This window comes from Panulirus ornatus, chromosome 23, assembly GCF_036320965.1.
Source record: "Panulirus ornatus isolate Po-2019 chromosome 23, ASM3632096v1, whole genome shotgun sequence".
In the NCBI taxonomy this organism is placed as follows: Eukaryota; Metazoa; Arthropoda; class Malacostraca; order Decapoda; family Palinuridae; genus Panulirus; species Panulirus ornatus.
The window spans coordinates 532302-604390 of NC_092246.1; the positions used below are offsets into that span (position 1 = coordinate 532302).

At 41.0% G+C, this 72089-nt stretch overlaps 1 protein-coding gene across 1 annotated transcript; it reads left to right on the forward strand.

Moving 5' to 3' along the window:
• The first annotated feature begins 430 nt into the window (after positions 1-430).
• LOC139756700 (lipase 3-like) lies at positions 431-58437 on the forward strand. The gene is made up of 11 exons (XM_071676366.1): positions 431-804; positions 16231-16415; positions 23425-23690; positions 24100-24188; positions 25774-25888; positions 26754-26904; positions 27344-27436; positions 36008-36166; positions 46431-46515; positions 47008-47150; positions 55983-58437. The coding sequence occupies exons 2-11, from the start codon at positions 16272-16274 to the stop codon at positions 56133-56135; spliced, it is 1398 nt and encodes a 465-aa protein (XP_071532467.1). The 5' UTR covers positions 431-804; positions 16231-16271; the 3' UTR covers positions 56136-58437.
• Positions 58438-72089: the final 13652 nt, after the last annotated feature.

Here is a 72089-nt window from a genome sequence, read left to right on the forward strand (position 1 = left end):
TCACATTTACTCTCACCTTTCTTCTTTCACACACTTTGGCTTTGGGCCGATTCATGAACGCAGGATTCGCACTTAGGAGGGCCCATGCGTGATTTATAGCCAACAACGATATATACCATGAGACTGTCTGTGATAGACAGAAATAGAAAATAATTAATCTGCGTCTTATTGTTAAGTTTTACCAATTATCAAGAAAGTTCTGACTGCGAGAAAGCACCTCCATACCAGTACGAGCAGGACTAGGTCATGTGGACGGGTACGTGTGTGTGTGTGTGTGTGTGTGTGTGTGTGTGTGTGTGTGTGTGTGTGCGTGTGTGTGTATCTACACCTGGAAAGTAGAGGTCACAGCGAGTTGTGTGGCAAGAAGAGAGGCCTGCTCCATTAGGAAGCGGATGTGTTGAGTGAAATGTCTGGCGTTTGGGAGAACTGTAGGGTCCACGCTGGCAAGGAGGGATTCTCCCCCCGTCACACCCCCTACCAGGAAGCTAATATGTCGAGTGAAGTTTAGGATGGATGTGAAGCATCATGAGGAGGATCTATTCATTTAGCAATGTGGTAGTTATACCAGCTTCCCCAACTTTCTTCTGTGGAAGTGACTAGAATCAAATATTGTTTTCTCTCTTGTGGGATTTACATTCCCCTCTCATCCTCAGCAGCAGACCGGAGCAGCTGTGACAATCTCCAGTGCCAATACAACTCTCGTCTGGTGTTTGAGAACCTTGCTGTGGGTGCTGGCCTAACCACTGAGTTGCCGTCTGCCGGACTACTTGGTGCACCTGGCTCACTCTTACCCCGACGAGGAAGGTATGTCATCTCTGTTACCAAGGCTCTGTGTTCCGGTGCTTGGTGATCAGGGTCTTCCTGGTGCTTCACCACATACCTAAAGAGGAGCGCTAGTTACAGGTTGGCTGTGTAACCTACAAGAAGTTCTGCTGTCAGTGAGAACAACTGTGTAGCAAAGTGAGTTCCCTTACACAGGTCTCAACACAAATGAAAACTGGCGTCTCAATAGTGAGAACCATCTCAGTGCCACCAGTGAGGATGTGGGTGTGGATCGACTCTAGTGAGGAATCGTCGTTAGTCAAATCTCGTTATTAAGGTATCTGTTTGAGCCCTCGTCAGTGAGAAAACCTCTTATAAAGAACTGTGTTTGAACCTTCTTTAGTAACTTTTTCGAAAACCTCGTTTGTGAAAATACTCATTAAACCCAAACTTAAGCTGATCCTTGAAGTTCTCATTAGTGGTATATAGTATCTCAAACGTCATAAGAAAAAAGCCTCAATCTACGCAAGAGACAAACATGACTTTAACCCCCATCACGTACCGTACTTGTTAGGCTGAGGGGAGATGTGATGGTCTAGAAGTCCATAAGGTGTGCTAAACCCATGACCACAGGCTGTAGAACTGCATTGGTAATAACCTAGAAAATTGAATCTTTTGTAGACTTGATTTTCACAATTTTGCGCGTGATCAAGATATTCCTATAAGTCCACGGGGAAAATGAAACACGATAAGTTCCCAAGTGCACTTTCGTGTAATAATCACATCATCAGGGGAGACACATGAGAGAAATATAAGTCAGTTGATATACATCGAAGAGACGTAGCTAGGACGCCATTTGGTAAACATGCGATTGTCCAAGACAGACAACGAGCGTTCATAAACTTATCATTTTACCAACAATAAGTTATCTAATTTGTATAGACCATCACTGATATTAAGATTATAATTCTTTGTGTATTCTATAATAGAAGATTCAATGATATTTCTCGTGGTAATGGAGTCAGAGTTAATAACTGAGATGACATTACTCCATTCACAACAATGATGGGTGCATCTATAAAGTGCCATGTGGAAATTGTGATAAATCTTATGTTGGGCAGACTGATAAGGATCTTTCTGTTAGACTTAAGCAACATAAATATAGTATAAGAACGGGAAAGAATCAAATGCCTTGTTTCATCACGTTTAAAACTATGATCATTGTATTGACTAGAGCAATGCCATTCTCAGTTATTAACTCTAACTCAATTACCACGAGAAATATCATTGAATCTTCTATTATAAAGTACACAAAGAATTATAATTATAATTATAATGCCCGATAAAGACATGGCTTTATGCACACAATCAGATCTCCCCTTGTCCAATGCTTCTATCTTGTTATATATATATATATATATATATATATATATATATATATATATATATATATATATATATATATATATATGATGCACGAGACCGGGCTATAGTGATGGGTGATTTGAATGCAAAGGTGAGTAATGTGGCAGTTGAGGGAATAATTGGTGTACATGGGGTGTTCAGTGTTGTAAATGGAAATGATGAAGAGCTTGTAGATTTATGTGCTGAAAAAGGACTGGTGATTGAGAATACCTGGTTTAAAAAGAGAGATATACATAAGTATACTTATGTAAGTAGGAGAGATGGCCAGAGAGCCTTATTGGATTACGTGTTAATAGATAGGCGCGCGAAAGAGAGACTTCTGGATGTTAATGTGCTGAAAGGTGCAACTAGAGGGATGTCTGATCATCATCTTGTGGAAGTGAAGGGGAAGATTTGTAGAGGTTTCCAGAAAAGAAGAGTGAATGTTGGGCTGAAAAGAGTGGTGAGAGTAAGTGAGCTTGGGAAGGAGACTTGTGTGAGGAAGTACCAGAAGAGACTGAGTACAGAATGGAAAAAGGTGAGAACAAAGGACGTAAAGGGAGTGGGGGAGGAATGGGATGTATTGAGGGAAGCAGTGATGGATTGCGCAAAAGATGCTTGTGGCATGAGAAGCGTGGGAGGTGGGCAGATTATAAAGGGTAGTGAGTGGTGGGATGAAGAAGTAAGATTATTAGTGAAAGAGAAGAGAGAGGCATTTGGAAGATTTTTGCAGAGAAATAATGCAAATGAGAGGGAGATGTATAAAAGAAAGAGGCAGGAGGTCAAGAGAAAGGTGCAAGAGGTGAAAAAGAGGGCAAATGAGAGTTGGGGTGAGAGAGTATCATTAAATTTTAGGGAGAATAAAAAAAATGTTTTGGAAGGAGGTAAATAAAGTGCGTAAGACAAGGGAGCAAACGGGAACTTCAGTGAAGGGGGCTAATGGGGAGGTGATAACAAGTACTGGTGATGTGAGAAGGAGACGGAGTGAGTATTTTGAAGGTTTGTTGAATGTGTTTCATGATAGAGTGGCTGATATAGGGTGTTTTGGTCAAGGTGGTGTGCAAAGTGAGAGGGTTAGGGAGAATGATTTGGTAAACAGAGAAGAGGTAGTAAAAGCTTTGCGGAAGATGAAAACCAGCAAGGCAACGGGTTTGGATGGTATTGCAGTGGAATTTATAAAAAAAAAAAAAAAAAGGGCGTGGCTGTACTGTTGACTGGTAGGTAAGGTTATTTACTGTATGCATGACTCATGGTGAGGTGCCTGAGGATTGGCGGAATGCTTGCATCGTGCCATTGTACAAAGGCAAAGGGGATAACAGTGAGTGCTCAAATTACAGAGGTATAAGTTTGTTGAGTATTCCTGGGAAATTATATGGGAGGGTATTAATTGAGAGGGTGAAGGCATGTACGGAGCATCAGATTGGGGAAGAGCAGTGTGGTTTCAGAAGTGGTAGAGGATGAGTGGATCAAATGTTTGCTTTGAAGAATGTATGTGAGAAATACTTTGAAAAGCAAATGGATTTGTATGTAGCATTTATGGATCTGGAGAAGGATATGATAGAGTTGACAGAGATGCTCTGTGGAAGGTATTAAGATCATATAGTGTGGGAGGCAAGTTGTTAGAAGCAGTGAAAAGTTTTTATCGAGGATGTAAGATATGTGTACGTGTAGGAAGAGAGGAAAGTGATTGGTTCTCAGTGAATGTAGGTTTGCGGCAGGGGTGTGTGATGTCTCCATGGTTGTTTAATTTGTTTATGGATGGGGTTGTTAGGGAGATGAATGCAAGAGTTTTGGAAAGAGGAGCAAGTATGAAGTCTGTTGTGGATGAGAGAGCTTGGGAAGTGGGTCAGTTGTTGTTCGCCGATGATACAGCGCTGGTGGCTGATTCTTGTGAGAAACCGCAGAAGCTGGTGACTGAGTTTGGTAAAGTGTGTGAAAGAAGAAAGCTGAGAGTAAATGTGAATAAGAGCAAGGTTATTAGGTACAGTAGGGTTGAGGGACATGTTAATTGGGAGGTAAGTTTGAATGGAGAAAAACTGGAGGAAGTGAAGCGTTTTAGATATCTGAGAGTGGTTTTAGCAGCGGGTGGAACCATGGAAGAGGAAGTGAATCATAGGATGGGGGAGGGGGCGAAAGTTCTGGGAGCATTGAAGAATGTGTGGAAGTCGAGAACATTATCTCGGAAAGCAAAAATGGGTATGTTTGAAGGAATTGTGGTTCCAACAATGATATGTGGTTACGAGGCGTGGGCTATGGATAGAGTTGTGCGGAGGAGGGTGGATGTGCTGGAAATGAGATGTTTGAGGACAATATGCGGTGGGAGGTGGTTTGATCGAGTAAGTAATAATAGGGTGAGAGAGATGTGTGGTAATAAAAAGAGCGTGGTTGAGACAGCAGTAGAGGGTGTTTTGAAATGGTTTGGTCACATGGAGAGAATGAGTGAGGAAAGATTGACAAAGAGGATATATGTGTCAGAGGTGGAGGGAACGAGGAGAAGTGGGAGACGAAATTGGTGGTGGAAAGATGGAGTGAAAAAGATTTTGAGTGATTGGGGCCTGAACATGCAGGAGGGTGAAAGGAGGGCAAGGAATAGAGTGAATTGGATCGATGTGGTATACCGGGGTCGACGTGCTGTCAGTGGATTGAATCAAGGCATGTGAAGCGTCTGGGGTAAACCATGGAAAGCTGTGTAGGTATGTATATTTGCGTGTGTGGACGTATGTATATACATGTGTATGGGGGGGGGGGGGGGTTGGGCCATTTCTTTCGTCTGTTTCCTTGCGCTACCTCGCAAACGCGGGAGACAGCGACAAAGTATAATAAATAAAAATATATATATATATATATATATATATATATATATATATATATATATATATATATATATATATATATATATATATATATATATATATATATATATGTGGGGGAGAAGCATTAACCCCCTCCCTGGACGAGCCTGTAATCACATGACTTGACCCTTGACATTTTTGCCTACCACCCCCTATACACCTGACCCCTGACATTTTCCCCTACCATCCCGCTACACACCTGACCCCTGACATATTCCCGTACCACCCCCTACACACCTGACCCCTGCCATGTTCCCCTACCATCCCGCTACACAGCTGACCCCTGACATATACCCGTGCCACCCCCACACACCAAATGTGACTGAAGCAACAGCCTCTCCTTTCCTCTCGAGACTGTAAGTGCAGCGTGACCACTTGGGTCCTCGTACTGACTTTCACTTGAAGATATCTAACACACACGAAGCAAGATTTCGTGCGCACTGGATATCATAAAGTTATCTTTGCTCAACTATCAGAGATAAGCCCTAAGATAAAGATAATGACTTCTGAAAAGTGAGCAGTAGTATGTTTGTGGGTCAAGACTACACAGGTTCAAATCCTGAATGCAGCAGTCGGTTCTCAACCCCAGGTGTTCATCCTGTCCTGGGTGGTTAAGGCAGAATATATATATATATATATATATATATATATATATATATATATATATATATATATATATATATATATATATATATATATATATATATATATATTATATATTCAAAATTATTATGCGAGAACCAGTATAATTTAGGATGATGGCTGTATGTGTGTATGAGTGAATGTAGTGTTTAAGATCATGAGGTGGTGTGACCCACTCCTGCCAACGTTGGCATCTCAGGCACAAGTGAAAGTCATGGTTAAATTGGGGAACCGTTATTAACGTTGAGGACCGGCGCTGCCTGCCGCCTCATGCTTCGCCTCCTAAAGAACAACAATAAACAAATCATCAAGAACGTCCACCCTGCATTCCTGTCATCCACTTCCGGGTATGTACTTCCTTGGTGACGTAATCTGACGGCTTCACCCAGGTCATGCCCACACTTGTTCCCAGACCCAGCTGTTGGGGGTGAACCTCCCGCACCATGGTTAGGTAAGGTAAAGTGCCAGATCCAGCTGTGGGGGTAAAAGACCTCCCACACCATAGCAAGGTTTGTCTCACATAATTCTACATCGGTGGCAAATCTCCAACCGGAAACATTGGAGGAAAAAAAGGGTTGTTAGTTGGGGAAGCTTTGTCTTGTATGTGTGGCGGGCCGGGTGTGTCCTTCCCCCCCTCACTGGAGCAGAAAGATGACTCCCATAGGGCAAAGGGAAGGCTGACTGCCAGCTGATGTGTTATTACTAACCTTGACGTGTGCCAGCAGTTTTGTTAGACATCCATTTGTGTGTGTGTGTGTGTAATTACTAATTTCTATTGAAAGGGTATGGAGTATTACACTGGTGGAGCCTCATCTCTTGATCTTTCTCCACTATCATACAACTTTTTAAAGTTCTTTGTGCAATCCTCAGCGTCACTTTGATGATGACATATTCCAATCAAGCGTCACTCTGATACATTATCATGACATAATCCATTCATGCGTCACTCTGGTACATTATCATGACATACTCCATTCATGCGTCACTCTGGTACATTATCATGACATACTCCATTCATGCGTCACTCTGGTACATTATCATGACATACTCCATTCATGCGTCACTCTGGTACATTATCATGACATACTCCGTTCATGCGTCACTCTGGTACATAATCATGACATACTCCATTCATGCGTCACTCTGGTACATAATCATGACATACTCCATTTATGCGTCACTCTGACACATTATCATGACATACTCCATTCATGCGTCACTCTGGTACATCATCATGACATACTCCATTCATGCGTCACTCTGGTTCTCTAAAACTATTGTCACAACACATCACATCAAACATGTTTCTTACTATAGCTTCTGGCGGATCTCTTTCAAAAACTGTTCACTGTCAAATTGATGTAGAATCTTGAAGTATGTGATCAATTCACCTCTCATTCTTCTCTCTTCCATATAGGACATGTTTATAGTTCCTAACCTCGCTGTACCTCGGCTTTTGTTTCACTTAACTGTCTTCCTCTCGGCCGTCTCTGTTAAACACACTTTCTGGAGTGCAATGACCAAGCTTGAGAAGCATATTCCAAAATACATCTGTAATATATTGTCAACACCATTTTGAATATTCCTCGTTCATGCATACAACTTGTATGGAATTCTCAAAGCAACCAACTGACACTTTCTCTCCGTAACAATTCTGCTGACGTGGTTTTGTGGCGAAAGTTAGCTACAGTCTCCACCACTAAGGCCAGTCTGGCACGGGCGGATTTCTCACGTCTGCTGACTTTGTATGTTGTTACGGGGCAGACTCTTACACCTAAGTTGCCCAGTCTCTTAACCCTATATATATATATATATATATATATATATATATATATATATATATATATATATATATATATATATATATATATATATATATTTTATTTTTTTTTGCTTTCTCGCTGTCTCCCGCGTTTGCGAGGTAGCGCAAGGAAACAGGTGAAAGAAATGGCCCAACCCACCCCCATACACATGTATATACATACGTCCACACACGCAAATATACATACCTACACAGCTTTCCATGGTTTACCCCAGACGCTTCACATGCCCTGATTCAATCCACTGACAGCACGTCAACCCCGGTATACCACATCGCTCCAATTCACTCTATTCCTTGCCCTCCTTTCACCCTCCTGCATGTTCAGGCCCCGATCACACAAAATCTTTTTCACTCCATCTTTCCACCTCCAATTTGGTCTCCCTCTTCTCCTCATTCCCTCCACCTCCGACACATATATCCTCTTGGTCAATCTTTCCTCACTCATTCTCTCCATGTGACCAAACCATTTCAAAACACCCTCTTCTGCTCTCTCAACCACGCTCTTTTTATTTCCACACATCTCTCTTACCCTTACGTTACTTACTCGATCAAACCACCTCACACCACACATTGTCCTCAAACATCTCATTTGCAGCACATCCATCCTACTGCGCACAACTCTATCCATAGCCCACGCCTCGCAACCATACAACATTGTTGGAACCACTATTCCTTCAAACATACCCATTTTTGCTTTCCGAGATAATGTTCTCGACTTCCACACATTCTTCAAGGCTCCCAGAATTTTCGCCCCCTCCCCCACCCTATGATCCACTTCCGCTTCCATGGTTCCATCCGCTGCCAGATCCACTCCCAGATATCTAAAACACTTCACTTCCTCCAATTTTTCTCCATTCAAACTCACCTCCCAATTGACTTGACCCTCAACCCTACTGTATCTAATAACCTTGCTCTTATTCACATTTACTCTTAACTTTCTTCTTTCACACACTTTACCAAACTCAGTCACCAGCTTCTGCAGTTTCTCACATGAATATATATATTTATATATATATATATATATATATATATATATATATATATATATATATATATATATATATATATATATATATATATATATATATATTGATTGTGTGAATGAGTGTTAGTGGTTTTGATGCACGAGACCGGGTTATAGTGATGGGTGATTTCAATGCAAAGGTGAGTAATGTGGCAGTTGAGGGAATAATTTGTATACATGGGGTGTTCAGTGTTGTAAATGGAAATGGTGAAGAGCTTGTAGATTTATGTGCTGAAAAAGGACTGGTGATTGGGAATACCTGGTTTAAAAAGCGAGATATACATAAGTATACTTATGTAAGTAGGAGAGATGGCCAGAGAGCGTTATTGGATTACGTGTTAATTGACAGGCGTGCGAAAGAGAGACTTTTGGATGTTAATGTGCTGAGAGGTGCAACTGGAGGGATGTCTGATCATTATCTTGTGGAGGCTAAGGTGAAGATTTGTATGGGTTTTCAGAAAAGAAGAGTGAATGTTGGGGTGAAGAGGGTGGTGAGAGTAAGTGAGCTTGAGAAGAAGACCTGTGTGAGGAAGTACCAGGATAGACTGAGTACAGAATGGAAAAAGGTGAGAACAATGGAAGTAAGGGGAGTGGGGGAGGAATGGGATGTATTTAGAGAATCAGTGATGGATTGCGCAAAAGATGCTTGTGGCATGAGAAGAGTGGGAGGTGGGTTGATTAGAAAGGGTAGTGAGTGGTGGGATGAAGAAGTAAGAGTATTAGTGAAAGAGAAGAGAGAGGCATTTGGACGATTTTTGCAGGGAAAAAATGCAATTGAGTGGGAGATGTATAAAAGAAAGAGACAGGAGGTCAAGAGAAAGGTGCAAGAGGTGAAAAAAAAAGGGCAAATGAGAGTTGGGGTGAGAGAGTATCATCAAATTTTAGGGAGAATAAAAAGATGTTCTGGAAGGAGGTAAATAAAGTGCGTAAGACAAGGGAGCAAATGGGAACTTCAGTGAAGGGCGCAAATGGGGAGGTGATAACAAGTAGTGGTGATGTGAGAAGGAGATGGAGTGAGTATTTCGAAGGTTTGTTGAATGTGTTTGATGATAGAGTGGCAGATATAGGGTGTTTTGGTCGAGGTGGTGTGCAAAGTGAGAGGGTTAGGGAAAATGATTTGGTAAACAGAGAAGAGGTAGTGAAAGCTTTGCGGAAGATGAAAGCCGGCAAGGCAGCAGGTTTGGATGGTATTGCAGTGGAATTTATTAAAAAAGGGGGTGACTGTATTGTTGACTGGTTGGTAAGGTTATTTAATGTATGTATGACTCATGGTGAGGTGCCTGAGGATTGGCGGAATGCGTGCATAGTGCCATTGTACAAAGGCAAAGGGGATAAGAGTGAGTGCTCAAATTACAGAGGTATAAGTTTGTTGAGTATTCCTGGTAAATTATATGGGAGGGTATTGATTGAGAGGGTGAAGGCATGTACAGAGCATCAGATTGGGGAAGAGCAGTGTGGTTTCAGAAGTGGTAGAGGATGTGTGGATCAGGTGTTTGCTTTGAAGAATGTATGTGAGAAATACTTAGAAAAGCAAATGGATTTGTATGTAGCATTTATGGATCTGGAGAAGGCATATGATAGAGTTGATAGAGATGCTCTGTGGAAGGTATTAAGAATATATGGTGTGGGAGGAAAGTTGTTAGAAGCAGTGAAAAGTTTTTATCGAGGATGTAAGGCATGTGTACGTGTAGGAAGAGAGGAAAGTGATTGGTTCTCAGTGAATGTAGGTTTGCGGCAGGGGTGTGTGATGTCTCCATGGTTGTTTAATTTGTTTATGGATGGGGTTGTTAGGGAGGTAAATGCAAGAGTTTTGGAAAGAGGGGCAAGTATGAAGTCTGTTGGGAATGAGAGAGCTTGGGAAGTGAGTCAGTTGTTGTTCGCTGATGACACAGCGCTGGTGGCTGATTCATGTGAGAAACTGCAGAAGCTGGTGACTGAGTTTGGTAAAGTGTGTGGAAGAAGAAAGTTAAGAGTAAATGTGAATAAGAGCAAGGTTATTAGGTACAGTAGGGTTGAGGGTCAAGTCAATTGGGAGGTGAGTTTGAATGGAGAAAAACTGGAGGAAGTGAAGTGTTTTAGATATCTGGGAGTGGATCTGGCAGCGGATGGAACCATGGAAGCGGAAGTGGATCATAGGGTGGGGGAGGGGGCGAAAATTCTGGGGGCCTTGAAGAATGTGTGGAAGTCGAGAACATTATCTCGGAAAGCAAAAATGGGTATGTTTGAAGGAATAGTGGTTCCAACAATGTTGTATGGTTGCGAGGCGTGGGCTATGGATAGAGTTGTGCGCAGGAGGATGGATGTGCTGGAAATGAGATGTTTGAGGACAATGTGTGGTGTGAGGTGGTTTGATCGAGTGAGTAACGTAAGGGTAAGAGAGATGTGTGGAAATAAAAAGAGCGTGGTTGAGAGAGCAGAAGAGGGTGTTTTGAAGTGGTTTGGGCACATGGAGAGGATGAGTGAGGAAAGATTGACCAAGAGGATATATGTGTCGGAGGTGGAGGGAACAAGGAGAAGAGGGAGACCAAATTGGAGGTGGAAAGATGGAGTGAAAAAGATTTTGTGTGATCGGGGCCTGAACATGCAGGAGGGTGAAAGGAGGGCAAGGAATAGAGTGAATTGGAGCGATGTGGTATACCGGGGCTGACGTGCTGTCAGTGGATTGAATCAAGGCATGTGAAGCGTCTGGGGTAAACCATAGAAAGCTGTGTAGGTATGTATATTTGCGTGTGTGGACGTATGTATATACATGTGTATGGGGGGGGTTGGGCCATTTCTTTCGTCTGTTTCCTTGCGCTACCTCGCAAACGCGGGAGACAGCGACAAAGTATAAATATATATATATATATATATATATATATATATATATATATATATATATATATTTTTATTTTTTTATTTTTTTTATTTTTATTATACTTTGTCGCTGTCTCCCGCGTTTGCGAGGTAGCGCAAGGAAACAGGTGAAAGAAATGCCCCCCCCCCCCATACACATGTATATACATACGGCCACACACGCAAATATACATACCTACACAGCTTTCCATGGTTTACCCCAGACGCTTCACATGCCTTGATTCAATCCACTGACAGCACGTCAACCCCGGTATACCACATCGCTCCAATTCAATCTATTCCTTGCCCTCCTTTCACCCTCCTGCATGTTCAGGCCCCGATCACACAAAATCTTTTTCACTCCATCTTTCCACCTCCAATTTGGTCTCCCTCTTCTCCTCGTTCCCTCCACCTCCGACACATATATCCTCTTGGTCAATCTTTCCTCACTCATTCTCTCCATGTGCCCAAACCACTTCAAAACACCCTCTTCTGCTCTCTCAACCACGCTCTTTTTATTTCCACACATCTCTCTTACCCTTACGTTACTCACTCGATCAAACCACCTCACACCACACATTGTCCTCAAACATCTCATTTCCAGCACATCCATCCTCCTGCGCACAACTCTATCCATAGCCCACGCCTCGCAACCATACAACATTGTTGGAACCACTATTCCTTCAAACATACCCATTTTTGCTTTCCGAGATAATGTTCTCGACTTCCACACATTCTTCAAGGCCCCCAGAATTTTCGCCCCCTCCCCCACCCTATGATCCACTTCCGCTTCCATGGTTCCATCCGCTGCCAGATCCACTCCCAGATATCTAAAACACTTCACTTCCTCCAGTTTTTCTCCATTCAAACTCACCTCCCAATTGACTTGACCCTCAACCCTACTGTACCTAATAACCTTGCTCTTATTCACATTTACTCTTAACTTTCTTCTTCCACACACTTTACCAAACTCAGTCACCAGCTTCTGCAGTTTCTCACATGAATCAGCCACCAGCGCTGTATCATCAGCGAACAACAACTGACTCACTTCCCAAGCTCTCTCATCCCCAACAGACTTCATACTTGCCCCTCTTTCCGAAACTCTTGCATTTACCTCCCTAACAACCCCATCCATAAACAAATTAAACAACCATGGAGACATCACACACCCCTGCCGCAAACCTACATTCACTGAGAACCAATCACTTTCCTCTCTTCCTACACGTACACATGCCTTACATCCTCGATAAAAACTTTTCACTGCTTCTAACAACTTTCCCCCCACCCCATATATTCTTAATACCTTCCACAGAGCATCTCTATCAACTCTATCATATGCCTTCTCCAGATCCATAAATGCTACATATAAATCCATTTGCTTTTCTAAGTATTTCTCACATACATTCTTCAAAGCAAACACCTGATCCACACATCCTCTACCACTTCTGAAACCACACTGCTCTTCCCCAATCTGATGCTCTGTACATGCCTTCACCCTCTCAATCAATACCCTCCCATATAATTTACCAGGAATACTCAACAAACTTATACCTCTGTAATTTGAGCACTCACTCTTATCCCCTTTGCCTTTGTACAATGGCACTATGCACGCATTCCGCCAATCCTCAGGCACCTCACCATGAGTCATACAGACATTAAATAACCTTACCAACCAGTCAACAATACAGTCACCCCCTTTTTTAATAAATTCCACTGCAATACCATCCAAAGCTGCTGCCTTGCCGGCTTTCATCTTCCGCAAAGCTTTCACTACCTCTTCTCTGTTTACCAAATCATTTTCCCTAACCCTCTCACTTTGCACACCACCTCGACCAAAACACCCTATATCTGCCACTCTATCATCAAACACATTCAACAAACCTTCAAAATACTCACTCCATCTCCTTCTCACATCACCACTACTTGTTATCACCTCCCCATTTGCGCCCTTCACTGAAGTTCCCATTTGCTCCCTTGTCTTACGCACTTTATTTACCTCCTTCCAGAACATCTTTTTATTCTCCCTAAAATTTAATTATACTCTCTCACCCCAACTCTCATTTGCCCTTTTTTTCACCTCTTGCACCTTTCTCTTGACCTCCTGTCTCTTTCTTTTATACATCTCCCACTCAATTGCATTTTTTCCCTGCAAAAATCGTCCAAATGCCTCTCTCTTCTCTTTCACTAATACTCTTACTTCTTCATCCCACCACTCACTACCCTTTCTAATCAACCCACCTCCAACTCTTCTCATGCCACAAGCATCTTTTGCGCAATCCATCACTGATTCCCTAAATACATCCCATTCCTCCCCCACTCCCCTTACTTCCATTGTTCTCACCTTTTTCCATTCTGTACTCAGTCTCTCCTGGTACTTCCTCACACAGGTCTCCTTCCCAAGCTCACTTACTCTCACCACCCTCTTCACCCCAACATTCACTCTTCTTTTCTGAAAACCCATACAAATCTTCACCTTAGCCTCCACAAGATAATGATCAGACATCCCTCCAGTTGCACCTCTCAGCACATTAACATCCAAAAGTCTCTCTTTCGCACGCCTGTCAATTAACACGTAATCCAATAACGCTCTCTGGCCATCTCTCCTACTTACATAAGTATACTTATGTATATCTCGCTTTTTAAACCAGGTATTCCCAATCATCAGTCCTTTTTCAGCACATAAATCTACAAGCTCTTCACCATTTCCATTTACAACACTGAACATCCCATGTATAACAATTATTCCCTCAACTGCCACATTACTCACCTTTGCATTCAAATCACCCATCACTATAACCCGGTCTCGTGCATCAAAACCACTAACACACTTATTCAGCTGCTCCCAAAACACTTGCCTCTCATGATCTTTCTTCTCATGCCCAGGTGCATATGCACCAATAATCACCCACCTCTCTCCATCAATTTTCAGTTTTACCCATATTAATCGAGAATTTACTTTCTTACACTCTATCACATACTCCCACAACTCCTGTTTCAGGAGTATTGCTACTCCTTCCCTTGCTCTTGTCCTCTCACTAACCCCTGACTTTACTCCCCAGACATTCCCAAACCACTCTTCCCGTTTACCCTTGAGCTTCGTTTCACTCAGAGCCAAAACATCCAGGTTCCTTTCCTCAAACATACTACCTATCTCTCCTTTTTTCACATCTTGGTTACATCCACACACATTTAGGCACCCCACTCTGAGCCTTCGAGGAGGATGAGCACTCCCCGCGTGACTCCTTCTTCTGTTTCCCATTTTAGAAAGTTAATACAAGGAGGGGAGGATTTCTGGCCCCCCTCTCCCGTCCCCTCTAGTCGCTTTCTACGACACGCGAGGAATACGTGGGAAGTATTCTTTCACCACTATCCCCAGGGATAATATACATATATATATACATATACACATACACACACATACACATACATACGCACATATACACACACACACACATACATTTATATACATATGAAAATGTAAGAAACAATTTAGAAAACTGAAACTTCTAGCTTGAAATGAATGAAAAAGATGAATGTCACATAATGGTTCAACCTCTGGCTATGGAAAAAAGGAAATGTATAATTTATTTACACAAACGTCAATAGCAGTTCTCATCAATTTAACCACTGTATCAATAAGTTTCAATGTCTAAGCTACATTTTTCTCCAATTTCACTATTTTCTTGTCAAAACACCATGTATGAAAACTATCACTCCAGTAACACAACTATAAACATTTACTTCACCTTTAAAAAAAGTTCTGGGGAAGTCTGTCTCGATACACTGCGGGAAACTCTACCACCTGGCGGGGTTTGTGTTGCAATGGTTCCCGATTCACAAACGTAGTAGCATCATTTCAAAACTTGTTGCTTGTTCACTAGACTTCCTTGAATATCTTCTATTATCAACTAAGTTCTGTCAAGTCGGCATATATATATATATATATATATATATATATATATATATATATATATATATATATATATATATATATATATATATATATATATATATATATATATATGTACCATGTGTTTACTCCCTCCTGTGTGTGTGTGTGTGTGTGTGTGTGTGTGTGTGTGTGTGTGTGTATTTCCTGCAGGGAATGAAGCTCATGAAACAATAATTCAATACACTAGGCTGCCCACCCTCGAGTCTGTCTCGCTCGCAATGCAAGTTGACGCCATATCGTCTTTGCTCCACACTCCTCTAATGACTTTCGTGTCAACTGGAAACACATTTGGGTAGAAGTCCACATCCTCTGGTAAGTCAATTGCATAAATCAAGAGAAATGATGGCACGGGAACAGATCCTGCGTGGCGTTTTGCACAGGAAAATGTAGAGTTACGCAGAACGAATCGTGAGAATTACGTGTGGGCAAGTTTTATATAAGTACGGAGAGACTGTACGTTGCGGGGAGACACTGATTGTACGTTTGTGCACGGGGAGGGAGACTGACTGAACGTTTGTGTATGGGAAGACAGACTGACTGTATGTTTGTGTACGGGGAGAGAGACTGACTGTACGTTTGTGTACGGGGAGAGAGACTGACTGTACGTTTGTGTACGGGGAGAGAGGCTGACTGTACGTTTGTGTACGGGGAGAGACTGACTGTACGTTTGTGAATTGAAAGCCAGCTGCCAACGTTTGGGAGAGGTAGAGAGTAAAGACAGTTATATGGGCCAAAGGAGTGACACCTGACAGTCTCTGAAGTGCTGGCACACTGCACAGGCGCCATTAACATGAGAGAGAGAGAGAGAGAGAGAGAGAGAGAGAGAGAGAGAGAGAGAGAGAGAGAGAGAGAGAGAGAGAGAGAGAGAGAGAGAGAGAGAGAGAGAGAGAGTCTTAGCAAGCCACTATCCCCTCTTTTTTTTTCTTCACTATCTCAGGACTGTGTTATCAAAGTGGTAGGGAAGGTCAAGCAATAAGGATGGCAGGAGAGAGATGGTACCTGTTGGTGTTGATAGTGGTGGGGGCCACCGTACAGGACCAGTTCGCCCAGAGATCAGCCACACTCCGACACACCCACCTCAACAAGCACTTGGCTCAACATCCACACACCAATCTCACCACGGTAGGTACTGCCTTAAACAGTACCATGCTCTTCACAGAAGCAAAAAGAAATATCTAATGGCTATATAATATTATGTACCATTACCTGATAATTGTATATGTAATTATCTATCTGTTCATTACGAGGAGAGTTCTACACTCGTGGACCCTTTTCTCTTGTATCTTTTAATACCACGAAGACTTTTGAGTCTTGTAAAGTGCCGGTGTCAAGCGAAATAAGTGACGGCTACGAAATAACACAGCAGCTATGCTTCATGTATTTAGTGTAGATACCCCCTTTTCTTAATAAAGTCAACCGCAATACCATATACACCCACCGCCTTGCCAAATTTCATCTTCCACAAGGCTTTCACTACCTCTTCTCTCTTCACCAAACCACTCTCCCTGACTATCTCACTTTGCATACCACCCCGAGCAAAACAACCGACACTGCCACTCTATCATCAAGCACATTCACCAATCCTTCAAAATACTCACTCCATCTCCTCATTTTATCACTACTGTCGTCACTTTCCCCTTTGCCCCCTTCACCGATGTTCCCATTTGTTCTTTTGTCTTTCTCTCATTATCTACCTCCTTCCAAAATATCTTTTTATTCTCCGTAAAGTTTAATGATCCTCTCTCAACTCAACTCTCATTTGACTCTATTTAACCCTTGCACCTTCCTCTTAACCTCCTGGCGCTTTCTCTTATATATCTCCCAGCTATTTGCACTCCCTCTTTGTAAGTACCGTCCAAACGCCTCTTTTCTCTTTCACTAACAACTTTACTTCATCCCGCCACTCACTACCCTTTCTAATCTGCTCACCTCTCACCTTTCTCATGCCACATGCATCTTTTGCACAAGCCATCGCTGCTTCCCTGAATACATCCCATTCCTGACGCACTCCCCTCATGTCATTTGCTTTCACCTTTTCCCATTCTACACTCAATCTCTCTAGCTACTTCCTCACACAAGTCTCCTTCCCAAGCTCACTTACTCTCACCTCTCTCTTCACCCCTACATCCTCTCCTCCTTTTCGAAAACCTTTAAAAATCTTCATCGTTGCCTTCACAACATAATGATCAGGCATCACTCCACTCGCCCCTCTCAGCACACTGATAACAAAAAGCCTCCCTTTTACACGCCTATCAGTAGATAAGTAATCTAATAATGCCCACTGACCATCTATCCGACTCCCATACGTAGCGCAAGGAAGCAGACGAAGAAACGCCTATTCACTCATATACACACACACGTATATACATATATAAACGTCCATACACGCTCATGCACATATATACATACTCATACATACAGATACACAGACATATACATATATACATACTTATACATACAGATACACAGACATATACATATAAACATACTTATACATACACATACACAGACATATACATATATACATACTTCTACATATTCATACTTGCTTGCCTTCATTCATTTCTGGCGCTACCCCGCCCTACCGGAAACAACATTGCTACCCTTTGCTTCAGCGAGGCAGCGCCAGGAAAACTGACAAAAAAAGGCCACATTTGTTCACATTCAGTGTCTAGCTGTCATGTGTAATGCATCAAAACCACAACTCCCTCTCCATATCCAGGTGCCCACAGACCTTTCCATGGTTTACCTCGGACGTTTCACATGCCCTGGTTCAGTCCATTGACAGCACGTCGACCCAGGTATACCACATCGTCCCAATTCACTCTATTCCTTTCATGTCTCTCCCCATCCTGTATGTTCAAGCCCCGATCGCTCAAAATCTTTTTCACTCCATCCTTCCATCTTCAATTTGGTCTCCCGCTTCTCCTTGTTCCCTCCACCTCTGACACATAGATCCTCTTTGTCAACCTATCCCCGCTCATTCTCTCCATATGTCCAAAACAGAGACACACCCGCTTCTGCTCTCTCAGCCACACTCTTTTTACCACCACACATCTCTCACCCTTTCATTACTTACCCAATCAAACCACTTCACACCACATAGTCATGAAACATTTCATTTCCAACACATCTACACTCCTCCGTACAACCCTCTCTAAAGCCAATGCCTCGCAACCATATGATATTGTTGGAACTAACATTCTTTCAAACATACCCATTTTTGCTATCTGAGATAACATTCTCTTTCCAAACATTCTTCATCGCTCCCAGAGCCTTCGCCCCCTCCTCCACCCTGTGGCTCACTTCCGCTCCCATGATTATATATATATATATATATATATATATATATATATATATATATATATATATATATATATATATATAAAATACTTGATCGCCGTTTCCCGCGTCAGCGATGTAGCGCCAGAAAACATAAGAAGAATGGCCCATCACCTCACATACAAATATACATACATAAACGCCTATGAAAATACATATACATATTAACATATTCATACATGTACATATCTACATATACATACACAGACATATACATGTATAAACTTGTATATATTCATACTTGCTTGCTTTCATCCATTCTTGGCGCCACCCCGCCCCACTGGAAAAGAGCATCGCTACCCCTTGCTTCAGCGAGGTAACACCAGGAAAACTGACGAAAAGGACGCACTCGTTCACACTCAGCCTCTAGCTGTCATGTATAATGCATCACAACCACAGCTCCCTATCCACATCCAAGCCTCCACAGACCTTTCCATGGTTTACCCAAGACGCTTCACATGCCCTGGATCAATACACTAACAGCACGTCGACCCTGGTATACCAAATCGTTCCAATTCACTCTATTCCTTGCACGCCTTTCACCCTCCTGCATGTTCAGGCCCCGATCGCTCAAAATCTTTTTTCACTCCATCCTTCCAACTCCAATTTCGTCTCCCACTTCTCCTCGTTCCCTCTACCTCTAACACATATATCCTCTTTGTTAATCCTTCCTCACTCATTCTCTTTATGTGACCAAACCATTTCAATACACCTTCTTCTCCTCTCTCAACCACACTCTTTTTATTACCACACATCTCTCTTTTCCTATCATTACACACTCGATCAAACCACCTCACAACACATATTGTCCTCAAACATCTCATTTCCAACACATCCACCCACCTCCGCACAACTCTATCCATAGCCCACGCCTCGCAACCATACAACATTGTTGGAACCACTATTCCTTCAAACATACCCATTTTTGCTTTCCGAGATAATGTTCTCGACTTCCAAACATTCTTCAAGGCTCCCAGAATTTTCGCCCCCTCCCCCATCCTATGATTCACTTCCGCTTCCATGGTTCCATCCGCTGCCAGATCCACTCCCAGATATCTAAAACACTTCACTTCCTCCAGTTTTTCTCCATTCAAACTTACCTCCCAATTGACTTGTCCCTCAACCCTACTGTACATAATAACCTTGCTCTTATTTACATTTACTCTCAGCTTTCTTCTTTTACACACTTTACCAAACTAAGTCAACAACTTCTGCCGTTTCTCACCCGAATCAGCCACCAGCGCTGTATCATCGGCGAACAACAACTGACTCACTTCCCAAGCCCCCCCATCCACAACAGACTGCATACTAGCCCCTCTCTCCAAAACTCTTGCATTCACCTCCCTAACAACCCCATCCATAAACAAATTAAACAACCATGGAGACATCACGCACCCCTGCCGCAAACCGATATTCACAGAGAACCAATCACTTTCCTCTCTTCCTACTCGTACACATGCCTTCCATCCTCGATAAAAACTTTTCACTGCTTCTAGCAACTTGCCTCCTACACCATACATTCATAATACCTTCCACAGAGCATCTCTATCAACTCTTATCATATGCCTTCTCCAGATCCATAAATGCTACACACAAATCCATTTGCTTTTCTAAGCATTTCTCACATACATTCTTGAAAGCAAACACCTGATCCACACATCCTCTACCACTTCTGAAACCACACTGCTCTTCCCCAATCTGATGCTTTGTACCTGCCCTTACCCTCTCAATCAATACCCTCCCATATAATTTCCCAGGAATACTCAACAAACTCTGTAATTTGAGCACTCACCTTTATCCCCTTTGCCTTTTACAATGGCACTTTGCATGCATTCCGCCAGTCCTTAGGCACCTCATCTTGAGTCATACATACATTAAATATCCTTACCAACCAGTCAACAACACAGTCACCCCCTTTTTTAATAAATTCCACTGCAATACCATCCAAACCCGCTGCCTTGCCGGTTTTCATCTTCCGCAAAGCTTTTGCTACCTCTTCTCTGTTTACCAAATCTTTCTCTCTAACCCTCTCACTTTGCACACCACCTTGACCAAAACACCCTATATCTGCCACTCTATCATCTAACACATTCAACAAACCTTCAAAAATACTCACTCCATCTCCTTCTCATATCATCACTACATATATATATATATTTCTTTTTTTTTTTTTTTGCTTTGTCGCTGTCTCCCGCGTTTGCGAGGTAGCGCAAGGAAACAGACGAAAGAAATGGCCCAACCCACCCCCATACACATGTATATACATACGTCCACACACGCAAATATACATACCTACACAGCTTTCCATGGTTTACCCCAGACGCTTCACATGCCCTAATTCAATCCACTGACAGCACGTCAACCCCGGTATACCACATCGATCCAATTCACTCTATTCCTTGCCCTCCTTTCACCCTCCTGCATGTTCAGGCCCCGATCACACAAAACCGTTTTCACTCCATCTTTCCACCTCCAATTTGGTCTCCCTCTTCTCCTCGTTCCCTCCACCTCCGACACATATATCCTCTTGGTCAATCTTTCCTCACTCATTCTCTCCATGTGCCCAAACCATTTCAAAACACCCTCTTCTGCTCTCTCAACCACGCTCTTTTTATTTCCACACATCTCTCTTACCCTTACGTTACTTACTCGATCAAACCACCTCACATCACACATTGTCCTCAAACATCTCATTTCCAGCACATCCATCCTCCTGCGCACCACTCTATCCATAGCCCACGCCTCGCAACCATACAACATTGTTGGAACCACTATTCCTTCAAACATACCCATTTTTGCTTTCCGAGATAATGTTCTCGACTTCCACACATTCTTCAAGGCTCCCAGAATTTTCGCCCCCTTCCCCATCCTATGATCAACTTCCGCTTCCATGGTTCCATCCGCTGCCAGATCCACTCCCAGATATCTAAAACACTTTACTTCCTCCAGTTTTTCTCCATTCAAACTCACCTCCCAATTGACTTGACCCTCAACCCTACTGTACCTAATAACCTTGCTCTTATTCACATTTACTCTTAACTTTCTTCTTTCACACACTTTACCAAACTCAGTCACCAGCTTCTGCAGTTTCTCACATGAATCAGCCACCAGCGCTGTATCATCAGCGAACAACAACTGACTCACTTCCCAAGCTCTCTCATCCCCAAGAGACTTCATACTTGCCCCTCTTTCCAAAACTCTTGCATTCACCTCCCTAACAACCCCATCCATAAACAAATTATATATATATATATATATATATATATATATATATATATATATATATATATATATATATATATATATATATATATATCCCTGGGGATAGGGGAGAAAGAATACTTCCCACGTATTCCCTGCGTGTCGTAGAAGGCGACTAAAAGGGGAGGGAGCGGGTGGCTGGAAATCCTCCCCTTTCTTGTTTTTTTTAATTTTCCAAAAGAAGGAACAGAGAAGGGGGTCAGGTGAGGATATTCTCTCTAAGGCCCAGTTCTCTGTTCTTAATGCTACCTCGCTAACGCGGGAAATGGCAAATAGTATGAAAAAAAAAAAAAAAAAAATATATATATATATATATATATATATATATATATATATATATATATATATATATATATATATATATATTATCCCTGGGGATAGGGGAGAAAGAATACTTCCCACGTATTCCCTGCGTGTCGTAGAATGCGACTAAAAGGGGAGGGAGAGGGTGGCTGGAAATCCTCCCCTCTCTTTTTTTTTTTTTTTAATTTTCCAAAAAAAGGAACAGAGAAGGTCAGGTGAGGATATTCCCGCTAAGGCCCAGTTCTCTGTTCTTAACGCTACCTCGCTAACGCGGGAAATGGCAAATAGTATGAAATATATATATATATATATATATATATATATATATATATATATATATATATATATATATATATATATATATATATATATATTTATATAGACAGATATGGATAGAGTTGTGCGCAGGAGGATGGATGTGCTGGAAATGAGATGTTTGAGAACAATGTGTGGTGTGAGGTGGTTTGATCGAGTAAGTAACGTAAGGGTAAAAGAGATGTGTGGAAATAAAAAGAGCGTGGTTGAGAGAGCAGAAGAAGGTGTTTTGAAATGGTTTGGGCACATGCAGAGAATGAGTGAGGAAAGATTGACCAAGAGGATATATGTGTCGGAGGTGGAGGGAACGAGGAGAAGTGGGAGACCAAATTGGAGGTGGAAAGATGGAGTGAAAAAGATTTTGTGTGATCGGGGCCTGAACATGCAGGAGGGTGAAAGGAGGGCAAGGAATAGATTGAATTGGATCGATGTGGTATACCGGGGTTGACGTGCTGTCAGTGGATTGAATTAGGGCATGTGAAGCGTCTGGGGTAAACCATGGAAAGCTGTGTAGGTATGTATATTTGCGTGTGTGGACGTATGTATATACATGTGTATGGGGGTGGGTTGGGCCATTTCTTTCGTCTGTTTCCTTGCGCTACCTCGCAAACGCGGGAGACAGCGACAAAGAAAAATATATATATATATATATATATATATATATATATATATATATATGTGTGTGTGTGTGTGTGTGTGTGTGTGTGTGTGTGTGTGTGTGTGTTAGTGAACCATCATACTGGGGTATGATGGATCGGTTTTTGATCTGACAAGTAAAGGTCAGGTTGATCAAAGGCCAGGTCATGTATAACACCGTCAAGCTGGAACTCTGATGTGTCGTAAGAGACTACTAGCATGGCACGATCTTGTAATGATATGATCTAACTTGACCTAATCTTGACCCCGCCAGCCGGAGCTTATCGTAAGGCGTGGGTACCCGGCCCAGGTACATCATGTTATCACTGACGATGGCTACATCCTGGAGCTGCACCGTATTCCTCATGGCCGCCACGGCCACCCCGTCGAGCACTCCTACAGCACGATACAGGCCCGGCCCTCGCCCTACAGAGCGCCACATCATCGCACCAGGCCATATGCACAATACAAGAGTGACAACAGAAGACGGTGGGAGGGTCACATGCTGTATAACAGAACCCTCCTCGCAGCAGGACGAAGGTGTAGTCATTATTTTGATGTTAATACACGCTACCCCTAAAATACTAGGGCCTGGGTGAGGGGGTTACCGCACTGCTCCAGGGGTTAACATGACCACGGGATAGACTGGACTATCGCTAACGCAGAAGTAAATCTAAGGTTCACCACAATTATTTACTGAAGGAATGATGGTCAAGTGCCTGTAACATGTGTTGTTACAACATGGTCAGTAATATGTTTGTGAGGGACACAATAACGTGCAACTTGATCAGTTTTAACATAGTTCACTTTATGCAGTGGATTTGTTTGTTTCTTATCTTTTTTCAGGTCCAGGATTTACAGTTGATCAGGTGGACGTGTTGATGCTTTATTAACCATCTTCCGTTGATATTACTCTGTGCTGGTGAGTAATTCTCCCATCCCCCCACAGGAGCGGGCAACCGCGGGTGGTGTTCCTCCAGCACGGTCTCCTGTCATCCAGCGCTGACTACGTCATGAACGATCCTGAGCAAGCGCTGGGTGAGCCACCCACCTCCCGTGTTCCGCTTATGCTACACGTGTGTGAATCTGTGAGTGATTCATGGAAGTGACTCATGTGAGCGATTCATGTAACTCGTGAGAGATTCGTGTGACTTACTAAAGCAAAGGGAGAGTAAGAAATGTGATAGGTTGCAGGAAGGGAGCGTTAGCCATGAGAGGAATAATGTGATCCGTTATTCACACACTTAACTTTTGACTGACACCTGTAAGGTTGTGATGCCTCAGTGATTGTAAGAGTCTGCTATAACACCTAACATCTTGACACAACCATCGACCATGACATTACTATACATGTTAGTGTGACCTCTGACATGACCCGGCAGGATCAGGCTGAAGGTCACACTGTCACATGCAAGCGTCGTAACGCCCTGTTAATGGATATCAACTACGTAAATGATGTAATGTCACACACACAAAATGACGTCAAATGATGTGTGACGCAGGCAATGGGTGACATGGGATCACATGATCTTATGCATGTGATGTGCTGAAAGATGTCACAAGATGTGATACACAAGTAATCGGTGAGGAGATACTACTGCTACTACAACTACTACTATTACTGCTACTGCTGCTACTACTACTACTAATAATAATGATAATGATAATAATAATAATAATTGATGAAAATAACAATAATGATAATAATAATGATAATAACAATAATAATAACAATAATAATGATAATAATAATAATAATAATGATAATAATAATAACAATAATAAGAATGACAGCTAGAGACTGAGTGTGAACAAATGTGAGCTTTTTTGGTCTGATTTACTGGCGCTACTTCGCTGAAGCAGAAGGCAGCTATGTTGTTTCCTTTGGGGCGGGAAAGCGTCAGGAATGCATGAAGGCAAGCAAGTATGATTATGTACAAGTGTATATGTCTGTGTATGTATGATGGGCCATTCTTTGTCTGTTTTCAGGCGCTACCTTGTTTGCGTCAGGCAGTACGGTGAAGAGGTAACAAGTGTTGTAACAGGTGGTAACGGTTGCTAATATCGGTTTTCTTTACTGGTCCAGGTCGTACCCCTGTCATCAACGGGTCTTGTCAGCTCCGGGGTATACAATTCTTACGGTTGTTATTGACGTCAGCAATTTCATTATCGGGGTTAATGGCTATTCATAATATAATAATAATAATGATAATAATAATAATAATAATAATAATAATAATAATAATAATAATAATAATAATAATAATAATAATAATGAGGTTTTGGTAATGAATATCTGTACAACTTCTGGTTGTCATCGGTGTAACGGGATGTCGCTAATGTCAACAGCAACACTGGTAATGTTTATTTGTTACTATAGGAAGCTTCATTGTTATATATATATATATACTCCGCTACCAGTGGTTGTCAGTAGTAAGCACAAGTGCGATTTATCTTTATTCGGTGTTATCCTGGTTAACGGTTGTGATCCAAAAGTCATTAAAATCGATTTTCAAGGTTAGATTATCTTAACAGTTATTATCGACAATATTGTCCGAACCATCGTCCGTTTTCCTAAGCCTATATGTATATGTCTATATCATCCCTGGCGTGTGTGAGGCAGCGTTCCTGTTGGCCGACGCCGGATACGACGTCTGGCTGGGTAACCTGAGAGGCAACTTCTACAGTCGACGCCACTTATACCTCTCACCTGAAGAACTTGAGTTCTGGGATCACAGGTAGGTCCCAGGTAGCAGGGTGACGGGCCACAGGCAGCTAACTTGACTGGGGAGGGGGTTACAAGTAAATAACAAAGACCACATGTAAGGTTACAGGTAGAGAGCATGTAGCACACGTTCTGGGACGACAGGTAAATACATTGAACAGCCGTAACTAAGTTGAAGCCTGCAGACAAGTAACAATCATCTTAGTTCTGGAACTTAGGCTAAGTAGCAGCGCATACTCCATTTCAAGACACCAATTAAGTAGCAAACAAGGCGAAGTAACCATCACATGTAAGCAAGCATCTTAGCAAACTGGCTTCAGTAGATGATGTGAAAGCTTCAGTAGACGTGAAAGCTTCAGTACATGTGAAAGCTTCAGTACATGTGAAAGCTTCAGTAGATGATGTGAAAGCTTCAGTAGATGTGAAAGCTTCAGTAGATATGAAACTTTATTAGATGATGTGAAAGCTTCAGTAGACGTGAAAGCTTCAGTTGATGTGAAAACTTGAGTAGATGATGTGAAAGCTTCAGTAGATGATGTGAAAGCTTCAGTAGATGATGTGAAAGCTTCAGTAGATGTGAAAGCCTCAGTAGACGTGAAAGCTTCAGTAGACGCGAAAGCTTCAGATGTGAAAGATTCAGTTGATTTTAGTTAACGAAATAGCTAACGAGAGTATATGTTATGATCTTAACAAATGTCTTATACATATTTTTTCTATCTTGATCTCACAGTATTCATATACCATCCATGTTAGATCAGTATTGCAGAACCCTCCACGTAGGGTGAACATGCAAGACGGTAGAGTAAGGAGTTACTACCATCAAATATAACCATGACAGCAGGACACACAACTACTGTTTCTTGTTTTTGTTCCCTCAGTTGGAACGAGCTGGCACGTTACGATCTCCCGGCAATGCTGAGCTACGTGCGCACGACGACTGGAGCTGCGCAGGTCAGCTACATCGGACATTCTATGGGCGCCTCCCTTCTGTTCGCCATGCTCAATTACCACCCGCATTTGCACACCTGGGTGCGTCAGCCATCTTGCTCCTGAAGCGTGTTGGTCTACCATCTTGAAGCTTTTCACCAGTACACTGCTATATGAAATTATCTCTCCATCCAGTTTCTTGTTTCTTAATCTTCAACTAAACTTCTCTAATCTTGTTTTTTCCTCATTATCATGACGACTCCTCACTCTATTCCACTCGCTCCTCAGTTTCCTCATTTCTAACCCTTTTATCAATCCACATAGTCACATGACCGAGTCCTTGGTTCACTTACCCCTTTCTTAGCCACTCTTCTCATTATGTAAATTACAATCCTCACACCACTGTATTTGTCTCCTAACTCCAGTAACCCATGACTGCACTCACACCACTGACTCCTCATTCCACCACTACTCCTCGTTCCACCCCTAACGCCACTGACTCCTTACCACTATTTCGTCACTCTTGTCTTGTACCTTTCAGGTTAGAGTGATGGCAGCACTGGCGCCAGCCGCCTATATCCACAACAGGAAGTTTCCTCTAGGAGTTCTCTCACCGTTCGTCAAAAAAATTGACGTAAGTTACGACAAATATATATATATATATATATATATATATATATATATATATATATATATATATATATATATATATATATATATATTTTTTTTTTTTTTTTTTTTTATACCTTGTCGCTGTCTCCCGCGTCTGCGAGGTAGCGCAAGGAAACAGACGAAAGAAATGGCCCAACCCCCCCCCCCCCCATACACATGTACATACACACGTCCACACACGCAAATATACATACCTACACAGCTTTCCATGGTTTACCCCGGACGCTTCACATGCCTTGATTCAATCCACTGACAGCACGTCAACCCCTGTATACCACATCGCTCCAATTCACTCTATTTCTTGCCCTCCTTTCACCCTCCTGCATGTTCAGGCCCCGATCACACAAAATCCTTTTCACTCCATCTTTCCACCTCCAATTTGGTCTCCCTCTTCTCCTCGTTCCCTCCACCTCCGACACATATATCCTCTTGGTCAATCTTTCCTCACTCATTCTCTCCATGTGCCCAAACCATTTCAAAACACCCTCTTCTGCTCTCTCAACCACGCTCTTTTTATTTCCACACATCTCTCTTACCCTTACGTTACTTACTCGATCAAACCACCTCACACCACACATTGTCCTCAAACATCTCATTTCCAGCACATCCATCCTCCTGCGCACAACTCTATCCATAGCCCACGCCTCGCAACCATACAACATTGTTGGAACCACTATTCCTTCAAACATACCCATTTTTGCTTTCCGGGATAATGTTCTCGACTTCCACACATTCTTCAAGGCTCCCAAAATTTTCGCCCCCTCCCCCACCCTATGATCCACTTCCGCTTCCATGGTTCCATCCGCTGACAGATCCACTCCCAGATATCTAAAACACTTCACTTCCTCCAGTTTTTCTCCATTCAAACTCACCTCCCAATTGACTTGACCCTCAACCCTACTGTACCTAATAACCTTGCTCTTATTCACATTTACTCTTAACTTTCTTCTTCCACACACTTTACCAAACTCCGTCACCAGCTTCTGCAGTTTCTCACATGAATCCGCCACCAGCGCTGTATCATCAGCGAACAACAACTGACTCACTTCCCAAGCTCTCTCATCCCCAACAGACTTCATACTTGCCCCTCTTTCCAAAACTCTTGCATTTACCTCCCTAACAACCCCATCCATAAACAAATTAAACAACCATGGAGACATCACACACCCCTGCCGCAAACCTACATTCACTGAGAACCAATCACTTTCCTCTCTTCCTACACGTACACATGCCATACATCCTCGATAAAAACTTTTCACTGCTTCTAACAACTTGCCTCCCACACCATATATTCTTAATACCTTCCACAGAGCATCTCTATATATATATATATATATCATTATACTTTGTCGCTGTTTCCCGCGTTAGCCAGGTAGCGCAAGGAAACATACGAAAGAATGGCCCAACCCACCCACATACACATGTATATACATACACGTCCACACACGCACATATACATATCTATACATCTCAACGTATACATATATATATATATATATATATATATATATATACGCACACAGACATATACATATATACACATGAACATAATTCATTGTCCAAAACAATCACATGTTTACCAAATGGCGTCCTAGCTTCGTCTCTCCGATGTATATCAACTGACTTCTATTTCTCTCTTGTGTCCCCACAGATGATGTGATTATTACACGAAAGTGCACTTGGGAACTTATCGTGTTTCATTTTCCCCGTGGACTCATAGGAATATATATATATATATATATATATATATATATATATATATATATATATATATATATATATATATATATATTTTTTTTTTTTTTTTGCTTTGTCGCTGTCTCCCGCGTTTGCGAGGTAGCGCAAGGAAACAGACGAAAGAAATGGCCCAACCCACCCCCATACACATGTATATACATACGTCCACACACGCAAATATACATACCTACACAGCTTTCCATGGTTTACCCCAGACGCTTCACATGCCCTGATTCAATCCACTGACAGCACGTCAACCCCGGTATACCACATCGATCCAATTTACTCTATTCCTTGCCCTCCTTTCACCCTCCTGCATGTTCAGGCCCCGATCACACAAAATCTTTTTCACTCCATCTTTCCACCTCCAATTTGGTGTCCCACTTCTCCTCGTTCCCTCCACCTCCGACACATATATCCTCTTGGTCAATCTTTCCTCACTCATTCTCTCCATGTGCCCAAACCACTTCAAAACACCCTCTTCTGCTCTCTCAACCACGCTCTTTTTATTTCCACACATCTCTCTTACCCTTACGTTACTTACTCGATCAAACCACCTCACACCACACATTGTCCCAAACATCTCATTTCCAGCACATCCATCCTCCTGCGCACAACTCTATCCATAGCCCACGCCTCGCAACCATACAACATTGTTGGAACCACTATTCCTTCAAACATACCCATTTTTGCTTTCCGAGATAATGATCTCGACTTCCACACATTCTTCAAGGCTCCCAGAATCTTCGCCCCCTCCCCCACCCTATGATCACTTCCGCTTCCATGGTTCCATCCGCTGCCAGATCCACTCCCAGATATCTAAAACACTTTACTTCCTCCAGTTTTTCTCCATTCAAACTTACCTCCCAATTGACTTGACCCTCAGACCCACTGTACCTAATTACCTTGCCCTTATTCACATTTACTCTTAACTTTCTTCTTTCACACACTTTACCAAACTCAGTCACCAGCTTCTGCAGTTTCTCACATGAATCAGCCACAAGCGCTGTATCATCAGCGAACAACAACTGACTCACTTCCCAAGCTCTCTCATCCCCAACAGACTTCATACTTGCCCCTCTTTCCAAAACTCTTGCATTCACCTCCCTAACAACCCCATCCATAAACAAATTAAACAACCATGGAGACATCACACACCCCTGCCGCAATCCTACATTCACTGAGAACCAATCACTTTCCTCTCTTGCTACACGTACACATGCCTTACATCCTCGATAAAAACTTTTCACTGCTTCTAACAATATATATATATATATATATATATATATATATATATATATATATATATATATATATATATATATATATATATATATTACTAAAATTACTAAAGGATACCTCACCTTCTAATGCAATTTGGTTTAGGTATGTAGATGATGTTCTTTGTGTCTGGCCAACAAATGAAAATCTACAAATATTTCTCCCCTTACTTAACAGTTTAGTACCTTCCATCAAATTTACTGTAGAAAATGAAAATAATGGTATGTTACCATTCCTAGATTGCATGATCCATAGACAAGGAAACAAGTTTAAGTTTAGCATATACAGAAAACCCACCAATGTATGTTCATATATCCATTACTACTCATCTCAACATGACAGAGTTAAATTATCATCATTTCAATCTATGTTCCTTAGGGCATTACGTATTTGCAGTCCAGAGTTTATTGATGATGAGTTTGAGAAGATATATTCTATTGGATCTAAGTTAAAGTACCCTAGATCTTTCATTGATAAATCCCTTAAGTTAGCAAAGAAATCATTTTATAGAGTTAAGCCCAAACCTCCCATTGACACCAAGAATCTTTTAGTTCTCCCTTTTAATAATAATTTCACTTTGCTACCCATGTTGCTTAAATCCTTTAATGTAAATGTTGCCTTTAGCAACAATAATACTATAAAGAATATCTTAATCAGGAATTCACCAGAAAATTCTTTTGGTTGCATCTATAAAGTGCCTTGTGGAAACTGTGATAAAGCTTATGTTGGTCAGACTGGTATGGATCTTTCTGTTAGACTTAAGCAACATAAATATAGTATAAGAACTGGACAAGAATCAAATGCCTTGTTTAATCATGTTAAAAACTATTATCATTGTATTGACTGGAGTAACGCAATCTCAGTTATTAACTCTATTACCAAGAGAAATATCACTGAATCTTCTATTACTGAATACACAAAGAATCATAATCTTAATATTAGTGATGGTCTATACAAATTAGATAACTTTATTGTTGATAAGATTTGTAAAATGATAAGTTTATGAACGCTCGTTGCATGTTTTGGACAATAACATGTTTACCAAATGGCGTTCTAGCTTCGTCTCTTTGATGTATATCAGCTGACTTATATTTCTCTCTTGTGTCTCCCATGATGATGTGATTACTACACGAAAGTGCACTTGGGAACTTTTCGTGTTTCATTTTCCCGTGGACTCATGGGAATATATATATATATATATATATATATATATATATATATATATATATATATATATATATATATATATATATATATATATATATGTATATATATATATATATATATATATATATATTTTTTTTTAAATTATACTTTGTCGCTGTTTCTTACATTTTTCATATGTATATATATGTATGTGTGTGTGTGTGTATATGTGCGTATGTATGTGTATGTGTGTGTATGTGTATATGTATATATATATGTATATTATCCCTGGGGATAGGGGTGAAAGAATACTTCCCACGTATTCCTCGCGTGTCGTAGAAAGCGACTAGAGGGGACGGGAGCGGGGGGCCAGAAATCCCCCCCTCCTTGTATTAACTTTCTAAAATGGGAAACAGAAGAAGGAGTCACGCGGGGAGTGCTCATCCTCCTCGAAGGCTCAGAGTGGGGTGCCTAAATGTGTGTGGATGTAACCAAGATGTGAAAAAAGGAGAGATAGGTAGTATGTTTGAGGAAAGGAACCTGGATGTTTTGGCTCTGAGTGAAACGAAGCTCAAGGGTAAAGGGGAAGAGTGGTTTGGGAATGTCTGGGGAGTAAAGTCAGGGGTTAGTGAGAGGACAAGAGCAAGGGAAGGAGTAGCAATACTCCTGAAACAGGAGTTGTGGGAGTATGTGATAGAGTGTAAGAAAGTAAATTCTCGATTAATATGGGTAAAACTGAAAGTTGATGGAGAGAGGTGGGTGATTATTGGTGCATATGCACCTGGGCATGAGAAGAAAGATCATGAGAGGCAAGTGTTTTGGGAGCAGCTGAATGAGTGTGTTAGTGGTTTTGATGCACGAGACCGGGTTATAGTGATGGGTGATTTGAATGCAAAGGTGAGTAATGTGGCAGTTGAGGGAATAATTGGTATACATGGGGTGTTCAGTGTTGTAAATGGAAATGGTGAAGAGCTTGTAGATTTATGTGCTGAAAAAGGACTGATGATTGGGAATACCTGGTTTAAAAAGCGAGATATACATAAGTATACTTATGTAAGTAGGAGAGATGGCCAGAGAGCGTTATTGGATTACGTGTTAATTGACAGGCGTGCGAAAGAGAGACTTTTGGATGTTAATGTGCTGAGAGGTGCAACTGGAGGGATGTCTGATCATTATCTTGTGGAGGCTAAGGTGAAGATTTGTATGGGTTTTCAGAAAAGAAGAGTGAATGTTGGGGTGAAGAGGGTGGTGAGAGTAAGTGAGCTTGAGAAGGAGACCTGTGTGAGGAAGTACCAGGAGAGACTGAGTACAGAATGGAAAAAGGTGAGAACAATGGAAGCAAGGGGAGTGGGGGAGGAATGGGATGTATTTAGGGAATCAGTGATGGATTGCGCAAAAGATGCTTGTGGCATGAGAAGAGTGGGAGGTGGGTTGATTAGAAAGGGTAGTGAGTGGTGGGATGAAGAAGTAAGAGTATTAGTGAAAGAGAAGAGAGAGGCATTTGGACGATTTTTGCAGGGAAAAAATGCAATTGAGTGGTAGATGTATAAAAGAAAGAGACAGGAGGTCAAGAGAAAGGTGCAAGAGGTGAAAAAAAGGGCAAATGAGAGTTGGGGTGAGAGAGTATCATTAAATTTTAGGGAGAATAAAAAGATGTTCTGGTAGGAGGTAAATAAAGTGCGTAAGACAAGGGAGCAAATGGGAACTTCAGTGAAGGGCGCAAATGGGGAGGTGATAACAAGTAGTGGTGATGTGAGAAGGAGATGGAGTGAGTATTTTGAAGGTTTGTTGAATGTGTTTGATGATAGAGTGGCAGATATAGGGTGTTTTGGTCGAGGTGGTGTGCAAAGTGAGAGGGTTAGGGAAAATGATTTGGTAAACAGAGAAGAGGTAGTGAAAGCTTTGCGGAAGATGAAAGCCGGCAAGGCAGCAGGTTTGGATGGTATTGCAGTGGAATTTATTAAAAAAGGGGGTGACTGTATTGTTGACTGGTTGGTAAGGTTATTTAATGTATGTATGACTCATGGTGAGGTGCCTGAGGATTGGCGGAATGCGTGCATAGTGCCATTGTACAAAGGCAAAGGGGATAAGAGTGAGTGCTCAAATTACAGAGGTATAAGTTTGTTGAGTATTCCTGGTAAATTATATGGGAGGGTATTGATTGAGAGGGTGAAGGCATGTACAGAGCATCAGATTGGGGAAGAGCAGTGTGGTTTCAGAAGTGGTAGAGGATGTGTGGATCAGGTGTTTGCTTTGAAGAATGTATGTGAGAAATACTTAGAAAAGCAAATGGATTTGTATGTAGCATTTATGGATCTGGAGAAGGCATATGATAGAGTTGATAGAGATGCTCTGTGGAAGGTATTAAGAATATATGGTGTGGGAGGCAAGTTGTTAGAAGCAGTGAAAAGTTTTTATCGAGGATGTAAGGCATGTGTACGTGTAGGAAGAGAGGAAAGTGATTGGTTCTCAGTGAATGTAGGTTTGCGGCAGGGGTGTGTGATGTCTCCATGGTTGTTTAATTTGTTTATGGATGGGGTTGTTAGGGAGGTAAATGCAAGAGTTTTGGAAAGAGGGGCAAGTATGAAGTCTGTTGGGGATGAGAGAGCTTGGGAAGTGAGTCAGTTGTTGTTCGCTGATGATACAGCGCTGGTGGCTGATTCATGTGAGAAACTGCAGAAGCTGGTGACTGAGTATGGTATAGTGTGTGGAAGAAGAAAGTTAAGAGTAAATGTGAATAAGAGCAAGGTTATTAGGTACAGTAGGGTTGAGGGTCAAGTCAATTGGGAGGTGAGTTTGAATGGAGAAAAACTGGAGGAAGTGAAGTGTTTTAGATATCTGGGAGTGGATCTGGCAGCGGATGGAACCATGGAAGCGGAAGTGGATCATAGGGTGGGGGAGGGGGCGAAAATTCTGGGGGCCTTGAAGAATGTGTGGAAGTCGAGAACATTATCTCGGAAAGCAAAAATGGGTATGTTTGAAGGAATAGTGGTTCCAACAATGTTGTATGGTTGCGAGACGTGGGCTATGGATAGAGTTGTGCGCAGGAGGATGGATGTGCTGGAAATGAGATGTTTGAGGACAACGTGTGGTGTGAGGTGGTTTGATCGAGTGAGTAACGTAAGGGTAAGAGAGATGTGTGGAAATAAAAAGAGCGTGGTTGAGAGAGCAGAAGAGGGTGTTTTGAAGTGGTTTGGGCACATGGAGAGGATGAGTGAGGAAAGATTGACCAAGAGGATATATGTGTCGGAGGTGGAGGGAGCAAGGAGAAGAGGGAGACCAAATTGGAGGTGGAAAGATGGAGTGAAAAAGATTTTGTGTGATCGGGGCCTGAACATGCAGGAGGGTGAAAGGAGGGCAAGGAATAGAGTGAATTGGAGCGATGTGGTATACCGGGGTTGACGTGCTGTCAGTGGATTGAATCAAGGCATGTGAAGCGTCTGGGGTAAGCCATGGAAAGCTGTGTAGGTATGTATATTTGCGTGTGTGGAAGTATGTAATATACATGTGTATGGGGGGGTTGGGCCATTTCTTTCGTCTGTTTCCTTGCGCTACCTCGCAAACGCGGGAGACAGCGACAAAGTATAATAAAATATAATAAAATAAATATATATATATATATGTGTGTGTGTGTGTGTGTGTGTGTGTGTGTGTGTGTGTGTGTGTGTGGGTGGATGGGTTGGGCCATTTTTTCGTCTGTTTCCTTGAGCTACCTTGCTAACGCGGGAGACGGCGATTAAGTACAAAAAAAAAGAAAGAAAAGAAAAAAAAAAGATATATATATATATATATATATATATATATACATATATATATATATATATATATATATATATATCTTGCTTATGTGTACTTACCTATTTGCATAGTATGTGGAGGGAGTTCGCTGGTAGGAACCCATCTCTCAAACGTTGTTTGCAACCATGCAATTGATTTACTGCCGTCCGCATCCACTTTTATTAGCTGGTTTATCTCTTTCATCGCCTTCTCTTGTGATGATAATGTGCTAAGTACTTTACATATTTAACAAGTGCCTTGCTTAATTTCATGTTATGGTCTCTGGTTGTTGATTCTTTACATCTTTCATAGAACTGTTCATTGGTGACTTCATCTAACTATTCAAAACTTGAAGGTTGTGATCAAGTCACGACTTATTCTTGATGGGAAAATCTATTTCTGTTGCATTAACATATCATAGATGGCGGTGCGACGGAACGCTGAGAGCTAACACAGCGGACAGTCATTTCGCCTTTTCACTCATCTCTAACATTCAAGTTATTCAGCAAAAATACTAAAACAAAAATTTCACGATTGCACAGTACATGTAGTAACTGTAACCAGCTATGGTGCCGCTTCAACTGTATTGCAGGAAACACTTCTCCAAGCGAGGTTCGTGGAGGTCATGAGGTTGACCCCCAGCCAAGCTGCATTAAGGTCAACATTATGCGGACCTGCCGCAATCACCAGCCTCTTGTGCACCTACATACTTTTCTTAATCCATGGGCCAAATTCCAGCTACCTCGACAAGGTGAGTAGCGTTCTCCTCTGTCGACCAAAACAATGTTCCTACTTTCCATGCTTTGACCTCTTTAATGTCTCCTCTTTCAGTCCTATAATCAGTCCAGGAGAGGTCCTTATGTAAGAATCCTCTACCTTCGTTTCTTGTCGTGGCTCCCCATCACGTAGTATCACAATTTTGTTACGTTTTCACCGCAAGTCCTCACGCTTACGGTTAGCCGAGCCCAACTTTGTTGTCAGTCGCTCGTTAGGTTATACATTGTGTCATCAATAACAGTTTTTGTTCAGAAATTTGCTCGTCTCATTTCAGCAAGCATGATACCGAACAAAAATAAAGAAAAAAAAATTCTAACCGTAGTTACCATACCTAACCTATGTTAAGTTTGTTCATTCTTAACTGTTTTACATCTATATATCCAGGTAGCCGCAGCAACGATGGTAGTGTAAATATTCTGCTACTTGCGTATGAAGACACGTACCTATTGCTCTCCCATATCACTGAAAAACCTACTAAAGACAACTATGACATCATTGCCACCAATGTGACCAGCGGCGTGCCTGCTTTATGCACTTTACTCACCAGACCTTGTAATAACAACGAGTTACCTAAGGTAATGTAGGCTTGATATAATATGTTTAATTCTGATAAAAACGACACGTCCTAAGCTCGGCTAACATACACATGATCTTCTTACATCTTGAATAACAGTAGTGCCTCCCTTACCTGGTGACAAGCATTAGGTACCAAGAAATTCATTGATCTCTATCAGAAATTTAAACACTAGCTACAGAGTCAGAACCATGCCTATGAAGGAGCGTATATACGAAGGGGTTATTAAGTTATTCCTAAACATCAAAGATTCGAAGCATCATTATTCCGAAACAAAAAATCGCACCAAATAGTCTGAAATTAGGGAAACATGCCTACACAGGTTGGGTAAGATTAAGCAATGTTTCCAAAATCTTAGTCATCTTAGTTCCATTTTTGGTTTTTTGAAATCATGATGCTTGGGAGCGCATGGTTAACCCGAGACGAAATATCTGTTTTCGGCAATGTAATGTAATGAGTTTCAAGCAACTTAAATGACAAATGTATGACAAATGACAAAAAATGTCTTGAAAGTGGGTAAGATTATGGGGGCGGGGGGGGGGGGGGAACGCAATCGCACTAACATAATCTAAAATAAATGAATACATAATACTTGAGAACTTTAAATGTATGGAAAACAGGAAGTGGCCTAAGCAAAAATCCGAACTGCTCAAAGCACCTAAAAAATTCATTAAAAATTGTCTTTGTTGGCTTTAACATTCCTAAACACTACAAGGTGGTGGCCCTCTCACAAAAACATTAAAAAAAGTAGTATCCAAAATATACGACAAATACTAACAACTTTTCTCTCAAAAAGTAGGTTAATTATGGATCATATGCATAGAGTGTACGTGGTCTTAGAATCTTACTGGAAATTGGACCTGAAGGAAGACTCGGTTGGCAGTAATAGTCTGCCGTTGACGGCTTTAATGAGCCTGGCAGTATATAACATAAAGCCCAAGTAACTAAACCACCTAGGATAGTCTGATAAAAATAAATTGTAATACAACTCACCTTATAGAAACTGATGATAATTAAGACGAAATAGGTCATCACCTTAATCTGGAGAGGCTATCTTATACTAGTCCTGCTACGCTACTACCTTGCACAGTTTCAGTGAACTGGGCATGGCCAGTGGATATTGACACCGTCATTAGTCATTTCAGAATACACTATAAAACGAAAGTTAAGGTCTGAGAGGGGAGGATTTCCAGCCCCCCCCCCCCCCCCCCCCTCTCTCTCTCTCTCTCTCTTCCCTTTTAGTCGCCTTCTACGACACGCAGGGAATACGTGGGAAGTATTCTTTCTCCCCTATCTCCAGGGATATATATATATATATATATATATATATATATATATATATATATATATATATATATATATATATATATATTTTTTTTTTTTTTATACTTTGTCGCTGTCTCCCGCGTTTGCGAGGTAGCGCAAGGAAACAGACGAAAGAAATGGCCCAACCCCCCCCCCCCCCCATACACATGTACATACACACGTCCACACACGCAAATATACATACCTACACAGCTTTCCATGGTTTACCCCAGACGCTTCACATGCCCCGACTCAATCCACTGACAGCACGTCAACCCCTGTATACCACATCGCTCCAATTCACTCTATTCCTTGCCCTCCTTTCACCCTCCTGCATGTTCAGGCCCCGATCACACAAAATCTTTTTCACTCCATCTTTCCACCTCCAATTTGGTCTCCCTCTTCTCCTCGTTCCCTCCACCTCCGACACATATATCCTCTTGGTCAATCTTTCCTCACTCATTCTCTCCATGTGACCAAACCATTTCAAAACACCCTCTTCTGCTCTCTCAACCACGCTCTTTTTATTTCCACACATCTCTCTTACCCTTACGTTACTTACTCGATCAAACCACCTCACACCACACATTTTCCTCAAACATCTCATTTCCAGCACGTCCATCCTCCTGCGCACAACTCTATCCATAGCCCACGCCTCGCAACCATACAACATTGTTGGAACCACTATTCCTTCAAACATACCCATTTTTGCTTTCCGAGATAATGTTCTCGACTTCCACACATTTTTCAAGGCTCCCAAAATTTTCGCCCCCTCCCCCACCCTATGATCCACTTCCGCTTCCATGGTTCCATCCGCTGACAGATCCACTCCCAGATATCTAAAACACTTCACTTCCTCCAGTTTTTCTCCATTCAAACTCACCTCCCAATTGACTTGACCCTCAACCCTACTGTACCTAATAACCTTGCTCTTATTCACATTTACTCTTAACTTTCTTCTTCCACACACTTTACCAAACTCAGTCACCAGCTTCTGCAGTTTCTCACATGAATCAGCCACCAGCGCTGTATCATCAGCGAACAACAACTGACTCACTTCCCAAGCTCTCTCATCCCCAACAGACTTCATACTTGCCCCTCTTTCCAGGACTCTTGCATTTACCTCCCTAACAACCCCATCCATAAACAAATTAAACAACCATGGAGACATCACACACCCCTGCCGCAAACCTACATTCACTGAGAACCAATCACTTTCCTCTCTTCCTACACGTACACATGCCTTACATCCTCGATAAAAACTTTTCACTGCTTCTAACAACTTGCCTCCCACACCATATATTCTTAATACCTTCCACAGAGCATCTCTATCAACTCTATCATATGCCTTCTCCAGATCCATAAATGCTACATACAAATCCATTTGCTTTTCTAAGTATTTCTCACATACATTCTTCAAAGCAAACACCTGATCCACACATCCTCTACCACTTCTGAAACCGCACTGCTCTTCCCCAATCTGATGCTCTGTACATGCCTTCACCCTCTCAATCAATACCCTCCCATATAATTTACCAGGAATACTCAACAAACTTATACCTCTGTAATTTGAGCACTCACTCTTATCCCCTTTGCCTTTGTACAATGGCACTATGCACGCATTCCGCCAATCCTCAGGCACCTCACCATGAGTCATACATACATTAAATAACCTTACCAACCAGTCAACAATACAGTCACCCCCTTTTTTAATAAATTCCACTGCAATACCATCCAAACCTGCTGCCTTGCCAGCTTTCATCTTCCGCAAAGCTTTTACTACCTCTTCTCTGTTTACCAAATCATTTTCCCTAACCCTCTCACTTTGCACACCACCTCGACCAAAACACCCTATATCTGCCACTCTGTCATCAGACACATTCAACAAACCTTCAAAATACTCATTCCATATATATATATATATATATATATATATATATATATATATATATATATATATATATAGGGGAGAAAGAATACTTCCCACGTATTCCCTGCGTGTCGTAGAAGGCGACTAAAAGGGGAGGGAGCGGGGGCTGGAAATCCTCCCCTCATTCTTTTTTTTTAATTTTCCAAAAGAAGGAACAGAGAAGGGGGCCAGGTGAGGACATTCCCTCAAAGGCACTGTTCTCTGTTCTTAACGCTACCTCGCTAATGCGATATATATATATATATATATATATATATATATATATATATATATATATATATATATATATTTAATTTAATTTATTATACTTTGTCGCTGTCTCCCGCGTTAGCGAGGTAGCGCATGGAAACATACGAAAGGATGGCCCAACCCAGCCACATATATATACAAACACGTCCACACACACACACACATTATATATATATATATATATATATATATATATATATATATATATATATATATATATATATATATATATATATCCCTGGGGATAGGGGAGAAAGAATACTTCCCACGTATTCCCTGCATGTCGTAGAAGGCGACTAAAAGGGGAGGGAGCGGGTGGCTGGAAATCCTCCCCTCTCGCTTTTTTTTTTTTTTTAATTTTCCAAAAGAGGGAGCGGAGAAGGGGGCCAGGTGGGGATGTTCCCTCAGGCGCCCAGTCCTCTGTTTTCAACGCTACCTCGCTAATGCGGGAAATGGCGAATAGTATGAAAAGAAAAAAATATATATATACATATATATATATATATATATATATATATATATATATATATATATATATATATATATAGATAGATAGATAGATAGATAGATATATAATCCCTGGGGATAGGGGAGAAAGAATACTTCCCACATATTCCCTAACATATAATTTTCCAGGAATACTTAACAAACTTATACCTTTGTAATTAGAGCACTCACCTTTATCCCCTTTGCCTTTGTACAATGGCACTATGCATGCATTCCGCCAATCCTAAGGCACCTCATCATGTCATAAATATATTAATTATCCTTACCAACCAGACAACAACACAGTCATCCCTTTTGTAATAAATTCCACTGCAATACCATCCAAGCCCGCTGCCTTGCCGTCTTTCATCTTCAGCAAAACTTCTACTACCTCTTCTGTTTACCAAATCATTCTCCCTAAACCTCTCACAACACCTTGTCCTAAACACATTATAACTGCCACTCTATCATCTAACACATTCAACAAACCTTCAAAATACTCACTCCATCTCCTTCTCACATCACCACTGCTTGTTATCACCTTCCCATTAGCCCCCTTCACTGTTGTTCCCATTTGTTCTCTTGTTTTACGCACTTTATTTACCTCCCTCCAAAACATCTTTTTATTCTCCCTAAAATTTAATGATACTCTCACCCTAACTCTCATTTGCCCCTTTTCACCTCTCGCACCTTTCTCTTGACCTCCTGCCACTTTCATTTATACATCTCCCAGTCATTTGCACTATTTCCCTGCAAAATTCGTCCAAAAGCCTATCTCTTCTCTTCATTCCACCACTCACCACCCTCTCTAATCTGCCCACCTCCCACGCTTCTCATGCCACAAGCATCTTTTGCTCAAGCCATCACTGTTTCCCTAAATACATCCCATTCTTCACCCACTCCCCTTACGTCCTTTGTTCTCACCTTTTTCCATTCTGTAATCAGTCTCTCCTGGTACTTCCTCACACAAGTCTCTTTCCCAAGCTCACTTACTCTCACCACTCTCTTCACCACAACATTCTTCCGAAAACCTCTACAAATCTTCACCTTCACAAGATAGCGATCAGACATCCCTATAGTTGCACCTCTCAGCACAATAACATCCAAAAGTCCCCCTTTCACGCGCCTATCAATTAACACGTAATCCAATAACGCTCTCTGGCCATCTCTCCTACTTACATACCATACTTATGTGTGTCTCTCTTTTTTAACCAGGTATTCCCAATCACCAGTTCTTTTGCAGCATACAAATCTACAAGCTCTTCATCATTTCCATTTACAACACTGAACACCAGATCTTCCCCTTTACCCTTGAGCTTCGTTTCACTCAGAGCCAAAATATTCAGGTTCCTTTCCTCAAACATATTTCCTATCTCTCCTTTTTTCTCATCTGGTTACATTCATACACATTTCGACACCCCAATCTGAGCCTTTGAGTAGGACGAGCACTCCCTGCCTGACTCCTTCTGTTTCCCCTTTCAGAAAGTTAAAATACAAAGAGGGGAGGGTTTCTAGCCTCCCGCTCCCATCCCCTTTAGTCACCTTCTATGACACGTGAGGAATGCGTGGGAAGTATTCTTTCCCCCTATCCCAAGGGATATATATGTGTATATATATATATATATATATATATATATATATATATATATATATATATATATATATATATATATGTTCTGGACTTCCATACATTCTTCAAGGCTCCCAGAATTTTCGCCCCCTCCCCCACCCTATGATCCTCTTCCGCTTCCATGGTTCCATCCGCTGCCAGATCCACTCCCAGATATCTAAAACACTTCACTTCCTCCAGTTTTTCTCCATTCAAACTCACCTCCCAATTGACTTGACCCTCAACCCTACTGTACCTAATAACCTTGCTCTTATTCACATTTACTCTTAACTTTCTTCTTTCACACACTTTACCAAACTCAGTCACCAGCTTCTGCAGTTTCTCACATGAATCAGCCACCAGCGCTGTATCATCAGCGAACAACAACTGACTCGGAAAGCAAAAATGGGTATGTTTGAAGGAATAGTGGTTCCAACAATGTTGTATGGTTGCGAGGCGTGGGCTATGGATAGAGTTGTGCGCAGGAGGATGGATGTGCTGGAAATGAGATGTTTGAGGACAATGTGTGGTGTGAGGTGGTTTGATCGAGTAAGTAACGTAAGGGTAAGAGAGATGTGTGGAAATAAAAAGAGCGTGGTTGAGAGAGCAGAAGAGGGTGTTTTGAAATGGTTCGGGCACATGGAGAGAATGAGTGAGGAAAGATTGACCAAGAGAATATATGTGTCGGAGGTGGAGGGAACGAGGAGAAGAGGGAGACTAAATTGGAGGTGGAAAGATGGAGTGAAAAAGATTTTGTGTGATCGGGGTCTGAACATGCAGGAGGGTGAAAGGAGGGCAAGGAATAGAGTGAATTGGAGCGATGTGGTATACCGGGGTTGACGTGCTGTCAGTGGATTGAATCAAGGCATGTGAAGCGTCTGGGGTAAAAAAAAAAAAAAAAAAAAAAAAAAAAAATATATATATATATATATATTTATTCTTTTTTTTTTGCTTTGTCGCTGTCTCCCGCATTTGAGAGGTAGCGCAAGGAAACAGACGAAAGAAATGGCCCAACCCACCCCCATACACATGTATATACATACACGTCCACACACGCAAATATACATACCTACACAGCTTTCCATGGTTTACCCCAGACGCTTCACATGCCCTAATTCAATCCACTGACAGCACGTCAACCCCGGTATACCACATCGATCCAATTCACTCTATTCCTTGCCCTCCTTTCACCATCCTGCATGTTCAGGCCCCGATCACACAAAATCTTTTTCACTCCATCTTTCCACCTCCAATTTGGTGTCCCACTTCTCCTCGTTCCCTCCACCTCCGACACATATATCCTCTTGGTCAATCTTTCCTCACTCATTCTCTCCATGTGCCCAAACCATTTCAAAACACCCTCTTCTGCTCTCTCAACCATGCTCTTTTTATTTCCACACATCTCGCTTACCCTTACGTTACTTACTCGATCAAACCACCTCACACCACACATTGTCCTCAAACATCTCATTTCCAGCACATCCACCCTCCTGCGCACAACTCTATCCATAGCCCACGCCTCGCAACCATACAAAATTGTTGGAACCACTATTCCTTCAAACATACCCATTTTTGCTTTCCGAGATAGTGTTCTCGACTTACACACATTCTTCAAAGGCTCCCAGGATTTTCGCCCCCTCCCCCACCCTATGATCCACTTCCGCTTCCATGGTTCCATCTGCTGCCAGATCCACTCCCAGATATCTAAAACACTTTACTTCCTCCAGTTTTTCTCCATTCAAACTTACCTCCCAATTGACTTGACCCTCAACCCTACTGTACCTAATAACCTTGCTCTTATTCACATTTCCTCTTAACTTTCTTCTTTCACACACTTTACCAAACTCAGTCACCATATATATATGTGTGTGTGTGTTCAAGCCCTGATTGCTCAAAATCTTTTTCATTCCATCCTTCCACCTGCAATTTGGTCTACCGCTTCTCCTTCCCTCTACCTCTGACACATATATCCTCTTTGTCAATCTTTCCTCGCTCATTCTCTCTATGTGACCAAACCATTTCAACACACCCTATTCTGCTCTCTCAACCACACTCTTTTTATTACCACACATCTCTCTTACCCTTTCATTACTTACTCGATCAAACCACCTCACTCCACATATTGTCCTCACACATTTCATTTGCAACACATCCACCCTCCTCTCCTAAACCCTATCTATAGCCCATGCCTCACAAACATATAACATTGTTGGAACCACTATTCCTTCAAACATACCCATTTTTGCCCTCTGAGATAACGTTCTCGCCTTCCACACATTCTTCAATGCTCCCAGAACCTTTGTCCCCTACCGCACCCAATGACACTTCCGCTTCCATGGCTCCATCCGCTGTTAAGTCCATTCTCAGATATTTAAAACACTTCATTTCCTCTAATTTTTCTCCATTCAAACTTACCGCCTAATTTACTTGTACTTCAACCTTACTGAAACCAATAACTTTGCTCTTATTCACATTTACAGCTTTCTTCTTTCACACTCTTTACCAAACTGAGTCATCAACTTCTCACCCAAATCAGCCACCAGCGATGTATCATCAGCAAACAATTACTGACTCACTTCCCAATCCCTCTCATCCACAATAGACTGCATACATGCAAACTCTTGCATTCACCTCCCTAACAACCCTATCCACAAAAAATTCAAACAACCATGGAGACGTCATGCGCCACTGCCACAAACTAACATTAACTAGGAACCAATCACTTTCCTCTCTTCTTACTCGTACACATGCCTTACATCCTAGGTAAAAAACTTTTCAATGCTTCTAGCAACTTACCTCCCACACTATATACTCTTAAAACCTTCCACAAAGCATCTCTATCAACCCTATCACATGCCTTCTCCAGATCCATAAATGATACATACAAATCCATCTGTTTTCCTAAGTATTGCTCACATACAAAGTATTGCTCACATACATTCTTCAAAGGAAACACCTGATCCACACATCCTCTACCACTTCTGAAACCACACTACTCTTACCCAATCTGATGCTCTGTACATATCTTTACCCTCTCAATCAATACCCCCCCCCCATATAATTTCCCAGGAATACTCAGTAAACTTATGCCTTTGCAATTTGAACACTCACCTTTATCTCCTTTGCCTTTGCACAATGGCACTATGCATGCATTCCACCAATCCTCAGGCACTTCATCATGATCCATACTTACATTGAATATCCTTACCAACCAATCAAAAACACAGTCACCCCCTTTTCTAATAAATTCCACTGCAATACCATCCAAAGCCTTTCATCTTCCACAAAGCTCTCACGACCTCTTCTCTGTTTACCAAACCATTCTCCCTGACCCTCTGACTTAGCACAACACCTTGACTGAAACACCCTATATCTGCTACTCTATCATCAAACACATTCAGCAAACCTTGAAAATACTCACTTCATCACTACTTTTTATTACCTCCCCATTAGTCAGTCCCCTTCATCGATGTTCCCATTTGTTCTCTTGTCTTACACACTTTATTTATCTCCTTCCAAAACATCTTTTTACTCTCCCTAAAATTTAATGATACTCTCTCACCCTAACTTTCACATGCCCTCTTTTTCATCTCTTGCTGCTTTCTCTTGACCTCCTGCCACTTTCTTTTATACATCTCCCAGTCATTTGCACTACTTAACTGCAAAAATTGCTTAAACGCCTCTCCTCTTTCACTAACAATCTTACTTCTTCATCCCACCACTCACTACCCTTTCTAATCTGCCCACCTCTCATCTTTCTCATACCACAAGCATCTCTTGTGCAGGCCATGAGTGCTCTCCTAAATACATCCCATTCCTCACCCACTCCCCTTATGTCATATATCTTTCTTTGGCGTTAATGAGACAACTTGGTTTAGGTCTTCATTTGCCCTTACTGTCCCATCTAAAACAAAAAAGATATCTCTTTACACTGGCAATCTTTCTGTTTCCCTTCACAAAATTGATGCCTTTTCTCCTTTTCCATTAACAATCAGTCATCTGCCTTGACACTAGTTATATATTGTTTCCTTTGGCACTTGTCCTCGTGAGTTGAGGATTTGCTATATGGTTTTGCCCCTCCACAGAAATACCTGCCAGTGTTGTCATCCCACTGGCCAGCAGGAACTGGCCTGCATGTCTTCACTCACCTCCTCCAGCTTCACGCCTCCCGTAAGTAGCCACATATCACCATCCCTCTCCCATGTCATTGTATTACGCAAGTTTATTCACAATCTTTCTCAGCTACGTGTGTTGCAATTAGTTTGTCTCCATCAATTTTCAGCACATGTGAGTATACATAGATGGAATAATAACTTTATACCTTGATTACCATTGTGCTCATGGGGTAAAGAACCTAATATTATAAGGTCAGAACATTGCACTTTGCCAACAATTTTTGAAAACTGGAAGAAGCTGACAGTAAAGTCTCATGTCTCTTGTTTCTTACAATGTATATCATATAGTGCAGGTTGTGGGTAAGTTCCTCTTGGTCATCAGCATTACTTAACACTTGTGTTACACTTCATCATCACTGGTAATACATACAGTCTTTACATTCAATACAACTTCATATTAGTTGTGCATATTCAAAACAGTTACCTTATCCCAGTAACTTTTTCTCTCCCTTTAACGTTGTCATGGCTGGCATCTGGGATGGTGTAGGCAGGTTCCAGGCCTTTGACTATGGCCAGGCAAGAAACTTGGCAGAATATGGGAGGACATTTCCCCCGCCCTTCTCCCTAAGCCGTGTTAAGCTTCCCGTTGGGATCTTCTGGTCCGAGAACGACTGGATCGCAGAGCCTGTGGTGAGTCACCTCACTCAACATTCCCAGTAGACCAAGGCTGTTGTCAATGTGTACCTTTCACCCTGGGAGGAATCTTCAAACTAGAGAATAATTTTCATTTCCTACCAAATATCTGAGAAATTTCCTTCAGAATTAAGGCTCCTCATTTATAAAGTTGGAAGTAAGAAAGGATGAACGTTTTAAATGTGTGCATGTTATTACCTTTTTGTATTGCACTTGAACCTTTTTCTATCATACAAGTTTATAAACTTCTATATGCTATCCACTTTTACTATTTTCCCATTCAGTTTATTACATTCAATCACTATTCTTCAATTGAAAAATGTTCCTTGAAATCCAGTCTAACAAGTTTTCTCTTTCACTACACATTATGTCCTCTACTCTATCCCTTCATCTTTCCAAGAACTATCAGTTCTACATCAATCTGGTTTAAAATATAGATTGGTAAGTAAATCTAAGGCCTTTATCCTTTCCCTAGAACTCAGATTTCTTACTTCTGGTGCCATCTTTGTTAAAGTCTTCTGTGATTATCTAACTGTACTATTCGGGAGAATTTTACACTCATGGGGTCCAATTTTATATGAACAGAGTCCGTGTGTGTTAAGGGGAAAAGTTTAATGCTTGTGTTCCTCTGTCTCTTTATGTATGGATGAAGGCAAGCAAGTATGAATATGTACAGAGAGGTGGGCCAGGTGAGGATATTTCCTCAAAGGCCCAGTCCTCTGTTCTTAATGCTACCTTGCTAATGCGGGAAATAGCGAATAGTATAAAAAAAATATATACATATATATATATATATATATATATATATATATATATATATATATATATATATATATAATATATATATATATATATATATATATATATATATATATATATATATATATATATATTTTTTTTTTTTTTTTTTTTTTTTTGCTTTGTCGCTGTCTCCCGCGTTTGCGAGGTAGCGCAAGGAAACTGACGAAAGAAATGGCCCAACCCACCCCCATACACATGTATATACATACATCCACACACGCAAATATACATACCTACACAGCTTTCCATGGTTTACCCCAGACGCTTCACATGCCTTGATTCAATCCACTGACAGCACGTCAACCCCGGTATACCACATCGATCCAATTCACTCTATTCCTTGCCCTCCTTTCACCATCCTGCATGTTCAGGCCCCGATCACACAAAATCTTTTTCATTCCATCTTTCCACCTCCAATTTGGTCTCCCACTTCTCCTCGTTCCCTCCACCTCCGACACATATATCCTCTTGGTCAATCTTTCCTCACTCATTCTCTCCATGTGCCCAAACCATTTCAAAACACCCTCTTCTGCTCTCTCAACCACGCTCTTTTTATTTCCACACATCTCTCTTACCCTTACGTTACTTACTCGATCAAACCACCTCACACCACACATTGTCCTCAAACATCTCATTTCCAGCACATCCATCCTCCTGCGCACAACTCTATCCATAGCCCACGCCTCGCAACCATACAACATTGTTGGAACCACTATTCCTTCAAACGTACCCATTTTTGCTTTCCGAGATAATGTTCTCGACTTCCACACATTCTTCAAGGCTCCCAGGATTTTCGCCCCCTCCCCCACCCTATGATCCACTTCCGCTTCCATGGTTCCATCCGCTGCCAGATCCACTCCCAGATATCTAAAACACTTTACTTCCTCCAGTTTTTCTCCATTCAAACTTACCTCCGAATTGACTTGACCCTCAACCCTACTGTACCTATATATATATATATATATATATATATATATATATATATATATATATATATATATATACATATATATATATATATATATATATATATATATATATATATATATATATATATATATATATTTTTATATTCGCCATTTCCCGCGTTAGCAAGGTAGCGTTAAGAACAGAGGACTGAGCCTTTGAGGGAATATCCTCACCTGGCCTCCTTCTGTGTTCCTTCTTTTGGAAAATTAAAAACGAGAGGGGAGGATTTCCAGCCCCCCGCTCCCTTCCCTTTTAGTCGCCTTCTACGACACGCAGGGATTACGTGAGAAGTATTCTTTCTCCCCTATCCCCAGGGATATATATATAGAGAGAATACTTCCCACGTATTCCCTGTGTGTCGTAGAAGGCGACTAAAAGGGGAGGGAGCTGGTGGCTGGAAATCCTTTCCTCTCTTTTTTTTTTTTTTTTTTTTCTTTTTTTTTTAATTCTCCAAAAGAAGGAACAGAGAAGGGGGCCAGGTGAGGATATTCCCTCTAAGGCCCAGTCCTCTGTTCTTAACGCTACCTCGCTAATGCGGGAAATGGTGAATAGTATGAAAAAAAAAAAAAAAAAAAAAAAAAAATATATATATATATATATATATATATATATATATTTTTTTTTTTTTTTTTTTCATACTATTCGCCATTTCCCGCGATAGCGAGGTAGCGTTAAGAACAGAGGACTGGGCCTTTGAGGGAATATCCTCACCTGGCCCCCTTCTCTGTTCCTTCTTTTGGAAAATTAAAAAAAAACGAGAGGGGAGGATTTCCAGCCCCCCGCTCCCTTCCCTTTTAGTCGCCTTCTACGACACGCAGGGAATACGTGGGAAGTATTCTTAATCCCCTATCCCCAGGGATAAGTATATAAGGATATATATATATATATATATATATATATATATATATATATATATATATATATATATATATATATATATATATTCTCATGCCACAAGCATCTTTTGCGCAATCCATCACTGATTCCCTAAATACATCCCATTCCTCCCCCATTCCCCTTGCTTCCATTGTTCTCACCTTTTTCCATTCTGTACTCAGTCTCTCCTGGTACTTCCTCACACAAGTCTCCTTCCCAAGCTCACTTACTCTCACCACCCTCTTCACCCCAACATTCACTCTTCTTTTCTGAAAACCCATACAAATCTTCACCTTAGCCTCCACAAGATAATGATAATACATCCCTCCAGTTGCACCTCTCAGCACATTAATATCCAAAAGTCTCTCTTTCGCGCGCCTGTCAATTAACACGTAGTCAAAAAAAAAAAAAAAAAATGGCCAGAAAGCGTTTTTGGATTACGTGTTAATTGACAGGCGCTTGACACAGCTTTCCATGGTTTACCCCAGACGCTTCACATGCGATGATTCAATCCACTGACAGTACGTCAACCCCGGTATACCACATCGTTCCAATTCACTCTATTCCTTGCACGCCTTTCACCCTCCTGCATGTTCAGGCCCCGATCACTCAAAATCTTTTTCACTCCATCTTTCCACCTCCAATTTGGTCTCCCACTTCTCCTCGTTCCCTCCACCTCTGACACATATATCCTCTTGGTCAATCTTTCCCCACTCATTCTCTCCATGTGACCAAACCATTTCAAAACACCCTCTCCTGCTCTCAACCACACTCTTTTTATTTCCACACATCTCTCTCACCCTTACATTACTTACTCGATCAAACCACCTCACACCACATATTGTCTTCAAACATCTCATTTCCAGCACATCCACCCTCCTCCGCACAACTCTATCCATAGCCCACGCCTCGCAACCATACAACATTGTTGGAACCACTATTCCTTCAAACATACCCATTTTTGCTTTCCGAGATAATGATCTCGACTTCCAAACATTCTTCAAGGCTCCCAGAATCTTCGCCCCCTCCCCCACCCTGATTCACTTCTGCTTCCATGGTTCAATCCACTGCCAGATCCACTCCCAGATATTTAAAACACTTCACTTCCTCCAGTTTTTCTCCATTCAAACTTACCTCCCAATTGACTTGACCCTCAACCCTACTGTACCTAATAACTTTGCTCTTATTCACATTTACTCTTAACTTTCTTCTTTCACACACTTTACCAAACTCAGTCACCAGCTTCTGCAGTTTCTTACATGAATCAGCCACCAGCGCTGTATCATCAGCAAACAACAACTAACTCACTTCCCAAGCTCTCTCATCCACAACAGACTGCATACTTGCCCCTCTTTCCAATACTCTTGCATTCACGTCCCTAACAACCCCATCCATAAACAAATTAAACAACCATGGAGACATCACACACCCCTGCCGCAAACCTACATTCACTGAGAACCATTCACTTTCCTCTCTTCCTACACGTACACATGCCTTACATCCTCGATAAAAACTTTTCACTGCTTCTAACAACTTGCCTTCCACACCATATATTCTTAAAACCTTCCACAGAGCATCTCTATCAACTCTATCATATGCCTTCTCCAGATCCATAAATGCTACATACAAATCCATTTGTTTTTCTAAGTATTTCTCACATACATTCTTCAAAGCAAACACCTGATCCACACATCCTCTACCACTTCTGAAACCACACTGCTCTTCCCCAATCTGATGCTCTGTACACGCCTTCACCCTCTCAATCAATACCCTCCCATATAATTTACCAGGAATACTCAACAAACTTATACCTCTGTAATTTGAGCACTCACTCTTATCCCCTTTGCCTTTGTACAATGGCACTATGCAAGCATTCTGCCAAAACTCAGGCACCTCACCATGAATCATACATACGTTAAATAACCTTACCAACCAGTCAACAATAGAGTCACCCCCTTTTTTAATAGATTCCACTGCAATACCATCCAAACCTGCTGCTTTGCCGGCTTTCATCTTCCGTAAAGCTTTTACTACCTCTTCTCTATTTACCAAATCATTTTCCCTAACCCTCTCACTTTGCACACCACCTCGACCAAGACACCCTATATCTGCCACTCTATCATCAAACACATTCAACAAACCTTCAAAATACTCACTCCATCTCCTTCTCACATCACCACTACTTGTTATCACCTCCCCATTAGCCCCCTTCACTGAAGTTCCCATTTGCTCCCTTGTCTTACGCACTTTATTTACCTCCTTCCAAAACATCTTTTTATTCTCCCTGAAATTTAATGATACTCTCTCACCCCAACTCTCATTTGCCCTCTTTTTCACCTCTTGCACCTTTCTCGACACCTCCTGCCTCTTTCTTTTATACCTCTCCCACTCAATTGCACTTTTTCCCTGCAAAAATCGTCCAAATGCCTCTCTCTTCTCTTTCACTAATAATCTTACTTCTTCATCCCACCACTCACTACCCTTTCTAATCAACCCACCTCCCACTCTTCTCATGCCACAAGCATCTTTTGCACAATCCATCACTGATTCCCTAAATACATCCCATTCCTCTCCCACTCCCCTTACTTCCATTGTTCTCACCTTTTTCCATTCTGTACTCAGTCTCTCCTGGTACTTCCTCACACAAGTCTCTTTCCCAAGCTCACTTACTCTCACCACCCTCTTCACCCCAACATTCACTCTTCTTTTCTGAAAACCCATACAAATCTTCACCTTAGCCTCCACAAGATAATGATCAGACATCCCTCCAGTTGCACCTCTCAGCACATTAACATCCAAAAGTCTCTCTTTCATGCGGCTGTCAATTAACACGTAATCCAATAACGCTCTCTGGCCATCTCTCCTACTTACATACGTATATTTATGTATATGTATATATATATATATATAATTATTTTATTTTATTATACTTTGTCACTGTCTCCCGCGTTTGCGAGGTAGCGCAAGGAAACAGACGAAAGAAATGGCCCAACCCTCCCCCATACACAAGTATATACATACGTCCACACACGCAAATATACATACCTACACAGCTTTCCATGGTTTACCCCAGACGCTTCACATGCCTTGATTCAATCCACTGACAGCACGTCAACCCCGGTATACCACATCGCTCAAATTCACTCTATTCCTTGCCCTCCTTTCACCCTCCTGCATGTTCAGGCCCCGATCACACAAAATCTTTTTCACTCCATCTTTTCACTCCATCTTTCCACCTCCAATTTGGTCTCCCTCTTCTCCTCGTTCCCTCCACCTCCGACACATATATCCTCTTGGTCAATCTTTCCTCACTCATTCTCTCCATGTGCCCAAACCACTTCAAAACACCCTCTTCTGCTCTCTCAACCACGCTCTTTTTATTTCCACACATCTCTCTTACCCTTACGTTACTCACTCGATCAAACCACCTCACACCACACATTGTCCTCAAACATCTCATTTCCAGCACATCCACCCTCCTGCGCACAACTCTATCCATAGCCCACGCCTCGCAACCATACAACATTGTTGGAACCACTATTCCTTCAAACATACCCATTTTTGCTTTCCGAGATAATGTTCTCGACTTCCACACATTCTTCAAGGCCCCCAGAATTTTCGCCCCCTCCCCCACCCTATGATCCACTTCCGCTTCCATGGTTCCATCCGCTGCCAGATCCACTCCCAGATAACTAAAACACTTCACTTCCTCCAGTTTTTCTCCATTCAAACTCACCTCCCAATTGACTTGACCCTCAGACCTACTGTACCTAATAACCTTGCTCTTATTCACATTTACTCTTAACTTTCTTCTTCCACACACTTTACCAAACTCAGTCACCAGCTTCTGCAGTTTCTCACATGAATCAACCACCAGCGCTGTATCATCAGCGAACAACAACTGACTCACTTCCCAAGCTCTCTCATCCCCAACAGACTTCATACTTGCCCCTCTTTCCAAAACTCTTGCATTTACCTCCCTAACAACCCCATCCATAAACAAATCAAACAACCATGGAGACATCACACACCCCTGCCGCAAACCTACATTCACTGAGAACCAATCACTTTCCTCTCTTCCTACACGTACACATGCCTTACATCCTCGATAAAAACTTTTCACTGCTTCTAACAACTTTCCTCCCACACCATATATTCTTAATACCTTCCACAGAGCATCTCTATCAACTCTATCATATGCCTTCTCCAGATCCATAAATGCTACATACAAATCCATTTGCTTTTCTAAGTATTTCTCACATACATTCTTCAAAGCAAACACCTGATCCACACATCCTCTACCACTTCTGAAACCACACTGCTCTTCCCCAATCTGATGCTCTGTACATGCCTTCACCCTCTCAATCAATACCCTCCCATATAATTTACCAGGAATACTCAACAAACTTATACCTCTGTAATTTGAGCACTCACTCTTATCCCCTTTGCCTATATATATATATATATATATATATATATATATATATATATATATATATATATATATATATATATATATATATATATATATATTTATTTATTCATTATACTTTGTCACTGGCTCCCGTGTTAGCGAGGTAGCGCAAGGAAAGAGACGAAAGTATGGCCTAACCCACCCACATACACATATATATACATACACGTCCACACACGCACATATACATACCTATAAATCTCAACATATACATATATATACACACACACAGACATATACATATATACACATGTACATAATTCATACTTGTTTGCCCTTATTCATTCCCGTCGTCACCCCGCCACACATGAAATGACAACCCCCTACCCCTGCATGTGCGCGAGGTAGCGCTAGGAAAACACAAGGGCCACATTCGTTCACAATCAGTCTCTAGCTGTCATGTATAATGCACTGAAACCACAGCTCCCTTTCCACATCCAGGCCCCACGAAACTTTCCATGGTTTAGACCAGACGCTTTGCATGCCCTGGTTCAATCTATTGACAGCACATTGACCCTGGTATACCACATCGTCCCAGTTCACTCTATTCCTTGCACGCTTTTCACCCTCCTGCATGTTCAGGCCCGATCACTCAATATCTTTTACACTCCATCTTTCCACCAACAATTTGGTCTCCCACTTCTCCTCGTTCCCTCTACCTCTGACACAAATATCCTCTTGGTCAATCTTTCCTCACTCATTCTCTCCATGTGACCAAACCATTTCAAAACACCCTCTTCTGCACTCTTAACCATACTCTTTTCATTACCATAAATCTCTCTTACCCTTTCATTATTCACTCGATCAAACCACCTCACACCATATATTGTCCTTAAACATCTCATTTCCAGCACATCCACCCTCCTCCACACAACTCTGCCAATAGCCCACACCTCACAACCATATAAAATTTTTGGAAGCACTATTCCTTCAAACATACCCATTTTTGCTTTCCAAGATAACGTTCTCAACTTCCACACATTTTTCAACACTCCAAGGACCTTCACCCCCTCCCCCACCCTATGATTCACTTCCGCTTCCTTGGTTCCATCCGCTGCCAAGTCCACTCCCAGATATCTAAAACACTTCACTTCCTCCAGTTTTTCTCCATATATATATATAACATAATTGTACTCTTACATGTGTATCCACACACACACACACACACACACACACACACACAAATCATTCTAAGTTAGGGAACCATTTACTGACCAGCCTCTAAGTCAGGAGAAACTCTTGGGATGGGGAAAGGCCAACTGTCATGCCTAGGATTGAAATCCATATGGGCCTGACATCAGGTGAGACCATAGCGGCTTATGATCTACTAATGCTAACCACCACAGACTTAACGATTTTATGTGTGTGCAATGTACATATGTACTGTAAACAGATATCAATTATATTTTTCACCCTTCATGCCACCTACGATTCACTCTTAGCTAAGGTATCACAAGGTTTTGAGTGACACGAAATGTGTGTGAGTAACACAAAAGTGGCCACTGGGTTACCTGTGCCTGGCTCAAGCTTTACAATCACTACTTAACTTGTCATTTCACTGAATACACTCGTGGGTTTCTCATGCTGCCTGGAGTATGAACTGAGTTATGTCAGTTTCCTATGAACTTTCTCTTCATTGCCATGTGTGAAGTATCAGTATTAATTTCCTGTGTTGTGTAAAGTAAACAGTGTCTGTTGATGTGTTGCAGGGTGTGCAACAGACGGCGTCTGAGCTGCCTTGGCTAGCACTTAACTATCGGGTCAAGCTCTCAGACTTTAACCATATGGACTTTCTTTGGGCAGAGAATGCCCACAACCTTGTCTATCGACCAGTCATGGACTTCTTCGACACCTTCTACTGACTGAGAAGTATGCTACAGGCATGCTGTGTGATACCTGCAGGCTTCAGTCTTTCACTTACATTACAAGAGAAAATATATTGTGTAAAAAAAGCTCATGATGGTTCTTCATGTGAATGGAATCACATTTCTTAGTCATTCTCTTTCAAAAGGCATTTCTTTCAAAGGATGCAGAAATGATTTGGTGATTCATGACAATGGCACCATATGCCTAAATGTTCATCTGTCTTTCACTTTAAAAACTGCATCAAGATGAAAAGGCAAGTTTTTCAGTTTCATATAAAATACAACTTAGTTGAATGTACAAATGAGCAGACAAGTACACCTAAACTGCAACTGGCAAACATCTCCAAGGAGTGCAGTGGAACTAATTTTTGCCAACAGCTTAACAGCAAATATTCTAAAAGATATTTATTCAAAACATCAGCTGCTGTACTATCTGACGTAACCTGAGAACACAAAATTCAAACTGACATTTTCTACAATAAAAGCAACTGCTGCTACACACTGGATGGAAACTATGGGCAAGAAAAAGGAGATACAAGTCGAGAATGTCGATAGATATTTTGGAAAACCATAAAGTAACAAACAAAATCATACATAAAACTGATGAAAATGATAGTAATGATAATACTGATGCTAAATGAGGATAATAATAATGACATTGCTAATACTGTAATGTTTGTTATAGAATTATTACCATAATCACTTTACTCTATAACATTATCAGTACCATTATCACAAATGCTTTTCAGTATATAGCAACAGGAAATACACAAACATATACTATTCTCCTGCTCAGTCAATATAAAGGAAAACCTCCTGTGTTCAAACTCCTGACTTAAAAGAATTGTTTCATATACAACCACACCTGTAATGTTTTACACATATGGTTAATGTTCATGTTAATTGCCAAGAAAGTTCTACATGTCAATTGCCATGTTCTGATAATATGAAAGAAAACTAAAATATTTCATGTGGTGCAACTGTATAAACGAGTGTTGATCAAGCATTCATTTTCATATTTTCACAATCCATCCTAAACTTTCTGAACTGCTCCTCTGTATCGTGGCTTCCACTTCCACTTTGATTTCTTGATGTCTGATTTCTTGACTCCATCTTTAGTACTTGTATTCTCAAATTTTCTTCTATTTTCATTACCAATTTCATGGAATGAATCAGGTAAAACACCCTCCTTATATTACCCACATCTCTGTAATCCATGCTCAGTGTTAAATAAGGAAATAAGGACTTCTACTTTTATTTATGAAAGTTCTTACTAGTTCTTCACTTTACAGGCAAATCAGTGATCTGTCTTGAGAGGCTAAGGTCTCAATTCACACAATCTCCAGAAACACCAGTCCCCATTCATTCCTCCAGCATCTTCACCTGAAATATCCAAAACCCTAATAAATTTTCTCAATACATCTAACTATCCATCTCCTCTACAATCTACTTCTGCTCATTTTTTTATTCTATATACCTCTTAAATAAGGACTTCTACTTTTATTTATGAAAGTTCTTACTAGTTCTTCACTTTACAGGCAAATCAGTGATCCGTCTTGAGAGGCTAAGGTCTCAATTCACACCATCTGGGGCCTGGTTGTGGAAAGGGAGCTGTGGTTTCGGGCATTATTACATGACAGCTAGAGACTGAGTGTGAACGAATGGGGCCTTTGTTGTCTTTTCCTAGCGCTACCTCGCACACATGAGGGGGGAGGGGGGATGTTATTCCATGTGTGGCGAGGTGGCGATGGGAATTAATAAAGGCAGACAGTATGAATTATGTACCTGTGTATATATGTATATGTCTGTGTGTGTATATATATGTGTAAATTGAGATGTATAGGTATGTATATTTGCATGTGTGTATGTGTATGTATACACATGTGTATGGGGATGGGTTGGGCCATTTCTTTCGTCTGTTTCCTTGTGCTACCTCATAAATGCGGGAGACAGCGACAAAGCAAAATAAATAAATAAATAAATAAATATAACTTTTATTAGCTATATGTTTTACATGACCAAACGGTCGTTAAAGACTTTTAATACATGTTCAATTCCTTTATCTACGAGTAGACTGAAGTATTTATTTAATTATTTTGCCTTGTCGCTGTCTCCCTCGTTAATGAGATAGCGCAAGGAAACAGATGAAAGGATGGCCCAACCCACCCACATACACATGTATATACATGTTGGAAAGGATCACAATTTTGCGTGTAATCGAGATATTCCTATGAGTCCACGGGGAAAATGAAACACGAAAAGTTCCCAAGTGCACTTTCGTGTAATAATCACATCATCAGGGGAGACACAAGAGAGGAATATAACAGTCAGTTGATATACATCGAAGAGACAAAGCTAGGACGCCATTTGGTAAACATGTTTACCAAACGGCATCCTAGCTTCGTCTCTTCGATGTATATCAACTGACTGTTATATTCCTCTCGTGTCTCCCCTGATGATGTGATTATTACACGAAAGTGCACTGGGGAACTTTTCGTGTTTCATTTTCCCCGTGGACTCATAGGAATGCATATACATACACGTCCACACGCGCACATATACATACCTATAAATCTCAACATATACATACATATACACACACAAATATACATATATACACATGTACATAATTCATAGTCTGTCTTTATTCATTCCCATCGCCACCTCGCCACACATGAAATAACAACCCCCTCCCTCCTAATGTGTGTCAGGTAGCACTAGGAAAAGAAAACAAAGGCCACATTCGTTCACACTCAGTCTCTAGCTGTCATGTAATAATGCATCGAAACCACAGCTCCCTTTCCACATCCAGGCCCCAAAGAACTTTCCATGGTTTACCATAGACGCTTCACATGTCCTGGTTCAATCCACTGACTGCACGTCGACCCTGGTATACCACATCATTCCAATTCACTCCATTCCTTGCACGCCTTTCACCCTCCTGCATGTTCAGGCCCCGATCACTCAAGATCTTTTTCACTCAATCTTTCCACCTCCAATTTGGTCTCCCACTTCTCCTCATTCCCTCCACCTCTGACACATATATCCTCTTGGTCAATCTTTCCTCACTCATTCTCTCCATGTGACCAAACCATTTCAAAACACCCTCTTCTGCTCTCTCAACCAAACTCTTTTTATTACCACACATCTCTCTTACCCTATTCTTACTTACTTGATGAAACCAACTCAAACCACATATTGTCCTCAAACATTTAATTTCCAGCACATCCACCCTCCTGCGCACAACTCTATCCATAGCCCACGCCTCACAACAATATAACACTGTTGGGACCACTATTCCTTCAAACATACCCATTTTTGCTTTCCGAGATAATGTTCTCGACTTCCACACATTCTTCAACGCTCCCAGAATTTTCGCCCCCTCCCCTACCCTATGATTCACTTCCACTTCCATGGTTCCATCTGCTGCCAAATCCACTCCCAGATATCTAAAACACTTTACTTCCTCCAGTTTTTCTCCATCCAAACTTACCTCCCAATTGACTTGACCCTCAACCCTACTGTACCTAATAACATTGCTCTTATTCACATTTACTCTCAGCTTTCTTCTTTCACACACTTTACCAAACTCAGTCACCAGCTTCTGCAGTTTCTCACATGAATCAGCCACCAGCGCTGTATCATCAGCGAACAACAACTGACTCACTTTCCAAGCTCTCTCATCCACAACAGACTGCATACTTGCCCCTATTTCCAGAACTCTTGCATTCACCTCCCTAACAACGCTTTCCATAAACAAATTAAACAACCATGGAGACATCACATACCCCTGCCGCAAACCTACATTCACTGAGAACCAATCACTTTCCTCTCTTCCTACACGTACACATGCCTTACATCCTCGATAAAAACTTTTCACTGCTTCTAACAACTTGCCTCCCACACCATATATTCTTAATACCTTCTGCAGAGCATCTCTATCATATGCCTTCTCCAGATCCATAAATTCTACATACAAATTCATTTGCTTTTCTAAGTATTTCTCACATACATTCTTCAAAGCAAACACCTGATCCACACATCCTCTACCACTTCTGAAACCACACTGCTCTTCCCCAATCTGATGCTCTGTACATGCCTCCACCCTCTCAATCAATACCCTCCCATATAATTTCCCAGGAATACTCAACAAACTTATACCTCTGTAATTTGAGCACTCACTTTTATCCCCCTTGCTTTGTACAATGGCACTATGCAAGCATTTTGCCAATCCTCAGGCACCTCACCATGAGTCATACATACATTAAATAACCTTACCAACCAGTCAACAATACATTCACCCCCTTTTTTTAATAAATTCCACTGCAATACCTTCCAAACCCGCTGTCTTGCCGGCTTTCATCTTCCACAAAGCTTTTACTACCTCTTCTCTGTTTACAAAATGATTTTCTCTAACCCTCTCACTTTGCACACCACCTCAACCAAAACACCCTATATCTGCCACTCTATCATCAGACACATTCAACAAACCTTCAAAATACTCACTCCATCTCCTTCTCATCACCACTACTTGTTATCACCTTCCCATTAGCACCCTTCACTAAAGTTCCCATTTGTTCCCTTGTCTTACGCACTTTATTTACCTCCTTTCAAAACAACTTTTTATTCTCCCTAAAATTTAATGATACTCTCTCACCCCAACTCTCATTTGCCCTCTTTTTGACCTCTTGCACCTTTCTCTTGACCTCCTGCCTCTTTCTTTTATACATCTCCCACTCATTTGCATTATTTCCCTGCAAAAATCGTCCAAATGCCTCTCTCTTCTCTTTCACTAATAATCTTACTTCTTCATCCCACCATTCACTACCCTTTCTAATCTGTCCATATCCCACACTTCTCATGCCACAAGCATCTTTTGCGCAAGCCATCACTGCTTCCCTAAATACATCCCATTCCTCCCCCACTCCCCTTACGTCCTTTGTTCTCACCTTTTTCCATTCTGTACTCAGTCTCTCCTGGTACTTCCTCACACAAGTCTCCTTCCCAAGCTGACTTAGTCTCACCACTCTTTTCACCCCAACATTTTCTCTTCTTTTCTGAAAACCTCTACAAATCTTCACCTTCGCCTCTACAAGATGATGATCAGACATCCCTCCAGTTGCACCTCTCAGCACATTAATATCCAAAAGTCTCTCTTTCACGCGCGTATCAATTAACATGTAATCCAATAACGCTCTCTGGCCATCTCTCCTACTTACATACGTATATCTCTCTTTTTAAACCAGGTATTCCTATTCACCAGTCCTTTTTCAGCACATAAATCTACAAGCTCTTCACCATTTCCATTTACATCACTGAACACCCCATGTACACCAATGATTCCCTTAACTGCCACATTACTCACCTTTGCATTTAAATTACCCATCACTATAACCTGGTCTTGTGCAACAAAACTACTAACACACTCACTCAGCTGCTCCCAAAACACTTGCCTCTCATGATCTTTCTTCTCATGCCCAGGTGCATATGCACCAATAATCACCTATCTCTATCCATCTACTTTCAGTTTTACCCTTATCAATGTAGAGTTTACTTTCTTACACTGTATCACATACTCCCACCACTCCTGTTTCAGGAGTAGTGCTACTCCTTCCCTTGCTCTTGTCCTCTCACTAACCCCTGACTTTACTCCCAAGACATTCCCAAACCACTCTTCCCCTTTACCCTTGAGTTTCATTTCACTCAGAGCCAAAACATCCAGGTTCCTTTCCTCAAACATACTACCTATCTCTCCTTTTTTCTCATCTTGGTTACAACCACACACATTTAGACACCCCAATCTGAGCCTTCGAGGAGGATGAGCACTACCTGCGTGACTCCTTCTTCTGTTTCCCCTTTTAGAAAGTTAAAATACAAGGAGGGGAGGGTTTCTAGCCCCCCGTTCCCGTCCCCTTTAGTCGCCTTCTACGACACGTGAGGAATGCGTGGGAAGTATTCTTTCTCCCCTATCCCCAGTAGACTATCCATCAGTAGACTGAAGTATGCTTTTAAATGATTCTGCAAATATGCAGTCCAAATTTGCTAGCTATACTCTCTAACAAAAGACCCACAAAGTGCTCACCTTTCAATATTTAAGCATCTATTCATCTAACTGACAAAAATGGCTCCTAAATTTCTAACTTCTACTTCACCATTATCACATTCCAACCACTCATCAAATCAGAATACATTTTCTCTAAGACCAGTACTACTAAACCCTTATAGCATTACAGAGCTTCTTGGTAGAATCTTTTACAAGTTACCTTTGGGTGTAGTAATGCTAGCTTGTTCAACTACTTTTATACTAATCAAAACCTTTAACCTCCTTCCCTCCTCTGGTCTTACTTCTTTACCTTCACAATGAGGAAAACTTTATAATTCCACAGCAAGGAGACATAACACCAATAATGGCCCTAATTTCTCTCCAAATGGTTCACTCTTTTCTAGCTAGTCCTAACATATACATTTCTCTTTATACAGAAACTGTTCAGTTGGAGCATCTTTCCCCTGTATTGCATAACCAGTGTAAGCTGCAACCCCTCCAAACCTAATGGAGTGTAGCATCTTTATTCTAAGTGCTCTATGTTACTCCAACAATCTGATAGTCTTTTTTTTCCTCTACTGAGTAGAAAGAAAGATATGTGATAATTGCCATTTGTTGGTTCTGTCTCACAAAAATCTTGTGGTAGATACTGGCAAGTGGTCTGTTTCTAACCCTTCACATTAGTTCCATCAATCTTGCTGTATGCTATGCCTACATATATAAACTGCAGTTTATTCTTTTTTCTATCTACAGCAGCAGCTCCCAACCTTTCTTAATTCAGCACTCTCTAGAAATTCAAATAAATCTTACATCAAGAATGCCTTCTGTTTAAATCCAAATGTAATCTTAAAAAAAAAAGAGCAGTTAGCATTTTAACAGCTCCCATCATCACCACTGTACACGAATGTGAAAATCAAATGATTTTACTTGAATAAAGAAGACTGTGCATCTGCACTGAGTATAATCTTATATAGTTCAGCAACAAGCTTACAAGATGAGATAAATAATAAATTTTTTTATTTGAAATATATTTTTTGCAACAACAATTTCTATGGCAATGCAACATTTATAAAACAAGTGGAAAATCAAAATTTTTATATTTCAACAAAAGAGATTGTGCATCATTATTCTAAAGGTAATGAAATATTCCTGACATGAAAAATCAAAATAATTCATCTGAGCAAAAAAGGACTATCAGTATTATTGTCATAAATATTCTACATCTACACAACACATGGAAAATCAAAATATTGTAATTGAACGAATAAGTCTGTGCAACAGCACAATTTCCATGCTTATGCAACATTTCTAAACACATGGAAAAAAAATCAAAATGATGCAGCAAGAGAAACACCTATGGTCAACGGGCTATTGGTCTAGTTGCAATGAGGTCAAAGTCTGGAAAGCTGAAACGTGTGTTCTGGAAAATATCAAAGCTTCTTTAGTTTATATATTCACAAATCAAGCAGTGAAATTTTCTGGGTGTCCCCTTAGTATTCTCAACCCACTTCCCTATCTCAAAAAAAGTCACCACTGAGAAGTGGTGCAGCCCTTGCTTGGATTTACAGGTACAAGGTAAAACCCTGTTTCACATTCCAATTTGCCTTGCCCACAGAACCACCTTTTAATCAATAATGATTCACATAATCATATTCTAAATTCTTACAAAAGCCATCTCCTGTACTTCTAATCCACCCAAAGATCGTGTTATACAGCTAATGGAATATTGCTATAATCAGTTGTTATTTACACATGGTTTATCTTGTATCTTCCAATTCCTCTCAGCACAGTATGATTCGATATGATTATTTCATTACTTAATTCATACACTCACTCCATCAGCGTTTCATGACTTACTTTATACACTCGCTCCATCGGTGTTTCATTGCTTCATACACTTGCTCCATCAGCGTAATACTTTAAATGGCAATGGCAACAATTTCATGTATTACTAACAACCTTCACGATACTGAACGGCTTTCCTCCAACACCAAACACTCTTAACAGTTACTACAATTCTTTTGATTTCATATCCAGAATTGCTTATTGCTGTCCCTCATTTTTCTCCAGAAATCCTCATTTGCTTTTCTGATTCATATATATCTGAATTTTACTCTTCAGAGTTTGTAATTACATATTTGTACTGCATGGGAGGGAGTTTTACATCTCTTGAACATTCTACCTTATATCTTCTTCACTTTATGTATGCTGTCTGCATCAAGCATGCTTTCAGTCATTCTGTTCCACTCATTCACCATTATGAAAGTATTTCTTCCATGCTCTCAAACATTCAGTTCCATTCATTCACCATCATTAAAGTATTTATTTACAACCTCTTTAACAAGTTTCTTACTTAATTTCATGTAATGTCCCCTGGTTGCACTATCCATACATCTCTCTCAGAACAGTTGATCGCATTTAAAAACTTAAAGGCTGTGATCAGATCACCAATTACTCCTCTCTTCCAAGTTGGGTAAATTTAAAGCCTCCAGCCTTTCCCTGAAGTTTTACTATCATAATTCTAGTACTATCTTTGTTGTCATTCTTTGAACCTTCTCTATAAGCTCTCTTTGTACTTTGACCAAACCTGAGAAGTAATTTCTAGTTTTGGCCTTACGTGGGACATAAATATCTAGCCAAATATTTTCTTTTCCATATACTTGAAAGCTACTCCTATATTTGCCAGTGGACAGTCCGTCTTCGAAACTATCATCCCACAGTGAGATTCTGGCAACAATCTAAGGACAGAGTCAACTCCAAAGTCCTTGTCTCAAAAAATACTGAGACTTATTTCCAGCTAAATGATACTCAAATTGAGTCAAACATTTACTTTATCCAATCCTCATTACTTTAAATTGCATTCAGCATTCTTTGCCCCACATTCACCAAAATTTTCTCAAAGGTTAAGCTTTTCCTTCTAAACTCTTTTCTTCTTCCACTTATTTTTTTGAATATCTGTATGCTGGACCACCTTCTAAAGCCTATACTTACTGCATATACACCTCTCCGGCACCCTCCAAAAAGTCTAAAGCTGCCCACAAATTACCTTAACTACACTCTTAACCACACTGTATTGAATACTCTCAGCTTTTCCCCTAATTTCTGGAAAGTAAATTTCACCCTTTCACACCTAAACTTTTTCATTTATACCATTATCAGTTCTAGTCCCAAACCATCGAAAATAAAAGGTAATTTTCACATTTGTACCATACGATCTGACAAGCTCCCTCTCAACTCTCCGACACTGCAACTTATGCACACTGCCCCTTAAATTCTTTATAAAAAAACAAATCATTTGTGCATTTTTTTATCCTTTTTTCCTAGTCACTGAACATGTGTATTCATGGACAGCTTTAAGTTCAAAGTATGTACCTTCTGCAAGCATAACTGTTATTGCACACAATCTATGTATTCTTCCATTGTCATACATGCTTGCAATCCCAATCTGTTACCCTCTCTTCCACTGTTCACTACAATCAATTTGTCATCTAATACACATAGTTTCTCCCCCGGATCACCATCCTCTGATTGTTTTTCACTTTCTCTTCAAGCATCCTTAATTTTCTCCTATGTATTATCACACGGTGCATATACAACTGGATATTTGTAACCTTTCACATCTAAGCTTCATAATAATCATTCTTGCACTGGAAGGAGAAGAATAAAAGTAGGATACACATGCTCAAGATATATACATACATCAGATAAGTCCTGGAAAATGCTAGTGGCAAAGAATGAAGTATGTAAATGGCAAATATTATCTTATACAACTGAAAGGAGATAATGGTGAAAGACATATCTACTGGTACATAAAGAGTAGAGGTAAGGAGGAAAATGGATATATGGGAAAGGGAGACATTTCAAAGGAGGAATCAAGAAAATATAAACAATTCTTAAAGAATTCAAAAACTGTGGCAACAACTGCAGTGGTGTGCCAGATGGTAAAGAGAGTGGATCTGAAGAGTGTGCATGGAAGCATGGAACAATGATCAGATGTCTGACTACCAGAAAAAAGGGGTAAAGTTAAAAGTAAGAATTAGAAAGGAATAAATGTCCAGCAAAGTTAGCAAGGTGTATGGGATAATAGTAACTGATCATCTTAAAAGGATTAATAAACCTCTTGGTGATAAAAAGGTGAGTTTAGGAAGGGAAAAGAGTGTGTTGATCTAATTATTGCTCTTAGAAAGTAAAAGAATAAATTTTGGGGAAATGGAGGAAAGGTATGCAAGATCAAGTGATTGTGGACCTGGTTTTTGCTATTTGAAAGTAAAACAATAAGTATTTGGGAAAATGAGGAAGTGTTTGAAAAATCAAGGAATTAAGAAAAAGTATTTGATAAGCAAATCCATAAAAGATGAAATTTGTGTGTGTGTGTGTGTGTGTGTGCAGAAGTCTATGTTTCACTTTAACACACTGGTCTTGGTTAAAGGATGTGTGGGTAATGTCAGAGGCTATTTGTACATGATCCATCCAGAGAAATCTGAATGGAGTGATGACAATGAATATAATTTACATCAATAAAAAGACAACCTGTTCTTAATGAACAGGGATATAAAGATATGACCAACACACCAATCACCACATCCCTTTATACATCATCTTTTTCCTTAACTTCCTTCATCCATGGTCTCCTGCCGATCATCACTCATCAACACCTTACCAATTACTGACTTGACCCTCAACCCTAGTGTACCTAATAACCTTGCTCTTATTCACATTTACTCTTAACTTTCTTCTTTCATATATATATATATATATATATATATATATATATATATATATATATATATATATATATATATATATATATATATTTTTTTTTTTTTTTTTTTATACTTTGTCGCTGTCTCCCGCGTTTGCGAGGTAGCGCAAGGAAACAGACGAAAGAAATGGCCCACCCCCCCCCCCATACACATGTACATACACACGTCCACACACGCAAATATACATACCTACACAGCTTTCCATGGTTTACCCCAGACGCTTCACATGCCTTGCTTCAATCCACTGACAGCACGTCAACCCCTGTATACCACATGACTCCAATTCACTCTATTTCTTGCCCTCCTTTCACCCTCCTGCATGTTCAGGCCCCGATCACACAAAATCTTTTTCACTCCATCTTTCCACCTCCAATTTGGTCTCCCTCTTCTCCTCGTTCCCTCCACCTCCGACACATATATCCTCTTGGTCAATCTCTCCTCACTCATTCTCTCCATGTGCCCAAACCATTTCAAAACACCCTCTTCTGCTCTCTCAACCACGCTCTTTTTATTTCCACACATCTCTCTTACCCTTACGTTACTTACTCGATCAAACCACCTCACACCACACATTGTCCTCAAACATCTCATTTCCAGCACATCCATCCTCCTGCGCACATCTCCATCCATAGCCCACGCCTCGCAACCATACAACATTGTTGGAACCACTATTCCCTCAAACATACCCATTTTTGCTTTCCGAGATAATGTTCTCGACTTCCACACATTTTTCAAGGCTCCCAAAATTTTCGCCCCCTCCCCCACCCTATGAGCCACTTCCGCTTCCATGGTTCCATCCGCTGACAGATCCACTCCCAGATATCTAAAACACTTCACTTCCTCCAGTTTTTCTCCATTCAAACTCACCTCCCAATTGACTTGACCCTCAACCCTACTGTACCTAATAACCTTGCTCTTATTCACATTTACTCTCAACTTTCTTCTTCCACACACTTTACCAAACTCAGTCACCAGCTTCTGCAGTTTCTCACATGAATCAGCCACCAGCGCTGTATCATCAGCGAACAACAACTGACTCACTTCCCAAGCTCTCTCATCCCCAACAGACTTCATACTTGCCCCTCTTTCCAGGACTCTTGCATTTACCTCCCTTACAACCCCATCCATAAACAAATTAAACAACCATGGAGACATCACACACCCCTGCCACAAACCTACATTCACTGAGAACCAATCACTTTCCTCTCTTCCTACACGTACACATGCCTTACATCCTCGATAAAAACTTTTCACTGCTTCTAACAACTTGCCTCCCACACCATATATTCTTAATACCTTCCACAGAGCATCTCTATCAACTCTATCATATGCCTTCTCCAGATCCATAAATGCTACATACAAATCCATTTGCTTTTCTAAGTATTTCTCACATACATTCTTCAAAGCAAACACCTGATCCACACATCCTCTACCACTTCTGAAACCGCACTGCTCTTCCCCAATCTGATGCTCTGTACATGCCTTCACCCTCTCAATCAATACCCTCCCATATAATTTACCAGGAATACTCAACAAACTTATACCTCTGTAATTTGAGCACTCACTCTTATCCCCTTTGCCTTTGTACAATGGCACTACGCACGCATTCCGCCAATCCTCAGGCACCTCACCATGAGTCATACATACATTAAATAACCTTACCAACCAGTCAACAATACAGTCACCCCCTTTCTTAATAAATTCCACTGCAATACCATCCAAACCTGCTGCCTTGCCGGCTTTCATCTTCCGCAAAGCTTTTACTACCTCTTCTCTGTTTACCAAATCATTTTCCCTAACCCTCTCACTTTGCACACCACCTCGACCCAAACACCCTATATCTGCCACTCTGTCATCAGACACATTCAACAAACCTTCAAAATACTCATTCCATCTCCTTCTCACATCACCGCTACTTGTTATCACCTCCCCATTTACGCCCTTCACTGAAGTTCCCATTTGCTCCCTTGTCTTACGCACCCTATTTACCTCCTTCCAGAACATCTTTTTATTCTCCCTAAAATTTACTGATAGTCTCTCACCCCAACTCTCATTTGCCCTTTTTTTCACCTCTTGCACCTTTCTCTTTTTTTTTTTTTCAAACTATTCGCCATTTCCCGCATTAGCGAGGTAGCGTTAAGAACAGAGGACTGGGCCTTTTTTGGAATATCCTCACCTGGCCCCCTCTGTTCCTTCTTTTGGAAAAAAAAAAAAAAAAAAAAAAAAAAAAAAAAAAGCATCAGATTGGGGAAGAGCAGTGTGGTTTCAGAAGTGGTAGAGGATGTGTGGATCAGGTGTTTGCTTTGAAGAATGTATGTGAGAAATACTTAGAAAAGCAAATGGATTTGTATGTAGCATTTATGGATCTGGAGAAGGCATATGATAGAGTTGATAGAGATGCTCTGTGGAAGGTATTAAGAATATATGGTGTGGGAGGAAAGTTGTTAGAGGCAGTGAAAAGTTTTTATCGAGGATGTAAGGCATGTGTACGTGTAGGAAGAGAGGAAAGTGATTGGTTCTCAGTGAATGTAGGTTTGCGGCAGGGGTGTGTGATGTCTCCATGGTTGTTTAATTTGTTTATGGATGGGGTTGTTAGGGAGGTAAATGCAAGAGTTTTGGAAAGAGGGGCAAGTATGAAGTCTGTTGGGGATGAGAGAGCTTGGGAAGTGAGTCAGTTGTTGTTCGCTGATGATACAGCGCTGGTGGCTGATTCATGTGAGAAACTGCAGAAGCTGGTGACTGAGTTTGGTAAAGTGTGTGGAAGAAGAAAGGTAAGAGTAAATGTGAATAAGAGCAAGGTTATTAGGTACAGTAGGGTTGAGGGTCAAGTCAATTGGGAGGTGAGTTTGAATGGAGAAAAACTGGAGGAAGTGAAGTGTTTTAGATATCTGGGAGTGGATCTGGCAGCGGATGGAACCATGGAAGCGGAAGTGGATCATAGGGTGGGGGAGGGGGCGAAAATTCTGGGGGCCTTGAAGAATGTGTGGGAGTCGAGAACATTATCTCGGAAAGCAAAAATGGGTATGTTTGAAGGAATAGTGGTTCCAACAATGTTGTATGGTTGCGAGGCGTGGGCTATGGATAGAGTTGTGCGCAGGAGGATGGATGTGCTGGAAATGAGATGTTTGAGGACAATGTGTGGTGTGAGGTGGTTTGATCGAGTGAGTAACGTAAGGGTAAGAGAGATGTGTGGAAATAAAAAGAGCGTGGTTGAGAGAGCAGAAGAGGGTGTTTTGAAGTGGTTTGGGCACATGGAGAGAATGAGTGAGGAAAGATTGACCAAGAGGATATATGTGTCGGAGGTGGAGGGAACGAGGAGAAGAGGGAGACCAAATTGGAGGTGGAAAGATGGAGTGAAAAAGATTTTGTGTGATCGGGGCCTGAACATGCAGGAGGGTGAAAGGAGGGCAAGGAATAGAGTGAACTGGAGCGATGTGGTATACCGGGGTTGACGTGCTGTCAGTGGATTGAATCAAGGCATGTGAAGCGTCTGGGGTAAACCATGGAAAGCTGTGTAGGTGTGTATATTTGCGTGTGTGGACGTATGTATATACACGTGTATGGGGGGGGTTGGGCCATTTCTTTCGTCTGTTTCCTTGCGCTACCTCGCAAACGCGGGAGACAGCGACAAAGTATAATAAATAAATAAATAAATATATATATATATATATATATATATATATATATATATATATATATATATATATATATATATATATATTTTTTCTTACTATTCGCCATTTCCCGCGTTAGCAAGGTAGCCTTAAGAACAGAGGACTGAGCCTTTGAGGGAATATCCTCACTTGACCCCCTTCTCTGTTCCTTCTTTCGGAAAATTAAAAACGAGAGGGGAGGATTTCCAGCCCCCCCGCTCCCTTCCCTTTTAGTCGCCTTCTATGACACGCAGGGAATACGTGGGGAGTATTCTTTCTCCCCTATCCCCAGGGATAATATATATATATATATATATATAAAAATATATTTTTTTTTTTTTTTTGCTTTGTCACTGTCTCCCACGTTTGCGAGGTAGCACAAGGAAACAGACGAAAGAAATGGCCCAACCCACCCCCATACAACATGTATATACATACGTCCACACACGCAAATATACACACCTACACAGCTTTCCATGGTTTACCCCAGACGCTTCACATGCCTTGATTCAATCCACTGACAACCATGGAAAGTGTGTAGGTATGTATATTTGCGTGTGTGGACATATGTATATACATGTGTATGGGGGTGGGTTGGGCCATTTCTTTCGTCTGTTTCCTTGCGCTACCTCGCAAACGCGGGAGACAGCGACAAAGCAAAAAAAAAAAAAAATATATATATATATATATATATATATATATATATATATATATATATATATATATATATATATACATGTATGTATATACATGTGTATGGGGGTGGGTTTGTCCATTTCTTTCGTCTGTTTCCTTGCACTACCTTGCAAACGCGGGAGACAGCGACAAAGCAAAATAAATAAATAAATAAATAAATAGCTGTCATATGTAATGCACCTTCATCCATTCCCAGTGCCACCCTGCCTCCAAAGGAAACAACATCACCAACCCGTACTTGAGCAAGGTAGCGCCAGGAAACAGACAAAGAAAGGTTACATCTGCTCACAGTCATTCTCAAGCTGTCATGTGTAATGCATTCATACCTACCTCAAAATATTTTCCAATCATCTATATCACTTGCAGTCAATAAATGCAGCATTAAATTTTATCATGTATCATTTGACCTGTCACATTGCCAGTCTAATTTCTTCTAGTCTCCCTTGCTATCATTAATTTGGCAATTCTACAATAACAGAAACTTTTACTCCCATAAAACTTCTTGTTTAACTTCTTCCCCAGTTCCTTAACCACTATTTCAGCCATTTTTTATAATATATTTTACCTCTTTCAAACTATTCGCCATTTCCCGCATTAGCGAGGTAGCGTTAAGAACAGAGGACTGGGCCTTTGAGGGAATACCCTCACCTGGCCCAATTCTCTGTTCCTTCTTTTGGAAAAAAAAAAAAGAAAAAAAAAAAAAAAAAAAATTAGTACCCTTTATGTCAACATCCTTAACCCTCAGCTTTTGACTTACCGTGATTTATACTTCTATTCTGTATTACCTTTGCATCAT

Excerpts from the sequence above, each read along its gene's own strand:
- LOC139756700 (XM_071676366.1), top strand. The coding sequence starts at position 16,272 with ATGGCAGGAGAGAGATGGTACCTGTTGGTGTTGATAGTGGTGGGGGCC. Across the intron at positions 25,889-26,753 it reads CTTGAGTTCTGGGATCACAG|TTGGAACGAGCTGGCACGTT; the intron begins GTAGGTCCCAGG and ends TTGTTCCCTCAG. Across the intron at positions 47,151-55,982 it reads ACTGGATCGCAGAGCCTGTG|GGTGTGCAACAGACGGCGTC; the intron begins GTGAGTCACCTC and ends GATGTGTTGCAG.